The sequence below is a fragment of the Lampris incognitus genome, chromosome 8 (genome assembly GCF_029633865.1).
Source record: "Lampris incognitus isolate fLamInc1 chromosome 8, fLamInc1.hap2, whole genome shotgun sequence".
NCBI lineage: Eukaryota > Metazoa > Chordata > Actinopteri > Lampriformes > Lampridae > Lampris > Lampris incognitus.
Window position 1 is genome coordinate 52,316,512 of NC_079218.1, and position 72,089 is coordinate 52,388,600.

At 43.9% G+C, this 72,089-nt stretch overlaps 1 protein-coding gene across 7 annotated transcripts; it reads left to right on the forward strand.

Moving 5' to 3' along the window:
• The first annotated feature begins 10,750 nt into the window (after window positions 1–10,750).
• On the forward strand, window positions 10,751–45,145 carry srrt (serrate RNA effector molecule homolog (Arabidopsis)). Of its 7 annotated transcripts, none has more exons than XM_056284539.1 (20): window positions 10,751–10,816; window positions 11,930–12,048; window positions 12,174–12,302; window positions 20,918–21,064; window positions 24,993–25,181; window positions 29,057–29,226; window positions 30,538–30,722; window positions 30,828–30,938; window positions 31,017–31,164; window positions 31,275–31,444; window positions 33,102–33,163; window positions 33,298–33,376; window positions 36,580–36,771; window positions 36,879–37,049; window positions 40,401–40,554; window positions 41,324–41,517; window positions 42,213–42,390; window positions 44,400–44,492; window positions 44,618–44,717; window positions 44,856–45,145. In XM_056284539.1, exons 2-20 carry the CDS (start codon window positions 11,930–11,932, stop codon window positions 44,929–44,931), a joined length of 2,667 nt encoding a protein of 888 aa, XP_056140514.1. In that variant the 5' UTR covers window positions 10,751–10,816; the 3' UTR covers window positions 44,932–45,145. The 7 variants fall into 7 exon arrangements, with proteins under 7 accessions (XP_056140514.1, XP_056140512.1, XP_056140511.1 ...); XM_056284537.1 differs by having other exon boundaries at window positions 10,759–10,786; window positions 11,909–12,048; XM_056284536.1 differs by having other exon boundaries at window positions 10,775–10,816; window positions 11,909–12,048.
• The last annotated feature ends 26,944 nt before the right edge of the window (window positions 45,146–72,089 follow it).

A 72,089-nucleotide genomic window follows, 5' to 3' on the forward strand; every position in this document is an offset into this window, starting at 1 on the left:
CTCCAGCTCCTCCTGGGGGAAGACGTTCCCAGGCCAGATTGGACATGTAGTCCCTCTAGCGATTTCTGGGTCTATCCCGGGGACTCCTCCCAGTTGTACGTGCCCGGAAAACCTCCAAATGAAGGTGTCCTAATCAGATGCCCGAACCATCTCAACTGGCTCCTTTCGATACAAAGGAGCAGCGGCTCTACTCCGAGCTCCTCACCATACCTCTAAGGCTGAGCCCAGACACCCTACAGAGGAAACTCATTTCAGCCGCTTGTATCTGTGATTTCACCCTTTTGGTCACTATCCAAAGCTCATGACTGTAGGTGAGGGTTGGAATGAAGATTGACTGGTAAATTGAGAGCTTTGCCTTCCAGTTCAGCTCCCTCTTTACATTACATTACGTTACAGTCATTTAGCCGATGCTTTTATCCAAAGCGACTTGCAATAAGTGCATTTAACGTAGGAAATCAGGAGAACTAATAGTCATCAGAACTACTAGTCTTCACCACAACGGTCCGGTACAACGTCCGCATTACTGCTGATGCTGCACCAATCCACCTGTCAATCTCCTGCTCCATCCTACCCTCACTCGTGTACAAGATCCCAAGATACTTGAACTCCTTCATTTGAGGCAACAACTCATCCCAACCTGGAGGGAGCAATCTACTATTTTCCAGTAGAGAACCATGGCCTCAGACTTGGAGGTGCTGACTCTCATCCCGGCCATTTCACACTCAGCTGCAGACCACCCCAGTGCGTGCTGGAGGTCGCGTTCTGATGAAGCCAACAAAACCACATCATCTGCGAAGAGCAGAGATGCAATTCTGAGGTTCCCAAAACGGTCACACTCCTCACCTTTGCTGCGCCTTGAATCCTGCCCATGAATATCACAAACAGAAGAAGCAGAATGTTGTAATACAGTAATTTGACAATGGATGTCGCTAATGCGCTGTACTGTCCTGTAGTGTCTGCTTGTAGTTCCGGTTTGTGTCTCTGCTTGTAGTTCCGGTATGACTTTTCCGAATAAACACGTGAAAAAGCAATAGGTTATGGGCCCAGAGCGTCACTAAAAGGCTGTTTTACACGGAGTTTTGTGTGAGATAAACGGTGTTGTGGAATTCACATTGGAAGATAAAGCTGTTTATTGACAAGCTGAGCGGACCAGAGAAATGGGCAACGTGAAAATTTCAGATGGAACACTTGCTGAAAGTGAGAGGACTATGGGGCATGCTAATGGAGAAGGATATCCTAGCCGCAGATGCTAGTGCACACGCACAAGCTTAATTCACGAAACGGAGAGAGAAGGCATTCTCTGTGTTAGTGCTGAATGTAAGTACATCCCAGTTGTACCTGATAACAAGCTGCTGGACTCCAAAAGAGGCGTGGAACACGCTGAAAGGACATTTTGAGAGAGATACTTTGGCAAATAAACTGTTCCTGGAAAAAAAATATTTCAGATGTGAAATGAAGGAAGGAGAAAGTTTAAATGAACATTTAAAACGAATGAAGGAACTGATTGATCAGCTAGGAGCAATAGGTTCTGTGATTGAAGAGGAAGACCAAATTATAACACTCTTTGGGTAGTTTGCCACCAAGCTATGGTACAATTGTCACTGCGCTAGAAACAAAGATTGACACTGCAGTTTGTTCAGCAAGCATTAATAAATGAAGAGCAAAAGCGAGTGAATGCTAATGATAACTCCAGTGGTGCTATGTCAGGTGGTGCATCAGCCATGTCATCACAATTTCGTGGAGATATGCAGGCTAACTCCAAGGCAGTGGGAGCTGAAAGACCAAGCATGTGGAGATGTTACCAATGTGGGTAAGAAGGACATATAAAGCGCGACTGTCCAAGTTGGAAAAAGAAAAAGAAAACCCACAAGGCCAAAAGCATGATGTGTGAAGATGCATAAGATTCGTCTGAAAGTGCCTTTGTCACTAAAGAGGAAAACCCGACTGAGACGCCACAACAGGTAGAATGATTGATTGATTCGGGAGCATCAAAGCACATGACATGTGATAAAGAAATTCTTCAAGATTACCAGCAATTCTCAAAAGCAGTCTGTGAAACTCGGTGACGGCAGGGTGGTTGACGCCCTAGGACTTGGCAATGTCAAAATGAGAATGACGTTCAAAGTAAGTGATGTAAAAAATGTCACAATGTATGACGTGCTGTATGTTCCAAAGCTATCTGGGAATCTATTCTCAATGGGAGCTGCTGCCAGAAAAGGAAATATGGCGCAGTTCAAGAAGTCTCGCTGCTACATACTAGGGAAAGATGGAACTCTTCGAGGAATGGGAACACAAAGATATGACGGGCTGCATCAGCTGAATGTCGAAGGAAGTTCGTCTGTCTGTCATGGTGAATCAAGTGCATCAGTAGCAGCCAGCCTGTGGCACCAGCACCTGGGTCACACCACCAAGCTGAAGGAACTAAAAGATCTGGTGAACGGAGTGGACTTCTCTGCAGAGAAAGAGGTTCCTTTCTGTGAAGGATGTGTGGAAGGCAAACTTTCTAGAAAGCCATACAAGCCATTTGGAGAAATCCGTTCCAAACGCAAGTTGCAACTGATCTGTAGTGGCGTCTGTGGTCCCATACAGACTGAATCTATAGGTGGAGCAAAATATTTTGTGACTTTTATCGATGATTACTCTAGATGCTGTAAGGTACACTTTCTGAAACAGAAGAGTGAAGTCCTTAGCAAATTCAAGGAATTTGAGAAAACATTCTCCAATGAGTGGGCAGAACGTCACGAGACTGAGAACAGACAATGGTGGTGAGTACACATCAAAGGAGTTTCAAGAATATTTGAAGGCTCAAGGTATCCACCATGAGATGACTGTACCTCACTCACCACAGCAAAATTGTGTTGCAGAAAGAAAAAAATAGGACATTAATTGAAGCAGCTAGAAGTATGTTGTCTCATGCTAAGTTGCCAAAGATGTACTGGGCAAAGGCTGTAGCAACTGCAGCTTACATACAGAACAGGCTGCCCACATCTGTCCTGAAGCAAGAGACACCATACGAGAGATGGTGTGACAAAAAGCCGGACATGAGTCACATGAGAGTGTTTGGCTGTGTTGCTTATGCACATATCCCAGACATAGAGAGAAGAAAACTGGACAAGAAGGCTGTGAAGCTTCGTTTCATGGGATATGCAAACAATGCCAAAGGCTATCGCCTGTTTGATGAAGAAAAAGGGAGGATTCTAATTCGTCGTGATGTCATCTTTAATGAATCAGACTTCGACTGGAAACAGGAAGTGGAAGTGACCTGCTCAGAGAACGAGGTAACCATGAACACAGATGAGAGTGGAACACCAGATGATGAGGTCACTGTCGATGAAGCTGCTAAAGAAGGTGGCAGAATCAGAAGGGCTCCAAGGAGATAAGGATATGATGAGTTTGCTGATATAGTGACTGCTGATCATGCCAATGTATGTCGTGTCATAGAGCCAATGACATTGAAAGAAGCAATGACGAGTACTAATGCAAAGGAATTGCAGGAGGCGGCTGACTTGGAATATGAGTCGCTGCTGGAAAATGAGACGTGGGACTTAGTGGATTTACCAAGGGATAGAAAGGCCATAGCATCAAGATGGGTGTTCAAAGTCAAGCATCATAGTGATGGACGAGTGGAGAGATACAAGTGCAGACTCGTCGCCAAGGGCTACTCACAGTTGTATGGTGCTGACTACAATGAAACTTTTTCACCCGTGGTACGATTCAGCTCAATTCGTACATTACTGTCCTTTGCCATCCAGAACAATCTACATGTGCACCAGATGGACGTCGTAACTGCATTCCTTAATGGACACCTGGAAGAAGAAATCTACATGGATTAACCAGAGGGATACATCAAACCAGGGCAGGAACACCTGGTGTGTAAACTGAAGAAAACAATCTATGGACTGAAGCAGTCGCCTCGCTGCTGGAGCAAGGCTTTCACGGAGTTCATGGTGGAAATTGGATTTAAACAGAGCACATCAGACCCCTATGTGTGTGTGTGAGATCAAGACAAGAGCTTTAGATCCTCGCTGTTTATGTAGATGATCTGATTCTTATTACGGAGTCGATTGCAAGCATGAACGAGTTGAAAATGGCTCTCAAGCAGCGCTACAAGATGGAGGACATAGGTGAGCTGTCCTATATGATGGGCATCTCTGTTGTCCAAGACAAAGAAAAGAACTGTATCTTACTTCATCAGAAGCATTACATTGAAGCCATTCTTCAGAAATATGGGATGGATAATGCAAAATCCTGTTGCAACTCCTGCTGATGCCAACGTCAAATTGAAAAACAAAATGATGGTGTCAGTAAGCCTGTGAACCAAAGTACCTATCAGTCCATGGTAGGAAGCCTGCTGTATGCTGCGATGGCCACACGACCAGACACAGCTCAAGCAGTGAGTGCTGTGTCAAAGTTCAACGCAAATCCAGATGCTGCACATCTGACTGCTGTGAAGAGAATACTTCGATACTTGAAAGGTACAGTGAACCTTGCTCTCAAGTACGAGCGGTCAGAGTGTGGAACTTTGATCGGCTTCTCAGAAGCTGACTAGGCCAGTGATCAGGATGACCGCCGCTCAACAACCGGCAACATATTCTTACTGAGTGGAGGAGCAGTGAGCTGTCTCAGCAAGAAACAGGCAACAGTTGCACTTTCAACAGCAGAAGCCGAGTACGTCGCACTCAGTCAAGCTGCTCAAGAGGGTACCTGGCTGAGACGATTACTCAGTGATCTCGGAATGGATGCTACGCCCACAGTGATCCTGGAGGACAACCAAGGAGCCGTTGCAATCGCGAAGAATCCAGTGGATCACTCAAGGACTGAACACATAGACACCACTACATCTGTGAATGTGTGCAGATTGGGCAAATAGAACTGCAATATTGCCCAACAAATTACATGAAGGCAGATATCTTGACTGACTAAACAGAAGTTTGAACATCTTAGGAGAGAGATTGGGCTTTTCCCTATGTAATTCTGTTTACTGTAATAGGCACTGTTTTTCTGTTGAAAATGGTAAGAAAGCTGTAAGCAAGGTAAAAGGAGTAAGAAAAGGGATCTTGCAAGTTTTTTTTTTAGTTTAAAGATGTATTATTTTGACATTATTTGTGAAGGAGAGCATGGCTCTTAGTAATATGATTTAGTGTGAAGTGCCTTAATGCCATTGTCAAATTTAGTGGGAGTGTTTTAATACAGTAATTTGACAATGGGTGTCACCAGTTCGCTGTACTGTCCTCTAGTGTCTGCTTGTAGTTCCGGTTTGTGTCTGCTTGGAGTTCCGGTTTGACTTTTCTGAATAAACACGTGAAAAAGCAATACAAAATTGTGCAGAGAATGCGGACACAGCTCTCACTCTTGTTATATAAGGATCAGATGGCTTGTAGCAACTGCCCCGGTACCCCATACTCCCGCAGTACCACCCACAGAATGCCCTGGGGTACACGGTCATAAGCCTTCTCCAAGTCCACAAAACACATGTAGACTGGCTGGTCAAATTCTGATGCCTCTCTCAGCACTTCCGCATGGGTAAAGAGTTACCCCGTTGTTCCACGGCCAGGGCGGAATTTGCATTGTTCCTTCTGGATCCGAGGTTAGACAATCGGGCGGAACCTCCTTTCCAGCACGCAATAGTAGACTTTCCCAGGGAGGCTGAGCAGTGTGATGCCTCGATAACTGGAGCACACCCTCCGGTCCTCCGGGTTCACCCCGTGGACCCACCACCCGCGGGGATGAGCATTGGGGTAGGGTGCAATGCAGGCCGGGAAGCAGGCAAAGTCGGAGACTGGGGCGTGCTGACTTCTGGCATCGCAGACTCGTCCTCGGGAATGTCACCTCTCTGTACTGAAATCTGCTACGTATACTTTCGGCTGCTCCTGTTAAGGGTCGCCACAGCGGATCATCAATGTCCATCTCTTCCTGTCCTCTGCATCTTCCCCTGTCACACCAGCCACCACCTCCCTCACCACATCCATAAACCTCCTCTTTGGTCTTCCTCTTTTCCTCTTCCCTGGAGCTCCATATTCAGTATCCTTCTCCCAATATACCTAGCGTCTCTCCTCCACACATGTCCAAGCCATCTCAACCTTGCCTCTCTTGCCTGTCTGTACTGAAATAAGATGTGAAAATTAAATGAATACATAATATATGCTTGAGACTTTTTGTTCTTTCATTTGGTATGCAATTTTTAACAATATAATTTTTGATCCCAAGATATATAAAAGAGTGTGAGAAGTGTGACAAGATGCCTCGGTCACCCCTAAGAAAGACACGGTACTGAGACAGTGAGTGCACCTGGCCTGTCACTGTCTATCTGCGGTGGCAGTGCTCGAAGTGTGCTGGTACTCACCGGTACGCAGTACCAGCACTTCTACATTTTACTCTTTAGCCTAACGTGACTTTTTCTTGTGCACCGGCACTTCTCATAAGCTGCCGATACACCTTTCTGCCTTCTCCATATCAGGTTCTCCAGGCAATTCATAATGGCCCTAAATAAACGGCATTACCCAGGGGACGGGGTACATTGTATTCAGGGGCACTACGTTACACTCACATGTTCCCGTTCTCGCCTGCCTGCTTTTCTTTGTCGGCGGCTAGTCTAATGCCCCTTTACCACTACATGTTACCGGCTCAACTCGACTCGACTTTTTCGTTTTCCATTACTGGAAAGTACCGGCATTTTGGTAACTGTTACCACTTTTTCTGGTACCACCTTTGTCGAGTCTCCAAAAAAACTGGAGTGGGTACCAAAATCAATGCAGATCAGCTACACTGAGGGGAGGGGAGGGGTACTGTAACGGTAATGGAAAACGACACTCTGCAAGTCGAGTCGAGTTGAGCCGGTACCATGTTGTGGAAAAGGGGCATAAGTAACGTTATTAAACTTATAATAATAGCCTGAAGGACAACTGGACATGCAGAGGTGCCTAGCTTGTGTGACACACTAGAAGTAGAGGGGAGAGAAAGTATCCGATTTCGCCGGGATTACAAGGAACTAAGGGCATCCCGCCTAATGGCTTCATTGCACCACACACTAAAGCTAGTGTACATAGACATTTTTTTACTCTAATAATTGGAATGGTTAGCCCCTTGATTAAATAAATGTAATTCATGAACATCAGCAATATCTCCTAGTATCTTTTATTCACGGTAGAAATTCATAATATAACAACAATTTGCCGATACACACGCCAACACGTGAAGAAGTGGGGGCACCTCCGTAGCCGGATGGTAACAGCGCATACCACATGGCCAGACTGTCGCAACGTCACAGGTTCGATTCCAGCCAGCGACCTTTGTTGCATGTCATACCCCTTCTCTCTCTTCCCCATTTCCTGTCTACTTCTCCACTGCCACTGTCTAATAAAAAGGTAAAAATACCAAAAATTATCTAAAAAAAACAGCTAAAAATATGAATAATGGGAGTACTGGCACTTGTGTTTTTCAACTTCAAGCACTGGGCGGTGGTGCTAAACCGTTCACCAATCGATGCACGTGGAACGCCGCCCGGTGTCCTCGGTGCTGAAACATTTGAACATGACTAGCAACCTGTTCTTTTTTGTTCTTCAGAACAGGCTTGTCTGAGTGTGGCTTCACTGTATGTTTTCATAGACACAGGCTTGTACCAGCCAACAGGGTACCAGCCGATCGAAGACAGAAGCAGGACAACAGCTGTCTAAGCGTAAACCAGTGGTGACCCCATCTGTGGCGGGGCGTGTGAGAACAGTTGAGACGCGTATTTTTCAAACACCGTGACTCAGTTGCTTTCAACCCCCAGTTGGTCCAGCCCCAAGGATCAGGTCCCCCGGCACAAACAAAGCATTCAAGTATACGTTAAGTGCCAGGAGGATTGCCGTGACATGTACACTGGAGAAACTAAACAGACGCTGACCAAGAGGATGACACAACACAGGAGTGCTAACGCATCAGGTCAGGACTCTGCAGTTGTGATGGCAATTCATATATGTGTGTTGCTTATTTTTAATGTTTGACCACAGATCAGCTATACTGTGTTTACATTGTTTGAACGGATGCATGGGGCTCATGTGTAGCAGGACAAGGTGGTGTTAAAACTGCCTCTTCTGTGTAAACATGGTAAGGGCCTGATAGCAGAGGAATGTATGGGAAACTCACTCGAGAGTAACAAGGTCTGAAGGAATGGTCCTGGAGAATTACGTGCTGGAAGATAAGGACGAGGGGAGACCTGACCTATGAACTCTGAGCAAGTTCTGTTATCCATTAGGATGACAGTCCAGCAATAAAGATGAGCTACTTCTTCCAACCAGGATTAGGGAGAAACTCTGGGTACATACCATTGTGACCGTGACAATAAGCATGTTTGGGCTACAAGGTATAAAGGCAGTGGGCTCTGAGATCAGGGCACGCACTTAAGTACCCATGCTTAGCGCGTCTGTTCAGTGAACACATTAAAATCGTGTGACAATACTGTAAGAGATCTTTGTCTCGCTCATTTAATGTCGGAGTGGAATTAACTAATCGCCATGACAGCGGTCTACACCTACAGGTCAGTGGCCACTCTTTCAAGGATGAGGATGCACATCCTTGATAGGGAGGAACGCTGGTTTGAACGGAGAGACTAAGAGGCCATCTATATGAGGAGGGAACGACCATCCCTGAACTGAGGGGGGGGGGGTCCTAAAAGTACATCTGTCACCATCTTACAATGCTGTGATTGCAACTATTCCCCAATACTCTGTGAATAGTACACATAACCATTGTAACTCTAGTTAATGGTCACGCCCATATTTGCATATGAAACCGATCGTTGGTTTCGGTCGTTATGTCACTGTATTGTTTATAAGGGTGGGGATACCTGCAGTCAGTTGAGACTGAAGAGGTCACTTAGATGAGTGATGAAACGTATCTGTCAATAAACGTTGTGTCGAGATGAACTGATTCTTTGATGCCTTTTTGTTCTGCTTCGTTTGAGTATACTGCCACCTTTACTATGCAAGTAAGTGAGGACTTGTTTTTTTTTCATGATCAAACATGAAGATCTCTGGTGCTGTTAACATTCTTTTTCATAGTGTGGAGAGAGGTTCAGAGTAGTTGAGGGGGCGTTGCTGTGGTAAGGAAGTGCCATCCAAAAGCAATAATTTTGTAATTATAAAATACCTAAGAGAGCGCTGTTTGACACTACCTGTTAGGTATAGGACTGATTTTAAACTTTTACTAATTATTTTTTAAAGCCCTACATGGCCTCGCTCCTACACACATCACTGATTTCCTCACAGTCCATGGGCCTGGCCGCTGGATTTACTCACAGCCCATGGGCCTGGCCGCTGCCTGCGCTCCTCAGGCAGGTCCTTATTACCTTTTCCCTCAGCCAGCCTCGTTACAGGTGACCGGGTGTTTTCAGCCCCACAGCTGTGGACCTCCCTACCTGAGGAAATTAGGCTAGCAACCTCACTGCCTTCTTTTAAATCACTTCTTAAAACTTACTTTTACATGAAGGCTTTTTTTGATAGTGAATCCGTTGTTGCCCAATTTTTATTTTTTCATATTGTTTATATCTTATACTTTTGTAATTATACATTTTGAATTCTTTATATTTTTCTTTCATCACCTTATTTTGGTTTTTTTTATCATATCCTTGTTTTATCAGCTCTGATTCTCTTCGTTTTAATTTTGCTCTCGTGTTTTAGCCTGACCGTGTTTTACTTTATGTGGAGTGGATCTGGCATTATGCCCTATGTTTTTATCGTATTTTGTTGTTTTATCTTGACTCTGTGCATTATTTTACCATGTTGTGTGAGGCACCTTGTAACGCTGTTCAGAAAGGTGCGATATAAATATATTATTCTAATGTTGGTCATGTTAATGTTGTTCTGGAGTGCTCTGGAGTTCTGGACGGTTTGGAGACAGAGCAAGAGAGGCAAGATTGAGAAGGTTTGGACATGTGTGGAGGAGAGATGCTGGGTATAGTGGGGGAAGGATACTGAATATGGAGCTGCCAGGGAAGAGGAAAAGAGGAAGACTAAAGAGGAGGTTTATGGATGTGGTGAGGGAGGTGGTGGCTGGCGTGACAGAGGAGGATGCAGAGGACGGGAAGAGATAGAATCGGGTGATCCGGTATGGCGACCCCTAACGGGAGCAGCTGAAAGTAGTAGTAGTAGTAGTAGTAGTAGTAGTAGTAGTAGTAGTAGTAGTAGTAGTAGTAGTGCCCTACTTAGCTTGCTGCCACCACGACCCGACCCCGGAGAAGCGGCTGATGATGACATGAGGTGAGATGATGATGTTTATTCATGACAAGTGTTAAGCTGTTGAAAAACGTGAGGTTTGGGTTTTAATTCATCTTAAATAAACACCAAGGGTAAAATGAATGGAGATGTCATTCTTTTTTTTTTTTTATGAACGCAACCAGCAGATCGAGGTTTATAATTTCCATCCGTTGTGACCAGCGCCGTTATATCCTGGAGATTCCCTGAACGGCCAGTAAGATTTACAGAGTACGTACTTGACGGATGGAACAGTTAAAAGTATGTGAGAATAACGGATTAGGGGGCGAGGTATGAGGTATTTCATTAATTTCTTGGGGGAGGGGGGACAGGATTAATCGATAGAATTTTACGGAAGATATGAACATTACAAGTGGAAACTAAATCCAGCAGATGGCAGTAAGGCAACATTAAGGACCCAAACTGCAGTAAAACACCTAAGAAGTAGAAGAAGAAGCATGACCTGTGAGTGGCAGAAATGCCTTATTATTGCGCCTCGTCTGCCGAAAAAAGATTAACAAAATCAGAGAAGAAGGAGGAGCGCGAGAGGCTGAGTACGCGGTTTATTAGCACATAGCTAACGGGTATTTATGATTTTTAGCCAAGTTATGCGGTTTGCAGAATTCAAATTGTATGTAGCTCAAAGTTTTTGAAATTATAAAGGTATTTGGTTGCCAACCTACTTCGATAAAGTATACCTGATGACTGGATTCACGTTGGATAGCTGGCTAGTTATTAGCATAAACCAGTTTACATGTTGCCTTAACGACTTATGAGGATTGCCAAACGCGTGATGCTGTCAGAAACATAGCTTACTTGTGACTTGCTCGTTACAAATGCTCACGACTAAAGAACTTTATTCATTTTAGAGGGGCTTTTGCGTTAATCAGCTCAATGTTCGTCCGTGTCATAATGAGTAAAGTTACGCAGTACGCGTTGCGTGCGTTCGTGAAAGCGCTATCGTTGGATTTTCCTGTTATAACGTTCATCAACCATTTGCCGTATGCGGTGTTTCAAAATCGTGTGACAAAACAAACTACGTTTCGAGTTGTATTTTAGACGGCTGCCTCCAGCAATCGGTGTCAAATCGAGCCCCCTCATCCACTAAACCGTCTCATCTGTCGCGGCCGAACGCATAGCCTCCGCAGGAGACGTACCAGTGGAAACCCTTTACATGTCGTTTAGCTTTATGTAGATACCATCTTTATTTTACATTACACTGTACTTCTTAAAACCAGGGCGATTCCTCTGCATTTCCTTTTACACGTGGTTATTGTGAAGCTATACAAATACACATAATTGAGAAACATGCATATTTCACTTTTTATGGGAAATCATGTGATAAAAATCACAAAGTATTAAAGTAAATAGTTTTAGGTAATGATACTGGTATCTTGTTCAAAAGTTTTCATGCAACGCCTAACTAGATGGATTCTAGGGCGCAATTAAGTAGCCGTACGCTATTGCCGTTTGGATAATGAATGGATGGATGTTTTTACATTTTGAATCACAAACAACTTGACCTTCTTTAGCATGCAATCCAGCTACATTTTCCCATAAATCTTTGCCAGTACCAGCAGTGACTTTTTCAGAGCATGCTTACTTTAAATTGAATGACAGCTGCCCAGGTCACAGTCAGATAACTTAAAATCTTGCCTTACCTCATTGTAACATAGCTATCCTGTCTCTTCATGGAGATGGCAGACAGCGATGATGAATATGATCGCAGGAGGAGAGACAAATTCAGACGGGAGAGGAGTGACTATGATCGTTCAAGAGAGAGAGAAGACAGACGAAGAGATGACTGGAATGACCGGTGAGATAGTGGGATATGGGTGGGATCAGGGGATATAATATCTAAACTGGAATTTCTTGCTGGGATGATGTTTGATTGAGTTTGGTTGATTGTTTTGACCATCCTCGTCGTCTTTGATTTACCAGGGAGTGGGACAGGGGCAGGGAACGGCGTAGTCGTGGTGAATATCGGGATTATGAGAGAGGTCGTAGAGAGAGATTCTCTCCACCCAGACATGAAATGAGTCCCCAGCAGAAACGCATGAGGAGAGACTGGTGAGTTTGCATGTTATTCAATTCTACCGTCTTTTTAGCTAGGATCCTGTAGAAATGTCTTCTACTACTACTACTACTACTACTACTTTCGGCTGTTCCCGTTAGGGGTTGCCACAGTGGCTCATCTGTTTCCATCGCTTTCTGTCCTCTGCGTTTTCATCTGTCACCTGCATGTCCTCCCTTACCACATCCATAAACCTCCTCTTTGGCCTTCCTCTTTTCCCCTTCCCTTGCAGCTACATATTCAGCATCCTTCTCCCAATACACCCATTATCTCTGCTCTGCACATGTTCAAACCATCTCAATCTTGCCTTTTGCTTTGTCTCCAAACCGTACAACCTGAGCTGTCCCTCTAATATAATTGTTCCTTATCCTATCCTTCTTCGTCACTCCCAACGAAAATCTTCGCATCTTCAACTCTGCCACCACTAGCTCCGCCTCCTGTCATTTCATCAGTGCCACCATCTCCAAACCATACAAAATATCTGGTCTCACAACCATCTTGTAAACCTTCCCTTTAACTCTTGCTGGTACCCTCTGTTGCAAATCACTCCTGACACTCTTTTCCATCCACTCCACCCTGCCTAAACACTCTTTTTCACCTCTCTTCTGCACTCCCTGTTTCTTTGAACAGTTGAGCCCAAGTATTTAAACTCATCCATTTTCATCACCTCTACTCCTTGCATCCTCACCATGCCGCAGTCCTCCTCCTTATTCACATATACACTCACTGGCCGCTTTATTAGGTACACCTTGCTAGGACCGGGTTGGACCCCCTTTTGCCTTCAGAACTGCCTTAATCCTTCGTGGCATAGATTCAACAAGGTACTGGAAACATTCCTCAGAGAGTTTGGTCCATATTGACATGATAGCATCACGCAGTTGCTGCAGATTTGTCGGCTGCACATCCATGATGCGAATCTCCCAGTCCACCACATCCCAAAGGTGCTCTATTGGATTGAGATCTGGTGACTGTGGAGGCCATTTGAGTACAGTGAACTCATTGTCATGTTCAAGAAACCAGCCTGAGATGATTCGAGCTTTATGACATCGCGCGTTATCCTGCTGGAAGTAGCCATCAGAAGATGGGAACACTGTGGTCATAAAGGGATGGACATGGTCAGCAACAATACTCAGGTAGGCTGTGGCATTGACACGATGCTCAATTGGTACTAAGGGGCCCAAAGTGTGCCAAGAAAATATCCCCCACACCATTACACCACCACCACCAGCCTGAACTGTTGATACAAGGCAGGATGGATCCATGCTTTCATGTTGTTGACGCCAAATTCTGACCCTACCATCCGAATGTCGCAGCAGAAATCGAGACTCATCAGACCAGGCAACGTTTTTCCAATCTTCTATTGTCCAATTTTGGTGAGCCTGTGCGAATTGTAGCCTCAGTTTCCTGTTCTTAGCTGACAGGAGTGGCACCCGGTGTGGTCTTCTGCTGCTGTAGCCCATCTGCCTCAAGGTTCGACGTGTTGTGCGTTCAGAGATGCTCTTCTGCATACCTCGGTTGTAATGAGTGGTTATTTGAGTTACTGTTGCCTTTCTATCAGCTCGAACCAGTCTGGCCATTCTCCTCTGACCTCTGGCATCAACAAGGCATTTTCGCCCACAGAACTGCCGCTCACTGGATATTTTCTCTTTTTCGGACCATTCTCTGTAAACCCTAGAGATGGTTGTGCGTGAAAATCCCAGTAGATCAGCAGTTTCTGAAATACTCAGACAAGCCCGTCTGGCACCAACAACCATGCCACGTTCAAAGTCACTTAAATCACCTTTCTTCCCCATTTTGATGCTCAGTTTGAACTGCAGCAGATCGTCTTGACCATGTCTACATGCCTAAATGCATTGAGTTGCTGCCATGTGATTGGCTGATTAGAAATTTGCGTTAATCAGCAGTTGGACAAGTGTGCCTAATAAAGTGGCCGGTGAGTGTATGTATTCCATCATGCTCCTACTGACTTTCATTCCTATTCTCTCCAGTGCATACCTCCACCTCCCCAGGTTCCCCTCATCCTGCTCCCTACTCTCACTACAGATCACAATGTCATTCGCGAACATCATAGTCCACGGAGATTCCTGCCTTATCTTACCATTGCAAACAAGAAAGGGCTCAGAGCCAATCCTTGATGTAATCCCACCTCCACTTTGAGCCCATCTGTCATTCCTACCGCACACGCCACCACTTTCACACAGCCCTCATACATATCCTGCACCACTTACATACTTCTCTGCCACTCCCGACTTCCTCATATAATACCACACCTCCTCTCTCGGCACTCTGTCATATGCTTTTTCTAGATCCACAAAGACACAATGTAACTCCTTCTGACCTTCTCTATACTTCTCCATCAACATTGTCAAAGCAAACATTGCATCTGTATTTATGTGTTCTGAATAATGCTGGTAAGGAAATCACAGAAAGTTGAATCAGTTCATCTGGACATGTTTATTGACAGAAATGTTTCATCGCTGTCTTAAGTGACCTCTTCAGTCTCAACTGACTGCAACTATCCCCACCTTTATAAACAATACAGTGGAATAATAACCGAAAACAATGATAGGTTTCATATGCAAATTGCCATCCCCACTAACTAGAGTTACAGTGGCAATGTGTACTATTCACATTATTACACAATATGTTACATCATGCAGTAGTGTAATAACACTACTGCATGATGGTGATAAATGTACTGGTAGCCCCGCTACGGTTCAGGGATGGTCGTTTCCTCTTCACAAAGATGGCCTATTTGACTAGCTGTTCAAGCCAGCATTCCTCCCCATCGAGGATGTACACATCCTCATCCTTGAAAGAGTGGTCACTGGCCTGTAGATTGGTATAAACTGCGGAGTCCTGGCCTGACGCGTAAGATGGCAGGCTACAGGAACCACCTGAGATTCAGCCTCAGGTGCAGACAGAGTGGGATTACACCTAAGAGCCTGCAAATGAAAATTTCAGTCAAGGGCCACCAAGCTAACAAGCTTCTCCAGAAAGCACAGAGCCATCTGTTGAACGAACAGGTGAGACAAACTAATTTCACCATTGATGCTTTGAAAGCCAAAGAGGAGCAGATCCAACAGAGACTCACACTGTGTCTAGATGAGACCACTTTCCAACATGTGATTGGCTTCATGGAGAAGGCTCGTCTAGCACAACACAGAAAGTTGAAAACCAGGCAGCAAAAGAAGTTCAACCTACTTGCTACATGCCAGAGACATCGGCAGACAACGGACGGCATCTTCAGAGAGAGACAGAGAAGGATGCCTGACAAACGTCGACGATGTGGACAAGTGGGTGAAGAATCTATCTGACAGACAACTCACCCAGGCGGAGAAAGACATCTTTGCTAAGGAGCTGAATTTTGCTGTCATGCCAAGGCAAATCCCACTAGTGGAACTGATCATAGCCGTGAAATTGGCAATCTGTAAAAACAACATCACGGACCTAGAAGCACAGCAACTGCAGACCAAAGTTTCAGCCTGCCTCAGTAATGCGAAGCCGCCACCATCCAGCATCAGCAGAGATGAGAGGAATGCACTCACAACTCTCAGTAAGGACAATAACATCATCATCCTTTCAGCGGACAAAGGCAAATACACTGTTGTATTAAATCAGACAGACTATCATGCGAAAGTTATGACGTTACTTAGCGACTTGAATACTTATGAGCCCCTGAAATGAGATCCAGACACTGGTTACAAGAAAAAAGTGATAGATTGTCTGAAGCCGTTAGAACAGGACAATGCTATTGACAAAATTTTGTACCATAGATTATACCCAGGGGAAGCGACATGTAGTCTGTATGGTTTACCTAAGATACATAAACAGGATGTGCCATTACGGCCTATTGTTTGTATGATTAACTCAGTGACCTATAACATTTCTCTAAGTTTCTGTTATCTATTCTTAACCCGTTGGTAGGCAGTAATGAACATCACATTCGGAACACTGGATTTTGTGGATAAGGTGAGGGACATCATTATGGGGGGCAATGAAACAATGGTCTGTTCTGATTTTAAGTCTTCCTTCACTTACGTTCCTGTTAATGAAGCAGTGGAGGTAGTCCCTATGAAATTACAACAACAAAACCACCCTTAGCAGTAGGACCACCCTTAACACTGACCAAGTGTGTCTGCTCCTGAAGCCGTGTCTTCAGTCAATGTACTTCACATGCAGGGGGCAGTGCTATGGGCAGAAGCATGGGTGTGCTATGGGTTCCCCAGTTTCCCCTATAGTGGCCAACTTGTATATGGAGGAAATGGAAAAGAGGGCTCTGATGTCCTATCCAGAGACACCACCTAGCCGTTGGTTCAGATTTGTGGACGACACCTGGGTTAAAATTAAATCTCAGGACATACCACATTTTACCGACCACATTAACTCTGGATAACCACATCAAGTTCGCCAGGGAGGATGGGGAAAATGACAGGTTAGCCTTCTTAGACTGTGAAATTATAATTGGTGATGGGGTACATTTGATTGTTGATGTTTACCGTAAACCAACACATACTGATCAGTACTTAATGTTTGACTCTCATCATCCACTGGAGCACAAATTAGGAGTCACCAGAACACTGTACCACTGAACTGACAACGTCCCCACCAACACAGTGGATGGGGAAGGGGAGAAATTCCACATTAAATAGGCCCTGGTTAAGTGTGGTTATCCTAACTGGGCGTTTGTCAAAGCCAGGAAGACGCCCAAACAGTGCACCAGCCAATCGAAGACAGGAGAAGAACAACAGCTACTACTACTTTCGGCTGCTGCTGTTAGGGGTTGCCACAGCGGATCATCCGTTTCCATCTCCCTGTCTTCTGCATCTTCCTCTATCACACCAGCCATCTGCATGTCCTCTCTCACCAAATCCATTAAACCTCCTCTTTAGCTTTTTTAGGAGAAGGACAACAGCTGCCCAAGCATAATTCAGTGGTGATTCCGTTTGCGGCTAGAGTTTCGGAACAATTGAGGCACGTATTTTCCAAACACTGCGTCTCAGTTGCTTTCAAACTCCAAAACATGCTGTGCCAGGAATTGGTCCACCCCTAGAAACAACAACAAAGCAATATAGTGTACGCTGTTAAGTCCCGGGAGGATTGCCGGGACTTGTACAATGGGGAAACCAAACAGATGCTGGCCAAGAGGATGGCACAACACAGAAGAGCTAACACGTCAGACCAGGACTCCGCAGTCTACACCCAGCTACAGTCCAATGGCCACTCTTTCTATGATGAGGATGTGCACATCCTTGATCTGGAGTTCAAAGAAGGTTGAATCAGTTCATCTGGACACAATGTTTATTGACAGATACGTTTCATCACTCAACTTAGTGACATCTTCAGTCTAAACTGACTGCAGGTATCCCCACCCTTACAAACAATACAGTTGCATAACAACCAAAAGCAATGACCAGTTTCATATGCAAATATGGGTGTGCCTATTTAACTAGAGTTGCAATGGCCATGTGTACTATTCACAGTGGATTTGGGAATGGTTGCAATCACAGCATTGTAAGATGGCGATAGATGTACTCTTAGCCCCCCCCCCCCCCCCCCCCAGTTCAGGGATGGTCGTTTCCTCTTAAAATAGATTACCTCTTTGACTCCCCGTTCAAACCAGCATTTCCTCCCTATCAAGGATGTGCACATCCTCATCCTTGAAAGAGTGGCCACTGCCCTGTAGATGGTGTAGACTGTGGAGTCCTGGTCTGACGTGTTAGCTCTCCTGTGTTGTGCCATTCTCTTGGCCAGCGTCTGTTTAGTTTCCCCAATGTATAAGTCACGGCAATCCTCCTGGCTATTAACCAGGTACACTATATTGCTCTGTTTGTGCCGGGGGACCCGATCCATGGGGTGGAGCAACTTCTGGCGCAGCTTGTTTTGGGGTTTGAAAGCAGCTGAGACGTGGTGTTTGGGAAAATACGCATCTCAGCTTTTCCAACACTCCCCCGCCACAAACGGAATCAAATCTGGTTTAAGCTTAGACAGCTGTTGTCCTTCTCCTCTCTTCAGTTGGCTGGTGCACTGATTGGGCATCCTCCTGGCTTTGACAAACACCCAGTTAGGATAACCACACTTAACCAGGGCCTGTTTAATGTGGGATTTTTCTCCTTCCCTGGTCGCTGTGTCAGTGGGGATGTTGTCAGCTCGGTGGTTCAGCATCCTGATGACTCCCTAGCTTGTGCTCCATTGGATGATGAGAGTCAAACCTTAAGTACTGATCAGTATGTGTTGGTTTACGGTAAACATCAACAATGTGTTGGTTTATGGTAAACATAAAAAACAAAATCTCTTTCTTGCGCTTTTACTTTAGCACTGGTTTTGCTCTTAGATGCTTGTTTAGAGAGAAGATGCACTTATGATCTCTGAAGACTTGTAGTTCTCCTGATTTCTCAGACCATGCTTCATCACACAATACAGCCGTTGTGCCTCCAGGATGAAACAAATAATCAGGTCCAATTGGAAAATGATTAATAGTGATCCACTTCTAAAGGAAATTTTCCCAAATCCACCTATGACAGTGTTCAGAAAAGCACCTTCTATAAAAGACAAACTTGTCAGGAGTTACCTGCCAGGCTCAAAAGAAAAAACATGGTTGCATAAAGACCTTTGGGGAACTTATAAGTGCGGGTCATGTAAACACTGTGTGGGTGTCATTCAGTGCAAGACATTCCTTGACCTGAAAACCCAAAAAGAATACAAAACCAATGGCTTTATCAATTGTAATTCTGAGTTTGTTGTATATCGCCTACAGTGCCCATGTGGGTGCTTTTACGTAGGTAGGACAAAGAGGAAATTAAAAAAACGTTTTTCTGAACACAAATATGCAATAAGGATCAAAAATGAAGATTATCCAATGGCCAAACACTATAGAGAAATACACCATAGCGACCCTTCATCCTTAAGAGTCCAGGGTATTGAGATGATAAAGAAATCTGTATGTGGGGGGGATAGATTGAAAAAGTTGCTGCAGCAGGAAAGTTTTTGGATCTGGGATTTTAAGGCAATGGAATATCCCGGTTTGAACGAGGAGATAGAGTATAGGCCTTTTTTGTAAAAATGTCTAATTTATAGTCTACTGTCTTTCCGAGTCACTGTGAACATGTACCTTTATTGTGCTATAGTTGTGGGTGTGTGTACATTTAATCTGTGTTTTTGTTTTCTTTTTACAAAGAACTGTGTTTGGCACGTGACTGCGCTCTAGGATCTGTGTGAGAGGCGGGTCTTAGCAATTGGCTGCTTCAGATCCAATCAAGCAACTACCACCTGTGCTCTGTGCCTGCACAAAAACCATTCACCCCTGTTTTGTCTCATTATGCCCTGAAGAAGGCCCGAGCCGCTACGCGTGGGCATTTTTAGGTCCTTTTTGGATATGTCCAAGTTCCAATAAAGACATTTTAATTACACGGAGTGCCTTGGTCAGAGAGATTTGTTCTCTTTTTCTCAACTGATCAGTATGTGTTGGTTTACGGTAAACATCAACAATGTGTTGGTTTATGGTAAACATAAAAAACAAAATCTCTTTCTTGCGCTTTTACTTTAGCACTGGTTTTGCTCTTAGATGCTTGTTTAGAGAGAAGATGCACTTATGATCTCTGAAGACTTGTAGTTCTCCTGATTTTCTATGTTAAATGCACTTATTGTAAGTCGGTTTGGATAAAAGCGTCGGCTAAATGACTGTAATGTAATGTGACAATCAAATGTCCCCCATCACATATTGCAATTTCCCAGTCCAAGAAGACTAACCCGTCATTTTTCACATCCTCCCTGGTGAACTTGATGTGGTTGACCACAGAGTTCTGTCACCATCTTACAATGCTGTGATTGCAAACATTCCCAGATCCTCTGTACACATGGCCATTGAAACTCTAGTTAATGGTCACACTAATATTTGCATATGAAACTGGTTGTTGGTTTCGGTCATTATGCAACTGTATGGTAAGGGTGGGGATACCTGCAATCAGTTTAGACTAGAGTCACTTAGATGATGGTGAAACTTATCTGTCAATAAACGTTGTATTCAGATGAACTGATTTTCTTACCTGGGTTATTGAGCATGCATCAAGACACCTCGATCTGGAGGAACGCTGGTTTGAACGGGGAGTCAACGGTCATCTGAATGGTTTTCATATGAAACCGATCGTTGGTTTCGGTTGTTATGCAACTGTATTGTTTATAAGGTGGGGGGGATACCTGCAGTCAAGTGAGACTGAAACCTTTCTCTCAATAAAGGTTGCATCCAGATGAACTTATTCAACTTTCTGTGATCGCATCTGTGGTGCTCTTTCATGGCATGAAACCATACTGCTGCTTGCTAATCGTCACCTCTCCTCTTAACCTAGCTTCTATTACTCTTTGCCATATCTTCATGCTGTGGCTGATCAACTTTATACCTCTGTAGTTACTACAGTTCTGCACATCGCCCTTATTCTTGAAAATCAGCACCAGTATGCTTCTTCTCCACTCCTCGGGCATCATCTCACTTTCCACGATTGTGTTAAACAATCTAGTTAAACCTCCACTGCCATCTCTCCTAAACACTTCCATGCCTCCACAGGTATATGTTATCCACATGTATGTCGAAGTTTTTTTATTGTTTCCTACGCAGGGATGATCATGGAGGTGAGTCCTACCATGGGGGATACGACATGGGATACGGTGGTGGTGCAGGCCCCAGCTATGGCCCACCACAACACTGGGGCCATCCTGACTTGCACCTCATGCAGCCTCATCATGGAATTCCCATCCAAGCACGGTGAGTGGCTGGTAGTTGCAATACTTTTGCTTGTTTTGGTTTTTTTTCTAGGCCACTTTGGGGGTGGCGTTAAACTTGTCCACAAAAACAATGTAATATTTTTGCAAAAATGGAAAAAGCCTGTGTACAACATGCGATCAAAAGTTGCTGATAAATGTCCTTGGTTGTGTGGCTAATAAAATTATCTATCTATCTAGCTATCTGTCATAGATAGAAAAAATGCCACATTCTATGTGACAAAAATGCAAACACTTAAGACTCAGGACAAGATGACTTACTGAAAAAACACTCTCGTTTGTGGAGCTATGCGTTTTGCTTTTTGAAAGCGAAACACGTAGCTCAATGAATTAATATAATACTTTTGTTAGAGTATTGATTTAATTAAGCGTATTCCTTTTTAACTGTCCGTAAGGCATATAGGTAGGCTTGTTACCATGGTGCAATATTTATTCTACAGTTGCTCTCATTCTTTACACCGATTTACATAGGTATTACAAACTTTGGCGACAGGCATAGGCACAAGTCCATGAATACTGGCATCCAGCGCCCATGTATGACCTGTGCCCCCATCCACGGGGTTAGTGGGTGTGTCAGGAAGGGCAGCCGACCTAAAATTTTGCCAAATCAGTATGCAGATTGACAAGACCATACCGGCTCGGTCAAGGCTCGAGTTAACAACGGCCGCCATTGGTGCTGTGCCCTCACAGGGTACCGATGGAAACTATAAAATCTGCTGCGGTGACTCCTGAAAAATGGGGGAACAAGCTGAAAGAAGAAGAAGAAGAAGACATAGGTGTTACCAACTGTCACTTGCAGGCTTCCTTATGCATTGCGTGTAGAATTGTATGAAAAAAATGTAACAGAAGCACACACAAGGTCCATGCAGCTGCTGTGTGGCATTGAGAATGACTTGCGCCGAAACCTGCCCATCAAGGAATAAAGATTTATTTCTGTTAATGAATTTTTAATTTCCTGTACTTTGATGTTGTTCGTAGTGTTGCCCTCCTCTGCGTTGTTTTATTTACTGATTCATTTTGGAGAGTCGACGTATCGCCAACTGTTATGAAACAGATTTGAAAAAGCATGAGGTTAAGGCCCTCTCTACTCTTCCATATCAGTGTAGGCAAGTCAGTCAGGCTTAAATGTACGTTTCAGAATATAATATTTCACCACAATTCACAACAAGAGCCTGGATTTCTTAAAAACAAAACATGCAAAATATAATTCAAGGTGAGTGAGATTAAAAGTAGGCTGCAGTCAAATGCTCACCATGCTGACATTCAAAGCACATGCACCATCTGGCACGCATTGCATTTTCATTACAAGACTGTGTTGATGGTGTAGCGTAAATATCCCCGCTGTTGATCATAGAGTATGATATTATAGATATGGATATCATAGATGATGATCGTGTGCCTCAGGAAACACTGACCACTGCAACAAGCCTACTTACAGCTTTTCAGTCTATTGTTTTGTAGCTCCTCATGGTCCATAATAACCCGAGGAGGAGCAACGGAAAAGCGATTAAAAATCTTTTGTAGGGGGCGTCCGGGTGGAATAGCGGTCTATTCCGTTGCTTACAAACATGGGGATCGCCGATTTGAATCCCCGTGTTACCTCCAACTTGGTCGGGCGTCCCTACAGACACAATTGGCTGTGTCTGCAGGTGGGAAGCTGGATGTGGGTATGTGTCCTGGTCGCTGCACTAGTGTCTCCTCTGGTCAGTTGGGGCGCCTGTTCAGGGGGGAGGGGGAACTGGGGGGAATAGCGTGATCCTCCCACCCGCTATGTCTCCCTGGTGAAACGCCTCACTGTCAGGTGAAAAGAAGTGGCTGGTGACTCCACATGTATCGGAGGAGGCATGTGGTAGTCTGCAGCCCTCCCCAGATCGGCAGAGGGGGTGGAGCAGCGACCGGGACGGCTTGGAAGAGTGGGGTAATTGGCCAAGTACAATTGGGGAGAAAAAGGGGAAAAAATAAAATACATATTTTTGATAGATCAAGCATAAAGTTTTTTTTTTTGTAGCTAAGGAGAACAAAAAGGCCATTTTCATACAGGTTTTGGAAAACAAGCACGCCAACAGCTGTGACTACTTTAAAATGTCAATGCCAGATGATGGCTTCTATTTCGATTACAGTCCTTGCTGAAATTTCGGATTTCATCTAATTTTGTCTGTACTTAAAAAACCTCCTCCTAACCAAGACTGTGCAAACTGCCGTGATTGTTTTGTCACGTAAGTTTTTCTGAATCAGTTACTGATACAGTACATGAGCATATTAAACTGTACTTTTATAGATTACGAGCAAGCATGATTTATTATCTGATCCTGTTTTGTCTTTTAAGGCTCTTCTTAAAGCTTATTTGTATATATAAAATTATAATTGATTGGTATTTGATTCTTTTAACCTTCGTTTATTTTATCCTTCATTTCCTTTTTTCTTTGTTATTGGTCTGTAATTTTTTTTACCCTGTGTTTTAATAACTGCCTCCTTGTTACCTGTTTTTATTATGCTAAGGACTTTGTGATGGGCTTGTAAAGGATGCTGTCAATAAGCACTGGTAGGGTGTGGGAATTGAGTACACCCAAGAAACTTCATGTCACGTTTGGAACGACCCTTTTTTCCATTACTTGTATCGGTGAGCTAGCCAGCAACCATTATGATTATGTATGTGAAGTTAACCAGGTTTTAATCAGTTGACAAGGGGCCTACTTACAGGGTATCCAGTGTCAGTTGTCTGACTTGTATTCTGCACAAAATAGAAGAAATTCGATTAACTTTCAACTTTTTGTTGTTGTTTATTTATTTATTTTTATTTATTTTTACATATAAGGCACTTGTTCAGTAATTGGAGATTTACAAATGCCCCTTCCTAGTGTCCTGTTCTGGCAGAATCATTATTTAATTTTGGGGTGGTAGCTGAAAAGAGAGGGGAGTTGGGGGGTCCTCGACGTAAAGTGTTTGAAAACCATTCAATTAACTGCGTAACATTTGCAGAAATATTCAGTCGGCTGCCACATATTACCAACTACCAACACAGAGCAGTCGTAATTCTTCCAGCACCTCAGATATTTGGTTAAATTCAGCGAACAAGGGGGCGTCCGGGTAGCGTGGCGGTCTATTCGGATCGCCAGTTTAAATCCCTGTGTTACCCCTGGCTTGGTTGGGCATCCCTACAGACACAATTGGCTGTGTCTGCGGGTGGGAAGCCGGATGTGGGTATGTTTCCTGGTCGCTGCACTGGTCGGTCGGGGTGCCTGTTCAGGAGGGAGGGGGAACTGGGGGGAATAGCGTGATCCTCCCACTCGCTACGTCTCCCTGGTGAAACTCCTCACTGTCAGGTGAAAAGAAGCAGCTGGCTACTCCACATGTATCGGAGAAGGCATGTGGTAGTCTCCAGCCCTCCCCGGATCGGTAGGGGGGGTGGAGCAGTGAACGGGACGGCTCGGAAGAGTGGGGTAGTAGGACAGGTACAATTGGGGAGAGAAAGGGGGGGGGGGATCCAAAAAAAAATCAGCGAACAATTACTCTTAGGTAATTCATACCTGGAGGAGATGAGGTTGAGTTATAATAGTTCTGATATTTAACTGGATTTTTTCTGGTAGGCTAGACTGAGCTACTGCGGACTTGTTCAAGAGGTCCAATGCTTGGGTTACAGCTGAGGCATGTATATAACATAGACAGCTGGGTGTAGTTGAATTGTTTACTTAATATTAATAAAATGTTGTCATCCTGGTGTTTGACCTGGCAGTGAGTGAGTAGCCAACACATTAGATGGTGTGATTAACACGGCATTAGGAAGGTAATCAGTAGTAAAAAAAAAAAAGGCTAGTGGAAAATTAAGTCCATTAGCTTGGCAAGCCAGAGCCCTGAATCCTTAAACTGCTTCCCTGAAATCCTTCCATCTAACCTGCTGCTGTGTGCATTAGGCTGGGCAACATCCATGACATGGATCTGGGTCCTCCCCCTCCCATAATGAAGAGCTTTAAGGAGTTCCTCCTTTCCCTGGACGATTCTGTGGAGGAAACCGAGGCAGTCAAGCGCTATAATGAATATAAGGTTGACTTCCGCCGGCAGCAGATGCAAGACTTCTTTTTGGCTCACAAAGATGAAGAGTGGTATGATTTTTTTTTCCTTCACTTGATTAGTTACAAAAACTATTCTCAGTGGGCATATTATGAGTGTAAATATGAATTTTAATTCATCTGGGTGTTTTTATCTAGGCAATGTTTTAAAATGACAATCTGATAAATTGGGCCCAGTTTGAAGGGGGATGAATCAGGGGACATTCTCTAAATTGAATCTTGCAAAGCAGTCATAATTATTTGGCTAACCTTTTCTAGATCCATGAGAGGTTTTTGCACCACAGGTTAATGTAATATCTCAGTGAATCAAGGCTAATTCATCGAACTTTAGATAAACATTGATTAAATGTAAGTAGCCCAAAAATGAGAGTGCTACTAGAGTCTTACATTTTAGTACTTCTGCTTATTTTTTTCTGAGATGCATAATGCCAAGTCAAAGGACACTGTATGACAAGCACAGCCACACCTGCCCAGCACCAGGGCTCATGATACACAGCTGGCTACTGAAGACCTAGATATGTTACACATTGTTGTTAAAAGAAAAAACAAAACTGAGTAAGTCTTTATGCAGTCTTCTTGGGGAATCAAATATAAATATTCAGAATTTCTGTTTATTTCTTTGCATAAAAACTTATATGGCATTTAAAGTAAAAATAATTCATCTCTAAAATTGTGTATAGCAAAGCAGACCAGATGTCTTTTACAAACTTGGCGGGGGAGCATTTTTGTTACTTTTTTTTTCATGCAATTTTCCCTAAATTCAGATTTACAGCACTACATTTCCCTCAGAATCTTAAAACTGAAATATGAGCAATTGTTTATCACAAGTTACAAGTAGTGTTGTGTTACGCAACACAATATGTGATATTCCTGGGTTATAATCAGGGTCCAAAATTAACTTTTTGGCCTACCAGCCAAAATAATAATTTTTTTTTTTTTTTTTTTTTTTACTATTGCAATTTGCTATTGCTATTTAGCATGTCATCTTGGTGTCATATACGATTCTCAATCAACACTATAGTGTATATATTAGTGTGCAGTGATAACAGTTGTAACACTAACTTTATGAAGAAATATTAGTTCAACTGTTTCAGCACTGAAGTGTTACACATTTGAACTCCACAGCAACAACACTGCGTACAGCACTTCTGCTCTCTCTTCAGCCTTCAAAATAAGAGCTCAAGGCATATACTGTGGCAACAGCTTATAACAGGAACTTAAAATCACTAACAGGCAAGTCCAGAAAAATAGGTTACACTACTTTGGCCGGTGCTAGCTAGCAGCAGAATCCGCTAGCGGTACAAATGCAGGGCTCGGCGATCATGAGCAAAGCCAGAAAAGCCCAGTCAGAGGGTTAGCTAGCCACAGTTGAGCGACATTAGAATCTGTTCATGAATTAAACAATAATAGGCTGTATTTACAGAAATAATAATAAAAAAAGCTCAGCGACGTTTAAACAAAACCACGGCTGAGGGTTGAGTCCACACAGTTCTCGCCACATACAGCACCAGCACTACGGAGTCTGAGACTTCAGTGCAATCAAGTCCGTGCAAACAATCGATGATCGGATAAACTCCATAAAATAGTACAGGCAAACCACAAAATCAATTAAAAGTTGAAAAGCAAGGAAGCAGAGCAGCAAACGAACAAACTGTCTGCTGGCCGTCAACTGACAACCGGAACTGACTCAGCAAGGCATGTGCAGACAGAACGCAGCCAGAAAGTAATTGAGTTAAATCATTAAAAATGTTCTTTTGATCGGTTTATGAAAAGGTTTAAACTACCCCTCAGCAACAGATTGAAATTTCAATTGGTTTGGGCTTGTTTATTCCGACTGAGTATTTATATGGAGCATTTTCATCCTGTTTGGGCTTTTGAACCGATTTATAAGTGGCGTATTAGGCTCTGGCGGCACCGTGGTGCAGGGGTTAGCGCAGTCGCCTCACAGCAAGAAGGTTCTGGGTTCGAGCCCCGGGGTAGTCCAGCCTTGGGGGTCGTCCCGGGTCGTCCTCTGTGTGGAGTCTGTGTGGAGTTTGCATGCTCTCCCCGTGTCTGCGTGGGTTTACTCTGGGTGCTCCGGTTTCCTCTCACAGTCCAAAGAGTTGTAGGTCAGGTGAATCGGCCATATTAAGTTGCGTGCGTGTATGTGTGTGTATGTGTGTGTGTATGTCGGCCCTGTGTGATGGCCTGTCCAGGGTGTCTCCCCACCTGCCGCCCAATGACTGCTCGGATAGGCTCCAGCGTCCCTGCGAGCAGGATAAGCAGTTCTGATAATGAATGGATGGATGGATGGATGAATATTAGGCTCCATGTAAACGTAGCTACTGGTCTCATCGGCCTGAAGTTCGGCTGTTTTCATTTTCTTTCTTGCAGGCTCCACGCCCGCAATAAATTTTCAAGGAGCTACGCTTGTTTCAACTGCTCGGATGGCAAGTACCTCAAATACTGTAACAAAAAAATTGGGTGGTTTGATGACCGAACACAGCAGAGCTATAGCAGACTGAAGAGACTAAATTTACCTGCATTTGGCGGCTGGCGAGTGTTGATTTTGGACCCTGGTTATAATGTCATGATCATGTGGATCAGAAGTCATTCCTAATAAATGTTGTGTTGTAGAAGGGAAGACATTTATTTGGGAGAAGTGGCACCAAAGATGATACATAAAAATGATAGGGATCTCTATGAACAACAACGGGGTTGCTGTTATGCAATTTGTATTTCAGCAGCAGGATTTTAGCCCCACATTTAACCTTTCTAATTCGTTGATATTGAAGGGTTTGAATAAGTTGACCAAGATAGTCACAAGTCAAGCACATTACGTGTTGTAAGAGTTTCCTGGACTTGATTCATTTTGTTGTTGTTCAAAGAAATCTGCTTTTGAACAAAAAGACTGTCGGGTAAATTTTTGTTGTTATGTTATTCTTGCAACAAATCATAGTGTTATGATGACTGTTAATGCCTATTACACTTATTTCACAGGTTTGTCTAGCAGTCATGCTAAATTGTTCTGTTTTGACATAACCAATCCTTCCTCCCTTCATTCCTACTTCTACCTTGACGAGAAGTTTTTGAAGATGAGACAAAGTCGGATTCCTCTGCGTCAGTCCTTCCTAGATAGCAAGGGCATGCACTGCGCACAATGCAGTTGCTCTTAGACACACAGTACCAGGGATTTTAGATAGATAAGCAGACACCGTACGCGGGACTTTTTTTTTTTTCTTTTTCTTTTTTTTTTTGCATTTTATGTTTTTTCCTCCCTATTTTCTTTTTATATTTGGATCAAATCGAATCTCAAAACTGAAATTGTGTGTATACAGACACACCGGGGGAAAGTGGAGCGCGTTTTCACAGAAGAGACCCCTCTCAATATTTATTTGTTATTAGACGGGAAAAACAAAAGGTAATTTAGTCCACTAATGATAAAATTTATTTTTTTATATATGTCAACTTTTGATTACGTAAATGTTTAAGTTCATAATCCATCTCTGTTGTGTTTTTGCCGTGACTCCGGTGAGTTAAATCTTTTAAGATTCCTGAATTGTGCAGTGAACAGCCATAATCACAAAGATAAAAACATGCATACAATCTTAATATGACAACAAAGACTTGGCAATACAAAGTACAGATATTTAGAGGTTCACCATGAATTGAAGAATTATTAAATTAAAAAATTTGTGTTTTTCATTGATGTATTTTTAGCTTAAAAATGAAAAAATTACTACAATGTAAAAAATGTCATGGCTGAATGTTTTATTGATTATTTTTAAGTGCTCTTCATATTATTTATATTACACCACAAATATCAGAGATACGAAATGCATTCATGATCTAATCTGTACTTTCCTTCCATTCCAACCCCCACCGTATCCCTCCCCTACACTCTCTTTGGGTCCTAACTCTGGACTCAGGTTCAGGTCCAAGTACCACCCAGATGAGGTGAACCGTCTTAAGGCTGAGGCCCACGGTGCCCTGCACAACCGTCTGAATGTCTTCATGTTCCTTATTGAAAATGGCTGGTTTAACAATGTCTCACTGGACATTGAACATACTCAAACCATCATCAAGGCCCTGGATGCAGGTGAAGCTTAGTAGAAGGATACATATATTATCTTATGTAATAATAGTCATCAAACTTACCATCACTTTTGGGTAGTCTTTACTTTTTTGTTCTCAAATATTTGCATATGTATGAACTTTGACTGTCTTTCCTATTTCTCTAATGTTTCTTCAGCTACATTTCTTATGTTGGGTATTGTACAGCGGCACGGTGGCACAGTGGTTAGCGCGATCGCCTCACAGCAAGAAGGTCCTGGGTTCGAGCCTTGGGGTAGTCCAACCTTGGGGGTCGTCCCGGGTCGTCCTCTGTGTGGAGTTTGCATGTTCTCCCCGTGTCTGCGTGGGTTTCCTCCGGGGGCTCCGGTTTCCTCCCACAGTCCAAAGACATGTAGGTCAGGTGAATCGGCCATACTAAATTATCCCTAGGTATGTGTGTGTGTGTGTGTGTGTGTGTGTGTGTGTGTGTGTGTGTGTGCGCGCGCGCGCACAGGCCCTGTGTAATGGCCTGGCAGCCTGTCCAGGGTGTCTCCCCGCCTGCCGCCCAATGACTGCTGGGATAGGCTCCAGCATCCCCGCCACCCTGAGATGGATGGAATTTCCATCAGCTCCGTCATGACGCCTGCAGATTTTTATCTTAAAATATGTATGAGAATTGCCCGGTGCCAATAACCAGATTTCACCCTGTCAAGTTTCATGCACCCTCACACACACATACACACACACACCGTCTTTACAGCTTATTGCTTAGCAAAGATCTCAAGGTGATTTATTTTATTTAACTGAAGAAGAGTAGCTTGTCAGCTGTAATGTTTCAGTAAAATCAGATTTTCACAATGCTGTCGAAATTGAGTGTGACCAAGTGAAACTAGTGTTAAACCTCATTCACCCTTTCTTTGATTGACATCATCAAATGTTTGAGGATACACTTATTCCTGGTTTGCTATCAAGCAAGTCATACCAGGTCGTCCTTTGTGTGGAGTTTGCATGTTCTCCGTTTGCAGTGGGTTTTCTCCGGGTGCTCCGGTTTCCCCCACCATCAAAACAAACATGCATGATAGGGTTTATACTCCTGTCTGTGCCCCTGAGCAAGGTAATGGGTAAAGAACTGGAGTTGGTCCCCGGGCGCAGCATCAAGGTGGCAGCCCACTACTCCTAGCTACACAGATCACAGCTAGGATGGTTTAATTTGCAGTAACTGAATTCTCCCAAGGGGATTAATAAAGGAAACTTTAAAAAAAAACGAAGACGTTACCAACCAAGGTAACATCATAAAAGTTAGTGATTATATACCCGGCTAACATGTCTACAAATATATACTCTCAATTTTCTGTAGCTGTAATAAAGATGGAAGGAGGGACGGATCATGATCTTCGCATATTAGACTTACCATTTGAGGAGGAAGAGGAAAGAGAGAAGTCTGCTGGTTTTCTGGGGGGAGGTGAACCTTCCAAGAGAGAAGATCACAAAACCTTGGACAGTGAGCGCAAACCTCCAGCAGAGAAAGTCAAGCAGGAAAAGGTATGTCCTGTCTTTCCTAATCAGCCCTTAATCAGTCAGCATCATCAACAGTCATTAATTCAGTATTTCAGTGTGCTATGTTAATGAGAGTAACCTGTCTTGTAGGAGGAGACCAATTCGGTCAACACAGAGAAAGGTTCTGCCATGACTGTAGAGGCGGAAAATGTGAAAGAGAAGATGGAGGGTGCGCAAGAAGAAATACTGGAACCAAAAAAGGTTAGCACTAAGCCTCCCTATTGGCAAAATGACATAAATGAACTAAATGGCCTTCATTGCTTACATGCTCTCATTTAGCAGCTGAGGCGGAAGAGGAAGTGCAGTGGAGACAGTGAAGATGAAGCTAGTGCCTCAGAGAGCGACTCGGACTCAGATTCTGACTCCAACTGCTCTGACAAACCTGCAAAGAAGGAAGAGATGGAAGAAAAGGAGGAGGACTGTGAATGTAAGCTGGAATCCACAGAAAAATGCATGATCATCATAAATATCAAAAACAAAAGCCTGTTGTATACATTAGGATTACTCATTGACTCTCATCAAACTGCTCTCTCCCAGCTAAAGATGAATTGAGTAAAGAGGCGAAACAAAAGGAGGATCTGGAGGAGGACAAAAAAGAGGAGAGGAAACCCAAGGATGATGCCCCCAGACCAAGGCCCTTGCATAGGACCTGCTCCCTCTTCATGAGAAGCATTGCACCCACTATCTCTAAGGCTGAGATTGTCGCTGTGAGTTGGTGTTGATAGCATTTCAGAGTGATTATTATTATTTTTATTTCTCTGTAATGATTAATAATGAGTCACAGAAAGCTGAATCAGTTCATCTGGACATGTTTACTGAGAGAAAGGTTGCATCACAAGTGACTTCTTCAGTCTCCACTGACTGCAGGTATCCCCACCCTTATAAACAATAATGTGGTATAATGACTGAAAAAAAGATCGGTTTCATGTGCAAATTACTGTGACCGTTAACCACAGTTACAATGGCCATGTACTATACATGTACTATTCACAGAGGATTGGGGAATAGTTGCAATCACAGTATTGTAAGATAGCAACAGATGTACTCTTAGCCCCCCCCCCCCCGTTGGTTCAGGGATGGTCGTTCCCTCTTAACATAGATGGCATCTTTGACTCACCGTTGAAACCAGCGTTTCTTCAGATCAAGGAGGTGCACATCCCCATCCTTGAAAGAGTGGCCACTGGCCTGTGGATGGCTGTAGACTGTGGAGTCCTGGTCTGATGTGTTAGCTCTCCTGTGTTGTGCCAGCATCTGTTCATGGCAATCCTGGCACTTAACAGCATACACAATATCGCTCTGTTTGTGCCGGGGGACCCGATCCTTGGGGTGGACCAATTTCTGGCGCAGCGTGTTTTCGGATTTGAAAGCAACTGAGACGCGATGTTTGGAAAATACACGTCTCAACTGTTCTAACACTCCCGCCACATATGGAATCACCACTGGTTTACGCTTAGCTGTAGCCCTTCTCTCTTCGATCAGCTGGTGCACTGTTTGGGCATCGTCCTGGCTTTGACAAACACCCAGTTAGGATAACCACACTTAACCAGGGCCTGTTTAATGTGGGATTTCTCCCCTTCCCTGGCCACTGTGTTGGTGGAGACGTTGTCAGCTCGGTGGTCCTGATGACTCCTAGTTTGTGCTCCAGTGGATGATGAGAGTCAAACCTTAAGTACTGATCAGTATGTGTTGGTTTACAGTAAACATCAACAATCAAATGTCCCCCATCACCAATTGGAATTTCACAGTGTAAGAAGGCTAACCTGTCATTTGTCACATCCTCCCTGGTGAACTAGATGTGGTTGTCCAGAGTTAATGTGGTTGGTGAAATATGGAACCTCCTGAGATTTAATTTTAACCCAGGTATCATCCACAGATCTGAACCAGTGGCTAGGTGGTGTCCCTGGATAGGACATCAGAGCCCTCTTTTCCACTTCCCCCATAAACATGGCCACTATAGGGGAAACTGGAGAACCCATAGCACACCCATGCTTCTGCCCATAGTATTGCCCCCTGTATGTGAAGTACGTGGACTGAAGACACAGCTTCAGAGTAAACACACTCGGTCAATGTTAAGGGTGGTCCTATTACTGAAGGTGTTTTTTTTGTAATTTCATACGGACTATCTCCACTGCTTCATTGCTGCTGTATTATTTATAAGGGTGGGGATACCTGCGGTCAGTTGAGACTGAAGAAGTCACTTAGATGAGTGATGAAATGTTTCTCTCAATAAACGTTTTGTCCAGATGAACTGATTCAACTTTGTGATTTCCTTATTTGGATTTTTAAGCATGTATAAATACAATTAACAATGAGGAACAAATGTATTTGTTACAACTCAACGTCATTAGCCATTTTCTTACTCAGTTGTGTCGGCGATATCCTGGCTTCTTGCGTGTTTGCTTGTCTGACCCACACCCAGACCGCAGGTTGGTCTCTTTAAGACTCCTTTTTCATTTTTTATTCCACTTTCTTAGCCTGTGAATTATGTAGAAGAAAACAACAGATTATCAACGAGTATCCCACAGTGAACATTTTTTAAAATGAATTGTGCTATGTTTAGGTTTTTCAGACGTTGCTGGGTGACATTTGATCGTAGCGTCAACATCAAGGAGGTCTGCTGGAGTCTTCAGAACATAAGGGTAAGTGTACATTGAGCAGCTTTTTTATGTCCAGTCATGCCACAGAGGGCGAAGAGCATACAGGTTTTCATTCTAACTCAACACCACACACACTGATTTCATCAGTTACCACACTTTTAACCAGATAGGGCAGGGCTAATTAATGGGTGCGCTCCATTTGTGCTTGCTAGCTTGCCAAATGGAGCATTCCATAGCACATATTACATAGATGCAAGGGCAGGGAAAACGGCTTAAATGGACTGCCGGTGGCAGGTGTATGTTAAAGCCTCATCTGCTGATGATCTGACAATGGCAGATGTATGACAGAAGCTGTGGTAAAATTCCTTGTTCAGGCCAAATTTTTAAATTCATTTTAGAAAAACTTGCAAGTGTTGGCAAAGACAATACAATAACTTTACCGTTTGGATTCAGCCACGCTAAGCCATTTAACCTGCCTCCATTGGCCATGCTTTTGGTATATGTGGTACTTCGTACTTTGTTTACTTGAAGCACTAGCCGTCAATTCAGGTAGGCAAAAATGGCATGTGCATGTGGGGAAATGGTGGGGAAATCACACCCATTTGACACTGTGTTGGTTGGGTTTCACCCAGTGAAATCGGCTGCTATCGTGTTGGCTTGGAATGAAAACCTATATACACATTCATTGATAAATAATAATCAGGGGTGCACATAACTTTTTCGGTCTGTTCTCAAGGGAGCACCTGGAGGTGTTGCTTAGTACTCAGTCTTTACGCGGCATAGTTATCCTACAAACTCATCACCACTACCCTCCTGACTGCTCTATTTACTGTCTTCCTCTTTCAAACATGGCAGTAGGCCTACTTCTTTCTCCCTGGTTGAGTCTGCCATTAGCTGTTTGCATCCATAAGTCAACAGCTGGCTTCGGGTCAAAAGTCTCTGTTGTCATCTTAGACAAGTAGATGTGCATCAGGGATGAGAGGCGAGAGTCTGACAGGCGGGATCTGTACTTGCTTTTTATTATATTGAGATTTGAAAATCCCCTCTCACATTCAGCACTGCTCAAGGGCAGTGTAAGGGACAACAGAAGGACTTTATGAATGTTGGAGTAACTATCTGGATTACTGTGTTGACCAAGTCATACACAGAGGAGGCTGCCAAACGTTTTCCTGCTTGCTTTAAATGCATCCATTCTCTTACAGTGGAGTCTCTGTCAACAAACAAGCTGGCCTCATATTTCTGGAGGATGTTAGTAAGTGTTGTGTTGCCAAAACTGTGGAGGTCTTGCGTTTCTTGAGCCCAGGTTGAAGGATTAAAAATTACAAATTGATCACATGTCTTAAGGGATTCATATCTGCTTTCAAACTCATGAATAAGACCCCTCAATACATCAGCCTTGTCCCTGTCAGCATCAGCATTTGAAACAGTCTCTTTCCTGTACTTGCCTTCAATGTCAAGCAATAGTGTCAGCTGTCCAGCAGCTACCGTCAGCTCATCTTTGCATTCACCAATAGTCAGTTTATCTTGCTGGAACCTGAGGGAGGTGAACTGTAAAATGTTTCCAGTGTCAAGCATGTTGGCTAGGAAACACTGAACACGCTCTGTGTAGATATGTTTTAGGTCACTGTCATCACTTGCAGCCACTTGAATTTGAATGGCAGGTAATAGCCTCCATATTTTCAATAGAGTCTCTTGCCTCCATGCAGACCATCTGATGTTGTGAAGCTTTCCTAGTTTAACAAAGGCAATGCCATTCTCATCACATATCTTTAATTGTTCTATTCTTTTTGCGCCCCCTCTCTGTAAATAAAAGCTCAGCGACTTGACAACGGAGCGATTAAATGTCTCACAGTATGGTACCATGCGATCAGCTGACTGTGCAGTTCTCAAGGGTGTGGGCAATACAAAGACTATGCACAGGGGAATCCCTGATCGCCACCATCTGACGCAATTTGGGAACGACCCCATTGTAAACTCCAACATTGACTGCTGCTCCGTCTGTACACACCGAGACCAACTTCGTCTCCAGTCCATTCACTATGTCCTGTGCTGCTCAGTTCACACCCAAATTAATTAATTAAAGAAATCTGAGGTAAACCCTCCGTAGCTCCACTTGTGTTATGTCTTCTGAGCCATCAAAGAGCACACCCCAAAATTCAGTTGCCCTCGATTCTAAACTGAGTGTCTGAATTATGTGGGTCCCTCCTTCTCGTGAATGATATGCACTCCCGACATTAACTCCAAGCCTCTTGAAAAGCGCAATATCCTCTTCATATGAACGCATCAGGCATGCATGTTTCGCTTTGTGAAAGGCCAACAGAAAAATATTACACAGTGCTAGATGCTGTTCTTCATTCAGTTTGTCCTGTCAAGAGGGCGAGTGGATTTCTGATCCTGACTGCACCTGTTATCAATAGTTTGCACTATGCTCATGTGCTGTTTACTCTTCTCCTGCTTTTCAAAAGCTGAATGACTGAAATCTTTTGCCCCTAAATAAAAGGTGCTGCTTTTATCCGTAAGATTTGGATTGTCATGGCATGTTTTGCACCACATCTCTGTGCGGTCGTCATCTGTTTAGAGCTAGGCTACATCCTGCTGCCACTTTTCAGCGAATACACATTTTTTTATGTATAGATTCAGTCTGGCATTTCTTTGGGGGTGGTGCAACACCAAATTAATTACTTAATGTAGCTTTCTTCTTGGACATTTTGATGAATGGACAAAAATCCTAAAACCAGAGAAAAAACGTAATGTTAAGCTAGTTGTAACGTACGCTAACTATTTGCTGGAGCTCAAGGTTTAACAGTTAACCTTGCTAACTTGGAAAAAACCGCATCCACTTAATCAAGAACAAAGGTTAAAATGTGCATGATTAACAACTGATTATTAAAATTGACACATTTGTTATAATGACTTTCTTACCAGTGATATATGGAGAAAATCCTCTTGTTTCAGTAAGTAAATGTGTCCCAAAAATGTTGGTACGCAAAAGCGCCTCTTTTCATATTATCTGCTGCACCTCATTTATTTTGACCACGCATGCGCACCTGCGCACCAGCTATGTGCACCTCTGATCATAATGCGGAAACCCTAGGACATAAACTGGCTGTTGAAATTGCAAGATTAATGTGTTAGAAATTGGATTGATAGTCTTTTTCTGAACCATTTGTTCTCTCTGTGCTTGAGACAAAGTCCACCTGAGGACAGTAAAAGTCAACTTTATTCTTATTAACAACTTTTTGCAGCTGCGAGACTGTGAGCTGGCACCAGGGGTGAACAGGGACTTGGCCCGGAGGGTGCGCCTAGTTAATGGTATCACTCAGCACAAGCAAGTGGTCCGCAATGACATCAAGCTGGCTGCCAAGCTCATCCACGCCTTGGACGAGAAAGGGGGGCTGTGGATGCCCAAGCCTGAGGAAGAGGGGCAGAGCGCTGAGGTGTTTACATACGTGTTTACGTATCAACATTTCATCACTTCACACAGTTTTAGTAGCTGGCTATCAGAGATTTTACTCATATTTGTGTTGTTTGTCTTGTTGAAAAGCTGCCAGCTCAGAACCCCATCCTGAAGAATATCACTGATTACCTGATAGAGGAGGTGAGCGCCGAGGAGGAGGAACTCTTAGGCAGTGTAGGCGGAGTAGACTCTGAGGAGGCCACCAAGGAAGGAAACCCTACTGAGACCACTGTGGAGAGAGATGACAAGCTAGTCAAGGTCTGCTCATTATGATGATCACTACCACTAGCAAATAAACACAGCACTCTAGAAACCAGCTCCTGCTGTGAGCACTCTTACCCCTTTTCCACCAAGGCAGTTTGATGGTTGGCTCGGAGCCGGTGCCGAATCTTGAACCAAGTCTTTGCATTTTGACAGCCAAAGAACTGGCTCTCGGCGAGGAAAACTGATTCCAGAGTGGCACTAACTCTTTGCTGAGCTAGAAGAAAGAACTTTTTATGCCAGGGACTGGGGGCAGGATTATTGTGACCAACAAGACCAATAGGGGATGCATTACTCTGCAGCAACAATCAGTTCTGCCGAGTAATGCGTGCACATGACCCATCAAATCAAAGTTTGATCGGAATCAAATGGTTTTATCAGCACATACTTTATTTGATCAATTTTGACAGTGAATTTGAAACCCTGCATCCATTTTTCCACTTAAACCTCATTTTAGTGTAACCGTCTGACATCCTATGGTTAAAATCACATCAAGAAAGAACACTGAAGAGTTAGCCCTAAGAAATATTGAGAGATTAATCAAGGAAAAATTGTGAATTTCAGAGCAGTTACCCCACAGGAGAACAAGGCAGATAATCACAGGTTCCATTCATTTTATAATGGACATTTGTTTTATGATATTTAAAGAAACCTTCCGTCAACAGGGAAATTCTACGAGACTGGTCTTTTGGGAGAGCTCCAACCAGCCCAAAGCTGGGTCTGTGAGCATGACTGGCTGGCTGGTTGCCAGTTTGTGGAGCTTCTCATCTCCGAAAACATGGAGCAAGTTTTCGATTCACCATCAATTTTCATAAAACTGTCAATATTCAAAATCTACAGTTAATTTGTCGCCTAAGGAATTCTCAGATATGAATTTAATAATGAAATAAGCGATTTGGATAATGGGTGGATGGTGGCATACGAAAATTGTATATGAAAATGTAAAAAAAATTCGAAATCTACATAGTTGATTTCTTGCCTCATTTTCGGAGATGTATAGAATGACATAGTGACTTGGCTTTCTAGCCAGTTCAATCCCATGGCAAAACAAACCGGTTTTTAGAAGGTTCGCAAGTTGAGCCAACTGCAAACCGACACTAGCACAAGCCCAGCGCTAGAACTAGGTTGCCTTGTTGGAAAGGGGGTATCTGATAATACACGTCATTCAAGGCTGTGTACTTTCTTTTGACAATGTAACACAATTTTAAGATTTTGATTCAGTAATTTGTTGTATGCTATTTTAAACAGGTCGCTCAAATATAGAACCAAGCTGAATCCCACAAAGCTCCGAAGCTTTGTTTGTTGGACTGGGATTATTATCCTAAATTCAGATTTAGTCTGCCCCCCCCCCCACTCAAACCAAAGGAAAAAAACAAAGGTAATTGGCAATGTAATTTTTAAATTCTGATTTTTCCTTTTTTCTCCCAATTTAGTGGCCAATCGCTCCCTATTCTAGTTCAAACACCCACCCTTGTACTGCATGCGTTCACTAACTGCATCTCTCCGGCCGGCAGTCTCGAAGGAGACGCCTCGCCACTTTCGTGACAAGGCAAATCCAGGCTGAACCACTGCTTTTTCCCACACACACAGAGACACATTCATGTGATGAACACAAGCCGACTCCAACCGCATTGCCAATTATTGCTGCTTCATCGAATCCGGCCATAGTCAGATCTGACAAGACCGAGTCGCGAACCCCGGTCCCCAGTGGGCAACTGTATCGACACAAAGCCGATGCTTAGACCACTGAACCACCATGGACCCAGCTATGTAATGTTTGTCAACAAGAGGACTGGAGGGTGTGCCCCAATTATCGGGGCATCACACTGCTCAGCCTCCCTGGGAAAGTCTACTCTTGCGTGCTGGAAAGGAGGCTCCGACCGGTTGTCAAACCTCAGATCCAGGAGGAACAATGCAGATTCCGTCCTGGCTGTGGAACAACAGACCAAGTCTTTACCCTTGCGGAAGTGCTGAGGGAGGCATGGGAGTTTGACCAGCCAATCAACATGTGTTTTGTGGACCTGGAGAAGGCTTATGACCATGTACCCCGGGGCACTCTGTGGGGAGTACTGCAGGAGTATGGGGTACTGGAGCAGTTGCTACAAGCCATCTGGTCCTTGTATAACCAAAGTGAGAGCTGTATCCACATTCTCGGCACAAAAAAACCCGTTTTCAGTGGGTGTCACACTCCGCCAAGGTTGTCCCTTGTCTCTGATTCTGTTTGTGATATTCATGGACAGGCTCGCAAGGTGCAGCCAAGGTAAGGGGTGTGTCCATTTTGGGAACCTCAGAATTGCATCTCAGCTCTTCGCAGATGTGGGTTTGTTGGCTTCATCGCAACGCGATCTTCCACATGCACTGGGGCAGTTTGCAGCTGAGTGTGAAATGACCTGGATGAGAGTCAGAACCTCCAAATCTGAGGCCATGGTTCTCTACCAAAAATGGTTGATTGCTCCCTCCGGGTTGGGGACAAGTTATTGCCTCAAGTGAAGGAGTTCAAGTATCTCGGGGTCTTGTTCACGAGTGAGGGTAGGATGGAGCGGGAGATTGACAGGCAGATTGGTTCGGCATCATCAGTAATGCGGATGTTGTACCGGACCATTGTGGTGAAGAGGGAGCTGAGCCGGAAGGCAAAGCTCTCAATTTACCAGTCACTCTTCGTTCCAACCCTCAACTATGGTCATGAGCTTTGGGTAGTGACCGAAAGGGTGAGATCGTGGATACAAGTGGCTGAAATGAGTTTCCTCCATTGGGTGTCTGGGCTCAACCTTAGAGATAGGGTGAGGAGCTCGGAAATCCGGAGGGAGCTCAGAGTAGAGTCGCTGCTCCTTCGTTTCAAAAGGAGCCAGTTGAGGTAGTTCGGGCATCTGATTAGGATGCCCCCTGGGCGCCTTCCTTTAGAGGTTTTCCGGGCACATCCCAACTGGGAGGAGACCCTGGGGTAGACCCAGAACCTGCTGGAGGGACTACATGTCCAATCTGGCCTGGGAACGCCTTGGTATCCCCCAGGAGGAGCTGGAGGGCGTTGCTGGGAAGAGGGACGTCTGGAGTGCCCTACTTAGCTTGCTGTCACCGCGACCTAACCCCGGAGAAGCAGCTGATGATGAGATGAGAGATGAGATGAGATGTTTGTCTACAAACATCTTTTTAACATTTGATTAAATTGGCAGTTTTGTTGAATATAAAGCCTAAAAAGGATGCGCTATCTGTGCATTATTACTCTTAGTTTAAAAAAGTGGCATGCATGCTATCCCTACTCAGATGACTGAATAGAACGTTAACTTGGTGAATAATGGCATGCTAACATTTAGACATCTAAAATGTCCCTTTCTCTCTGCTTGGCTACAGGTGTTGGATCGTTTGCTTCTGTATCTGCGCGTCGTCCATTCCATTGACTACTACAATGCTTGTGAATACCCAAGTGAGGATGAAATGCCCAATCGATGTGGCATGATCCATGTGCGTGGACCAATCCCTCCCAACCGCGTCACACATGGAGAAGGTTAGTGTGTTACCTTTTTGTCTGTCTACACTGTGGCCATAGCAGTACCAGCTGGAGAGAAAGAGAAAACCTACATTGTACACCCATAGTTTTGATGGAACATTTCGATAATGTTGAAGTTTATGGATGAAGTTTTAATGGAAACGTTTCAGCATTTAAGCTAGTGTGTGTTCACTTATAATTGTGTATACCAGATTAGTAGTGCGTTTGCTGGCAGCTGTCCCTCTATACTCATTGATGCGGACTTTTGATTGTGCTCACAATTCTCATCTATCCCATTTTGGTTCCAGCTGTTTTGATACTGGCTACTCAAACTTCAAGGATTGAAGACTCATGAAATTTACATTACAGAATCAGAATTAATTTGCGTTAGTTCTGATTCTGATTACAGTACATATTTTTGGAGTGTTTATCACTGAATCCTTGCTCTCTGGAAACATATGCCTGAGCAAATGTGATATACGGATGTACTAGTTACCTGAGCAAATAGTCATGCATATCGGCTTGCAGCATCATGTGTATTCAAATCTTGGCCATATCTTCTTGTCATGTTATCCAACCTTTCCTCTATCTTTCTTGTCTTTCTACTGGATGCTGTTAGTCATACTGGATTTGCATCTGGTGTTAAATCAAATAGAACTTCTCAGATATTTTGCAAGCAATTTATTCTTCCTCCAGACTGATTAAGCCTGAAGAGAGTCTAACGAAATCCTACTTCAGATTGTCAGGCGTGGAATAAGTAAGTGATCATTCTTTCTTGTGCACACAGTGACACAGTGGCACAAAGTGATTGAGGAGAAACTCAGCCCCTTGTTCAGTTTGAGAGAAGTCTTGTCAGAGGAAGAGGCAGGCAAGATGGGCAGAAAAGATCCTGACCAAGAGGTGGAGAAGTTTGTGTCGGCCAACACTCAGGAGCTGGGGAAAGATAAGTGGCTCTGCCCACTCAGTGGCAAGAAATTCAAGGTGCGTGCCAGTAAAGCCAAGTATTCGGCATTTCACCACTGGTTGGGAAATGGCCAGTGCTGTTGGGATATCAGGATAGTACCACGCACTTAAACATTGCTAACATCTTTCACGACGGTATTCAGAAGTTATTTTAAAACTTTTGACCTCAGTTGTATTTTCTGATGTTTAACCACTATTACTGTTTCAGTGAAATGCTAAATCTAAGAATTTGCCAATAAGTTTTTTATGTCTCCGAGTTATCTCCAAGTTATTTAATTATTATTATTAGTTATTTAATATTCACGTTCCGACACATCCTGGAAAATTATACAATTGATCAGATATCCTGGAAATATTATTGGGGTCATGGGAAATAGTAAAGTTAGGTAATGAAATGGTATTTTTACCAGTTGAAATTGCATATCTTTAGTTGCCGATATTGCACGTGTGGTTGTTGGGCTGCTTTCATTTTCCATTTAAGAAGTTGCACACTGCAAACATTTTAGCTCGACTCCAACATCAAGCTGTCAAACAGGATGTGGACATCCCTAGTTACACCTGTTTATGTGGCGTGTGGTGCTTCTTAAAATTAAGGCATTTTTGACCATGCAAACTTTGTGCCGCTCCAGAAGTAGCTGAATACCTGTAAGCTGAACACTGTTGCATATTTGTTGGTCTTCATGCTAAGATATACTTCCAAAATTAATTACCAGGGCCCAGAGTTTGTGCGCAAACACATCTGGAACAAACATGGGGAAAAAATTGAGGAAGTAAAAAAGGAGGTCGCGTTCTTCAACAACTTTCTCATGGATGCCAAAAGACCGTCACTTCCAGAGATGAAACTCCCTCCCCTACCAGGCCCAGGACAAGGTGGGCAAGACCTGTTCTCTAGTAAGATCTACAGCGTGGCTCAGATGTTGGTGGTGGTGTTCTCATCAGAAATAATGGTTTCATGCTTTAAAAGTTATTTGGAAGGTACAGTCCTGAAGATAATCTCTTCTGTTTGTCAGACAGAAAGTCTCATCATAGGCTGGTAAACTGGAAAAGAGAGCTCAGCTCAACTAAACGTCTATTTGCACTGAATTTTTTTACATGAGCTACTCCGACGGTCGGATGCTTCGACTTGCTGTGTCATTTCACATTCATTGCCGATGTGACTGACGTTCGAGCTTGTTTTTTCAGACTCTGTGGGCACAGTTTACATAAAACTGTGATATTTTCTGTCCGTTGGAATCTGCACTGTTCATGAAACTCCTTCAAATAGTCACATGAGCCTGGCTTCAGCAATACCGGTAGCTACGTCTGAACTGCCAGCTGCCATAAAACATGGAGCGTGAGCATCGTTCACTCCTGCAAGAGTGAACGATGCTCACGTTTACATTCATTAGTCGCAAACGGATCATTTACGTTCACTGTTCACCAAAAACATGAGCACGCTCAATGTGTTCATGCACAGCACTGCGTGTGTGTGTCCTGGCGGCCTGTCCAGGGTGTCCCCCCACCTGCCACCCAATGACTGCTGGGATAGGCTCCAGCATCCCCGCAACCCTGAAAGCAGGATAAGCGGTTCGGATAATGGACAGAATTACATACAGCAGTGCTATATAGCGTAGGTCGTCATGTGCTGCAAGGGCTGACGGAGCAGCGGTGGCAGCAGAAGCCATCAGAGTTAGACCCTCCCTTGATCCAAAGCCCAGGACAACTGACCCGGTGTTACCCTGGTGTCAACGGCCCTGTGTGTACCTCCATCCATACGCTTGATTAATGATGCTGTTGCATGTCAGCTGTGTGTGTGTGTGTGTGTGTGTGTGTGTGTGTGTGTGTGTGTGTGACTTGAACATATTGTAAGATAAAAATGTGCACGCATCATGATGGAGGTCGTGGAAGTTGTTGCAGCAAAGAAAAAAATACATTTATCCGACAGTCCTTCTCCACCATAAAAACCTCTTAGAATATACATGGGCTCACTTGGATTCCACGTTTGGCGGTCTGTGTGTCGCCTATGTTGCTATGCCGACATCACGTGTTGCTGTGTGTGCATGCATGTCACATGAGGCACATTACCGTTTGAACACAGTCCAAACACAGGTCATGTAATCTGAACATCACAGACAAAAGGTTGGATTTTAATAAAGACTCTGGCATCAAGGCCGAGAGTGTAACTGTGACCTTGCCTGACACCCACTAACTATGTTTACACGATGTTAGAAAAAGTGGATTTACGGTGTTAGTCCGACTAAAACTGGACTTCTAACATACATTTACGTGTTAGTCCGACGGAAATTGTACTAAATGAATTTCTGGAAGTGGGACTAACACACCTAGATGATGTGGTTGGGGATGGATTTACTCTGGCATGTACACGCTTCAGTTGGCCTGAACTGGCCTAGGCGTCCTGCGCAGGATCCATAGTTCCCGCGGTGGTCTTTCATCCAATAGCAACCAGCTGAACGGGGGCATTATTGCCACCTACTGGACCGAGATTGGACATTCTTCTGTCAATAAATCGATCCTCCCCTGGTTCTTGTATACTGGGACAACAACAGTAGTCCAGTTACACAGCCTATCGAGCTGTAATCGAAGCTCCACTTCACTGTGCATGTAAACACACTTGAGTGATCATTAAAATGAGCAGCAAGAGAAGTGTTCATGACTCAGATATTATTACTGTCTTTGATATGACAGCAGTAACAACTATTTAAAAAGGACTTTCATGGACACGAACATCTTCAGGATCGTAGCTTCAAAGTAAAATATTGTAATATGTGAGCTTTTGTTGGAACATGTTTTTTTTTCCCTGTGTGTGTGTGTGTGTGTGTGTGTGTGTGTGTGTGTGTGTGTGTGTGTGTGTGTGTGTGTGTGTGTGTGTGTGTGTGTGTGTGTGTGTTATTCTACTCCAGGGTTGCCCTCCCCTGGTATGCCATTTCCCTCCCAAGCTCCCCAAGGCCCGATGGGCTTTGGCCAGCCTCGTCTGCCTGTGATGGGCTACGGAGGTATGGCTGTGCGCCGCTTACGCTCTTCAGTTTAGCTTCAGTTTATTTTTCTGAATTTCAGCAGAAACTTTTTCAGTCACTCCTGAAATCAGTTTGTTTTGACAAAGCATCTTTTTCCACACCAGGGGGACCTCCTTACCCACCCAACCAGTACGGAGGAGGCCGGGGTAACTATGACAACTTCCGGGGGCAAGGTGGCTACCTTGGGAAGCCACGCAACAACAGGTGACCGAGTTTTATGTGTAACCTCAGCAGCGCTCTAACCTCTGTGTTCTGCTATTCTGACAGTTTCAAACCTACTGGATTCATGACGTGTTTTTTTCTCTCCCTTGTTTGCCCCCCATGCATCCTGGATCATCTCAGAATGGTGCGGGGCGACCCACGCAACATCATTGAATATCGTGACCTGGACGCACCAGATGACATTGACTTCTTCTAGAGAATTCACGAGGTCTTTCCAGTCGACATGTATTTCTCAGTTGTCATGCTCATATTGTGTTGTCTTTAGTGGAGGATCGGGTTTTGTTAAACATCCAATTTTGCAATGATTGTACTGTGCAGCTCGCATCAAGTTTTACTTGTACTCTCATGCTGTAATCTAACTGCTCAAGATAAAACTGGGTATCACTAACATTAAATCAGGTTTCATTTTCTCTCTGTGTTGTTCTCTACCACAGTAACTCTCTTCTGGGGCCCCTCAGGGTCAGAATCAGGATCAGAACACTTTATCCATCCACAAGGGGAAACTGGGTCCCATTACAGACACTCACGCTTTAGTAGAAAAAAACTAACAAGATAAGTAAATGGAAACAAGAAAAACAGAAACATATAAAAATAAAAGATAAGAAATAGAAATAAGAAGAAAATATATCCACAAGCATGGTGCACATAACACCCTATCTATACTGCACTACCGCAGCACAAAACAACAGCACAAACACAACCCAACAGGGTAAAACAAGCTGAAGGGCCAGTCCAATGACCATTAACTCCCGAGTGTCTGACACTCTGAGGAAGGAGTTATAAAGTTTGATGGCCACAAGCAGGAATGATCTCCTGTGGTGCTCTGTAGTGCATTTCAGCAGAATGAGTATATCACCAAAATTACTCCTGTACTCTTAGTAATAGACTTACTTTTAGTATAAACCAGCACGTCATGGAGTGGGTGGGAGACATTATCCATGATGGCACATCATTTCAACAGCGTCCTCCTCTCAGGAACTGCCGCCAGAGAATCCAGCTCCACCCCCACAACATCATCGGCCTTGCAGATTAGTTTATTGAGCCTGTTTGCATCAGCTACCCTCAACCTGCTGCCCCAACACACAACAGCAAACAGGAGAGCACTGGCCACCGCAGACTCATACCACATCCTGAGCATTGTCTGGCAGATGTTGAAGGACCTCAGCCTCCTCAGAAAGTAGAGACGGCTCTGTCCCTTCTTGTAGAGGGCATCAGTGTTCTTAGCCCAGTCCAGTTTATTGTCTGTAGGGACAATAAACAGTACTGCTCCACAGTACTGCTGGTTTTATAGCACATTAGTGTCATTTCAGCAAATGAAAGAGGGGGCAGTGGTCTGTTTAGCATTGCATACTTTTTTTAGACGTTTTTTTGTTCCCTGCCCCCCCCCCACCCATTTTTGTCATTTTTTAACAGCTTTTATAAGCAATTTTGAATCAGACTGAAAATATAAAATAAGGGATCAGAGGTGGAAAACTCCACTTCAGAAAGTACTAACCACGTATTTGCTCCACCCATGCACTAAACCAGCTGATTTTAATTAGCACAACACTTAAGCCAGGTAGGAGAACTAATTCGTGAAATCAGCTGTTTTAGTCCATGGGTGGAGCATGGTTAGTACTTCTACTTTCTGAAGCCGGGTTTTCCACCTCTGTAAGGGATGCAGGCTGATCCTGCATCCCTTATTTTAAATTATTTTTTACGAAATTTAATTATTATTTACTTGTGTAAAAAAATTTTTTTTTAAATGAATATTGACGATTGCGCATCCCGATGACACCTATGGTCCCATGGCAGGATTCAATTGTGTGACACTGTGATCATCATCCCGAAGACTTCACGTTACACCCAGCTGACTGAGCCTTTAGGAAACTGCAAGATTCAATCTTTCATGTATTCTGCGCTGTCCAGGAATTGGTTAAGACTTCAACAGAGGCTGAATATAGCGCCACCGCTTGGCTAATCGATTTAGTTTGTGTTGCTTCTGTGTTTGACTCTGGTTTTCTCTGTCAACTTTGGTTGCTGCAGCTCTTACGCTTTCAGAGCCAGAAAAACCCTACTTTTTGAACAGAAGTCAAAGAACTACCAAGTCCAGGAGAGTTCTAGGACCACTGACAAGTGTTCTTGTCCACGTTTCATGGGCATCACACTATTTGATTTTATCCACGGTTGAGCATCTTTGTGTTTTAAAGATACAGAAATGTGTCTTGTGTATTTTTAGAAGTAGCTGCTGCTGTAGTAGGCTGATGGGAATATTCAGTGATGTAAAGAAAAAAAATTACTGATCAGCAGTGGAACATACAGGCCCACACTTGAAGTGGAATTAAAAGGGTGTCCTTATGAAGCTATATAATTTAGTTTACACAGCCAAATTCCCCATATTCCCTGATTTCGGAGCTGGTTCTGCATCAATTCATGATCAATGATAAACCTGGTGGGTTACACCATTTCATACATTTCCTTATTTTGACCGAAATTTCCACCTTGTGTTTGACAACTGGGGGCATTTCTGTATATGCTAATTATTTAATGATTGAGATGTGTTAATCCAGTCCTTCGAAAATGCAAAATTCATTCAAACTAGACAAATTATTATTTCCTGAAGGAAATGCGTGTGATTGATGTCTCAGTAATCAAGGTTCAAAATCAATGGTAACTGAATAATACGTTCAAGATGCACTATATGCACAAAAGTATTGGTACACACCTCTTAATTATTGAATTCAGGTGTTTCATTCATACCCATTGCCACAGGTGTATAAAATCAAGCAGCTAGCCATGTAGTCTGCATTTACAAACATTTGTGAGGGAATGGGTCGTTCTGAAGAGCTCAGTGAATTCAAGCGTGGTACTGTCATAGGATGCCACCTTTGCAATAAGTCAGTTCGTGAAATTCCTTCCCTGCTAGCTATGTCACAGTCAACTGTAAGTGGTGTTATTGAAAAGTGGAAGCGTTTAGGAACAATAGCAACTCAGCCACGAAGTGGCAGACCACGTAAAGTCACACAGCGGGGTTAACGAGTGCTGAGGCGCATAGTGCGTTAAAAGTCGCCAACGCTCTGTTGACTCAATAACTGCAGAGTTCCAAACTTCCTCTGGCATTAACATCAGCACAAAAACTGTGCACCGGGAGCTTTATGGAATGGGTTTCCATGGCCGAGCAGCTGCATGCAAGCCTTACATCACCAAGCACAATGCTCAGCGTCGGATGGAGTGGTGTAATGCTACTGTTACGGGTCAGCAACGTTCAGACCAAAGGCGGCGAGAGAGTTCACGCCGCTTTGTTCGCCCGTGTTTGGCCGCCAGCTCCGCCAGGTGTGTTCGAACAGAACGCGAATTCGCCGTGTTGACGTCACAACAAGCAATCTAGTTACACCGATGCTGCTAGCAAGTTTGCTAGACCGCACACAACAAATACCACACACGAGCAGTTTGTGTTTACTTGTGATCATCATGGATGAGCGACAGAGATCAGTTGCGGTGGCTCTGGTTTATATCAACTTGCGCCGCCGAAACCGGCGTCAGCGTTCTGTTTGGGTTCATAGCATAAACCGGAGACGTGCCCAGCTTGGCGAATTTCACCGGCTCGTTCAGGAGTTGCGTTTGGACGGCGTCCGAAAAGAATTCTGGGTAGGGGGCGTGTATTCTTTCCCAACATGAAGGCGGGTTCTAACCCTACTTGAAGGTGATCGGCTATCGCCTGGCGAAATATTCGCCCGAGTTGGACATTTTTGAACTCCCTCGAAGGCGCGTTCGTCGCTCGATTCGCCCGATTCGCGCCGCCCGTAATTTCGCGAATAATTCCGCCCATTCGCCTCCTCCCATTGACTTTGCATGCATTCGCGCCGCCCAAAAATTCGCGCCGCCTTTGGTCTGAACGTAGCATAAGGCACGCTGCCACTGGACTCTGGAGCAGTGGAAACGTGTTCTGTAGAGTAACGAATCACGCTTCTCTGTCTAGCAGTCTGATGGACGAGTCTGGGTTTGGCAAATGCCAGGAGGACTTGCATTGTGACATGGTAAGGTGTGGTGGAGGAGGGATAATGGTACGGGGTTGTTTTTCAGGGCTTGGGCTAGGCCCCTTAGTTCCAGTGAAGGGAAATCTTAATGCTTCAGCAAGACATTTTGGATAATTTTATGCTTCCAACTTTGTGGGAACAGTTTGGAGAGGGCCCTTTTCTGTTCCAGCACGACTGTGCCCCAGTGCACAAAGCAATGTCCATTAAGACGTGGTTGGGTGAGTTTGGTGTGGAAGAACTTGACTGGCCCGCACAGAGCGCTGACCTCAACCCTGTAGTGTAACGGCAGGCCTCTAGGAGGCGCTAGACTTTAGGTCAAGACAATAAGTTCATCCGAAAATGTAACTAGGGAAGAACAAAAAAACGAAGTGTGATTCTACAGAGTTGTCTGTGTCGTCGTGATAAGAAAACCAAGGTTCAATACAGAACATTATACATGGTGTCAGAAGTTTGGCGAGACGAATCCGAAAGTAGAAGAAAGGAACTACTCATAAAGTTGGAAAAAAGACCGAATTTGCCTACAGTAGCCAGTGCGCCTAACACGCTGCTAAGCTAAGTGAGCCTAAGTGGTGAGAACAGTAAAACGTACTGAGCAAGAATCAAGATCACCAGAAAGCTCTCCTGGCTTACAGAACAACCCCGTTAGCTCATGGAGTCTCACCAGCAGAGCTGCTGATGGGGAGAAGATTGAGGTCTACAGTTCCAGTCCCCCCTCGAACACTCAGACCAAAATGACCGGACCTCCAAGCTTTTAAAAGGAAAGACATGAGGATGAAAGAGAACCAAAAGAAAGCTTATGGAGCAAGACAGAGCAAAGGAGTTGCCGATACTTGAACCGGGCCAGAGAGTTTAGGCCACTGGAACAGTACAAGTGCCGGCTTCAACTCCAAGATCATACAACGTAGAGATGGAGCTGGAAACACTGAGAAGAAACCGAGCTCAGCTTACTGCTCTTCCAGAACCAGGCCAGCGCGACCAGATCCAGCCCGACCCTAATGTGACTGTGACCAGATCAGGGAGAGTCTCCCGTCCACCTGAAAGACTGGACTGGTAAAACGGGTCATGTTCAGTATTAAGAAGACATGCTGTGAAAAAAGGACAGAATGAACCCCTGCAGCAGAGTCAGAAGGGTTAGGTAGTCCACCCTGCCCTTCAGATTAGAAAATATTAACATATGTTACGGGTAATGTGAAAAACGGTTAATGTGCAAACTACCCGGTTAATGTGCAGATTACCCAACGGGGCGGTTAATGTGCACATTACCCGCCAGAACGGGTTATCTGCACATTACCCAGGTAGTCTGCACACTACCCGTTTGGATGGCTAATGTGGATGGAACGAATTCACATTAACCGGGTAGTCTGCACACTACCCATTTATTTGGATGGTTAATGTGGCTGGAACGAACCTGCAACTCATCGTTTTACGATATTTTGATATTAAATCAGCAACAGGCCTTTAGCCTAATGACTCATGAAGTGGGGCCATGTGAGGAATCACAAGTTGTGGTAAATGAAAGAACAGACGTTGGCGATATCATTCTGTCTTTAGATCAACGTTTCCCCCCACTTGTATAACGAGGCTATTAGCACCAAAGAACACAAAAATGAGCCCTCCTCGCTCTCTATCTGATCCCTGATATGAATGAGTAGCCTACACATTTGACAAGGGTGAAAAGAAATATCTGTGCTGTGCAAGTAGCCTAAAGCAACCGCGTGCATGCGCATCTGCGTATCCGCGCGCGCGTGCACACACACGCACACACACTGATAGAACCGCCATTGCGTTATTTTGACGCAAATCAGTAACTAATTTGTAAATAGCCATGCTGTAATAAAATATTGAGGCCCCTCACTCTTTGACTTTTCCTAAAATAGTGTTGTTTTTCACTCCCTGTTGTCCATCACGTCATGAATAAATCCATCTACGAATTTTGGACATTTAAACCTATTTCCGCCATTAAGCGTCAAATTGATGCATTGCTTTTATTATTGGGCTTGCTTCGCGCTTGGCTTGTGTGTGTGTGTGTGTGTGTGTGCGCGAGCGCTCGCGGATGCGCGTGCACGTGGGTGCTTTACTTGCACAGCAGCGAGTCTAGTCTACATCGACAATCTGTTTGCTCCCTCCCATATTCTCGGTTACATTAGGATATGATGGATGAAATATGTAGGCTACTAGTAGGATATTAGCCAGGCGAGGGAGGGGATCGGGCACATTTTTTTCTTTTTTGGTGGTTGTGTAAAAGTGCATCTGAAAGGTATCGCCTGTTCATTCATTTTTCTTGCCTGATTGGCAGACAGGAATTGCATTTTGACATAGTTTTTCGCTGCTTCTGCTCCTACATACTGGGCTTATAAAACGAATTTCGTTGTTTTCATATCATCTAGTCTTAGTATTTTTCCCCGCCAGTACCCCTCTTGCATAAAGTGTTATTTACCAGTCTGTCCACGGAGTGATTGCCATTTCGGATTGGTTGAATGACGCATGTCTCCAGTGAGAGTAGGCTATATCAGCCTGATGGAAGATGGCCGAGACTGATATTTCTTTTCACCCTTGTCAAATGTGTAGGCTATTCATTCATATCAGGGATCAGATAGAGAGCGAGGAGGGCTCATTTTTGTGTTCTTTGGTTCTAATAGCCTCGTTATACAAGTGGGGGAAAACGATCTAAAGACAGAATGATATCGCCAACGTCTGTTCTTTCATTTACCACAACTTGTGATTCCTCACATGGCCCCACTTCATGAGTCATTAGGCTAAAGGCCTCTTGCTGATTTAATATCAAAATATCGTAAAACGATGAGTTGCAGGTTCGTTCCATCCACATTAACCATCCAAATAAACGGGTGGTGTGCAGACTACCCGGTTAATGTGCAGATAACCCGTTCTGGCGGGTAATGTGCACATTAACCGCCCCGTTGGGTAATCTGCACATTAACCGGGTAGTTTGCATATTTACCGTTTTTTCACATTACCCGTTATATATAATACTGTTCATGTTTAAAGAAAATTCACAATATTGAAAATGTGTTTTGTTCTATAACAAGCTGGAAAAGATTAAAATGAAAAGTTAAAGAAATGTGATAATTGACTAAAAGGGGGATGTAGTGGAACGTCGGGCCTCTAGGGGACGCTAAACTTTAGGTCAAGACAATAAGTTCATACGAAAATGTAACTAGGGAAGAAAAGAATAAAACGAAGTGTGATTCTACAGAGTTACATGTGTCGTCGTCATAAGAAACCCAAGGTTCAATACAGAAGATTATACAAACTCTACTGAGCACCTTTGGGATGAACTAGAATGGAGATTGCGAGCCAGAACTTCTCATACAACATCAGTTCCTGACCTCACAAAGGCTCTTCTGGATGAATGGGCAAAAAAATCCCACAGGCACTGTAACTAACCCAATTCTAAGTTTAATTCTAGAGAGATTTCCCTGTTGAACAAGTACTTATTTATATTATTGCAGGTCAAATGTTTTAAATATGTATTACAGTATTTCCAGTTTTGTTTGCTTTGAGTGACTTTTATTCTGAAATTACGAATTGATTCTTAGTATTTCCTATCGCGAACGGAAGAAGGAACATTAACGGTGAAATGAGCTCTCATTAAGTCGAATTTTACTGTATTAGCACCCTCCGAAGAGGCACAAGGTTAGTGTTCTTTGTAATGTATTGTGTGTTTTGTGCTTTGATGTAATTTTGAAGCCTTAATTAACTTCATAGCTCTTCTAAGTTGAGTGTCTGTTAACAGATGTGAGCTAATGTTAAGCTAGGGTAACGCTTGAAGCTACATGGCTATGTAGTTAATGTATTTCTGTTTGTGCTTTATATCTAGCTCTTACGGTGGTTTGGAGTTTTTAAATAAACGAAAAATCATCAGTCGAAGTGTTGACCATCATTCGGTGGGGATGCTACAGTAAGGGCTTCACCTGCACCTGCTACATCACGCTGCCTATGTAATCCAAGGACCGCACGGCACAGAAAGCGCAGTGAGTTGCAGCACGTTGTGTGATGGTCAATGGAGACGGTAAGGATAGCATACAGCTACACGCAAAATGGATGACAGTACGGAACAGATAAATAAGCTACAAACGGAAATACAAGAAAGTAGAAGTTTACTGCACCAAGGGGAATGTGAAGACATGTTTAGGCAGGAATTAATGGAGATAAATGAAAGTAAGGAAAACCGACTAGGTGAGCTTCAGCATGAAATGGATAATGATGAGCTAACTTTACCACGACTTTCAGAACGTCCTCCTAAGCCCACGGAGAAAATGCTAGCTTACCAAAGGGAGGAACTAAGTAAAAAGGAAAAAAAAGACTGTTAAGCCCGTGTGAACAATGGAAAATTAAAGAGCATCCAGATAAAATTTAAAGCAAGACATATCAGAACGTGTATTGGCTACTGCGACAGATGTGCTGACTCCTGTCATTTCTGTTATTAGTATTTTGAAACTACAGTGCCACCTACTGGCGGAAGGGTTATTGCTCCTGCAAGGAAGTGACGCGGTGCCAGCCCATGTTGTCATAACGGCATTTCCTTTCAGTATGAGTTCGCCTGAAAACAGAAAACTAACGTTAATGGATGTACTCTACAGTTGTTTTTTGTGTCCCGTAGAGTAGATCTATCAGTACGTATGGTGCTATTTCGTGTTTCAGTTAGAAATGAATGTGTGTTATGGGAAAAGTTAAGTCATGGGTTTCTATGAGTGTTTAACGTTACGTCGGTTGTTGCTGTTGTGTGTGTGTGTGTGTGTGTGTGTGTGTGTGTGTGTGTGTGTGTGTGTGTGTGTGTGTGTGTGTGTGTGTGTGTGTGTGTGTGTTAGCTATATACCATTAGCCTAGCCTCGTGCATGGTAGCCTGACGTTACTTGCTGATAGCTGTGCATCACATTCATTGTTCTGTTTAGTGTGCTCTGTAGTTTACCTACCATATACTTACCCATCATTATTTGAAACTGGAAGGAAGTTCTCTATTAATAGAGCTATAGTTTATTGTTACATAGGAAAAGTTTGTTATGTTGAAATTTGGATTGTACTTACCTTTGTGAATGTTGATCCTGGTGAGGGTACCTGTAAAAGAAACATGTTAATTGAGGTCACAATTGTTTAATATTCTTATTTTAATGTGTTCACATTGTGCTTTGTGTGTTTCAGTTTTACAAAATTGCAACAAGTGATTAAACTACTCCAGTGGAAAGCTTTGTCCCTCGTTCGTGTTAGCTATCTGTCTAGGCACTGCACAGAACTCATGTGCCGAGGACAGAATAACAGACACCATCGAAAAAGGAATGAATGAAGTCATGAACATTTATGATGAAATAAGAGAGCGAGTTACACCATCAACTGAACTTGGACGCAAAATTGATGCATGCGAGGGTGTAAGTAAAGACATTGTGAAAATAGTCTTGGAACGCTTATCAGTGATAGATGTGGCGAGTTTGATGAAGAGCTCGAAAGGAGCCGTCTTCATCAGCTACGAGCCCATGACTATGCTCACTCCAGTCAGGAGCTACTCCATATATGGTACTGCCTCTCAGTCAGGAGCTAGTCCGCGCTCTGAATTCGTGAGCATAGCTGCAAAAAGGGCTGAGGCAGCTGCAGAGCTTGCTGCAAAAGAAGCACAATACAAAATAATGCAAGAAGAAAGAAAGCAGAAAGAAAAAATAAGAATGATGGAAGAACAACATAGAAAGGAGCTAGACATACAGCGATCTGAATTAGAGTGTCTACAAGCAGAAAAGGACATGGAGGCTGTTCGTGCTAGACTGGAGATCTATAACCAAGAACTCAAGCAGCAAATTGTTAGTCAGCCCATACAACAGAATAACAGACAGCTTACTTTCAATGCAGTCATAGACCATCAAAATCCTTGCATTGATAGGCCATTGCCCCCTACTGATGTATCCTACCTGGCCCAAGCAATTCAAGAAAGCATGGCTACAAATAGACTCCCAATTCCAACTCCCACAGTGTTTAGTGGCGATCCAATTCACCACATCGAATGGAAAGCCTCATTCAAGTCTCTTATTGACCAAAAGAGCATTTCCTCGGCCGATAAGCTCTATTACTTATACATCAGTGGCCCTGCTCATAAATGCCTTGAAGGCACTTTTTATAGAGATGATGATGAGGCATACAGAGATGCATGGAATAAGCTCAACCAACGCTATGGTCAGCCTTTTATCATACAACGAGCTTTCAGAGACAAGCTGTCAAAATGGCCGAAAATACAGCCCAAAGATGCAGAAGGCTTAAGAACATTTGCTGATTTCCTGATGCTTGTCTACAAGCGATGCCTCATGTGAAGAGCCTAGAAATATGAAATGACTGTGAAGAAAACCAAAAACTGATGCATAAAGTTCCAGATTGGCTGGCATCCTGTTGGAATCATCAGGTCACAGTAGCACATATGAACGGTAAAGAGTTTCCCTCCTTCAAAGACTGCTAACTTTGTCACCTTCAAAGCAGAGATAGCATGCAACCCAGTTACTTCACTACATGCTCTTCACTCATGTAATTCATCCTATGACAGAAGAAGCACAAAGGAATCAAAGGGAAACAAAGCCAATGTCTTCAGCATCCAAACTGCTGTAAATGGTGACAAATCAATATCAAGCGATGGAAAATAAAGACCTCCAATGCATGTGATGCAAAAATGTCAAACATCAACTATCCAAGTGCCCAGACTTCACATAAAAGTCCTTAAATGATCAACAAAAGTATGTGAAAGACAATAAGCTTTGTTATGGGTGTCTGAAATCAGGTCACAGTGCCAAGGAATGTCGTCACCGCCACACTTGTGATGTATGTGTAACCTGCACGACAGGGGAATGGGCCTATGCTTGCGCAGGGACAGTTTACAGTCTAATGTCTAAGTTCAGTGGAGATTGGTGTAGGTTTTTTTTCTAGACCAGATTCTAGTACTCACCCCAAAGACAACACACACACTCGTGGGTATAGTTTACAATAAAAAAACCAATTTATTTCAACAGTTCACAGTAAAGTTATTTCAATATCAATACTAAATTAGATGTGTTATATATATATATATTTTACTCTATTATACTTTTTAAAAGTTCTTCCTAATATTCTATTTATTGTCTATATCTATATTCTATTTTATACCCTTCTAATATATTACTTATGCAGCCATATTCTACACTAACAAATTAAAGAAAATAATCCAAAATAAAGTATGAGTGCACTCAAAGAAAATAATAAAGAAAAGAAAAGAAAAGGGGGAATGATTCAGTCTTCCAATCTGTGCAAGGTGCAATGTCCAGATCCTACCACAATCACAGGGGCAAGTTAATGTAGAGGCGATGATGATGAATCCAAATCCAGGGCGATGATGGGGGCAATCCAAAGGGGGTATCCAAGGGTTCCAAACGGTGTAGCAAGGGGGGTTGTTCGGGGTACTAAGAAAACCAGTCAGGATTCCAGCAGGGTACAAAACACAAGAGAAAAGAGACTTCCTTCTTCCTTCAACAGGAGATCATCTGTCAAGGAAGCTTCGTGGGAGGGATCTTTTTTGTCGTAGTTCAAATGTCCTGTAGCTCAAATATCCGTAGTTCAAATATCAATAATTCAGGTATCCATAGTCAAAGTTGTCCGTATTTCTAAATATCCGTATTTCTCTTCTCTATTGTCGACGGTTGTTTGCATGGTTTAAACTCTGTAGCTCGTGTGCCTCCTAGAGGCAAATCGTGGAACTTACATACGTCACAGGGTACATGTAATCATGTGGGTTACATTCTCCCCCTCTAAACCGCATCAGTCTCTGCATGCGTCTAAACACTGTATGGTCTTGCAGAGGGCACTCTAGAAGAATCAGGGACATTTCTGCCCAAACTTTCGAAAAATGAGGCCATGGCTAGGACTAAAGGTCTTCCTAGTTCACCATAACAGAGTCTCTCAGGGGGATGTCTTTCTCTGATAGATCTTCTGATCGGTTCGCTCTCAGACGGGTTTCCGTCAGACAGGTCAGCCTGGCCTGTCACACCAGTGGGTGGTGCACTCTCGGGTTCAAGTGGGTTGTTTTCAGGTGAACGTCCTTCAATAGGTCCAAATTGAGGTACAACAGTAGTAGATGATGCGGGGTCTCCCTCAGGTAAGTGTCTTCGAACAGGTTGAGATAATTCATCTGTGACTACTTCTGTCTCACGCCCAATTGGTTTCTTTTCAAGTAACTGATTGTGAACAGACTCAGGGGTATGGGGTACTTCACTAAGGAGTGGACTATCAGATTGGGAGAACTCCGACGGACTTGGATTCAACCCGACTGGGTTCAACAGTTCCGTGGCACGTGCTAGAGGGGTGGCCTGTGTGGTTGTCCTAATGCTTTGGGGAAACCTTGTGGAGATCTGTGGATAGCAATCCTCATCCTCGTCACTGCTGGGCATATCTGGGTCAACAATATTGTCGTGCCTGGTCTGCTGCGAGACTGCTTCCCTGCGTCTCAGCCTCCTTGTTGGTAAGTTTGTTTCAGGTTCTGAGACTTTATCTGTAACAGGTAGAAAGCCGCAGGGCAGAAGAAGGTCTCTGTGAAGGGTACGGTGTGGACCTTCACCCTGTTCTTGCTTGACGACATACACCGGGCCATCTCCCATCCTCTTCACCACAGTATGGACTTCCTTTTCCCATCTGTCCGCAAGTTTATGTTTTCCTCTTAAATTGACATTCTTCACCAGGACTCTATCTCCGGGAACAAGTTCTGCGGCTCTGATCTTTTTATCAAACCTGGCTTTATTCTTCTCGCCCATCTTCTTAGAGCTTTCAGAAGCAAGTGCATAGCTGTCTTGGAGGCGCTGTCGAAGATGTTTAACATACTCCGAATGCGACTTGAATCCAATTTGGTCTGGTGTAAGGCCTAGAACCAGATCAATGGGTAGTCTTGGCTGCCTACCAAACAACAATTCATATGGAGAGTAGCCTGTGGTGTCATTTTTCGTGCAATTGTATGCATGGACTAGCGGTTTGACAAAGTCCCTCCAATGATATTTATCCTTGTCTTCTAGTGTCCCAAGCATGCTGAGAAGGGTCCTGTTAAATCTCTCGACAGGGTTTCCACGTGGATGGTATGGCGTGGTTCTGATCTTTTCGGTTCCAATCAGACAGCACAACTCCTTGATGGTGTGGGATTCAAAATCTCTCCCCTGGTCACTGAGAAGGCGACTTGGAAAACCATACTGTACAATGAAGTTTTCCCACAGTGTTTTGGCAACCGTATTCGCCTTTTGGTCTTTCGTGGGGATGGCAACGGCAAACTTGGTGAAGTGATCCGTGATGACGAGGATGTTTCTAGTGTCCTTACTATCAGGCTCAATACAGAGGTAATCCATACACACCAGTTCAAGGGGATAACTGGTCTGTATATTCTCCATATGAGCAGCATGCTGGGAATTGGCTTTCTGCCTCACGCATCTTTCACAAGTCCTACACTTCTGTTCAACAGACTGGAACATCTTTGGCCAGAAAAATCTGGAACGAACAAGATGAAGGACACGCTGAGCGCCAAGATGACCGACTTCATCATGAAGGCCTTGCAATGCTCTTTCTCTGTGGCTACTAGGCAGCACCAGCTGATAGATCTGATTCCCACGATCAAGACATTTCCTGAACAGTACTCCATCTATAAGCTCTAGTCTATTCCATTCTCTAAGGAGCAGCTTGACTTCTGACAGTTCAGAGGACATCTCTTGAAAACTGGGTTTTCGGTTTCCTTGAATGAAACTGATCACACGTCTGATAGATGGATCCTGTCTTTGAGACTGATACCAGTCATTGTGAGTCATTCCAGGGAGGGTGCCTTGTCCAGAGAACACAAAGTCATCAGGGATGGCAGAAGCATCTAAAGCTAAGGATTCAGCAAGAATGGGGAGTTCTGGCTGCAAATAGTCAGCCAAAGTGGTCACAGAGTGGCGTTGACATAAAGCAGACAGCATGTCACCAGAAACAGTTTTGCTTTCTCCATCCAAAACCCTTTGCTTCAGCTCTTCTATCCTCGCTTTCTGCTGCTTGAACTCCTCATCTTCTTCTGACGGACTCTGAGGTCTTCTGGACAACCCATCGGCGTCTTGATTGCTGATCCCAGCCCTATACTTTATGGTGAATCTGTAGGTTGATAGAGCGGCTAACCAGCGATGTCCTGCTGCATCAAGCTTTGCTGTGGTCAACACATAAGTTAGGGGGTCATTGTCTGTTAAAACCTGAAATTCTGTTCCATAGAGGTAATCATGGAATTTCTCACAGATGGCCCATTTCAAGGCGAGGTACTCTTGCTTGTGGGCAGGATAGTTTTGTTCACTTCTGGATAGTCCTCTGCTGGCATAAGCTACAACCCTCAGCTTCCCATCGTGTTCCTGATAGAGCGCAGCACCGAGACCATCGCGGCTGGCATCAGTATGCAGGACGTAAGGAAGATTGGGATTGGCGAAGGCAAGAACAGGGGCCGAAGTCAGTTTATCTATGAGAGTTCTAAAAGCAACGTCACACTCTTCAGTCCACTCATTTCCAAAAGGTAAGGTGGGATTGATGGAAGTCTTGACCCTGTCCTTCTTGTAAATCGTCCCTCTTTTCCTTGGAGCAACATAGCCAGCAGTTAGAGCATTCAATGGCTTTGCTATTTTAGAGTACCCTTCCACAAAACGTCGGTAATATCCAGCAAATCCTAGGAAGCATTTGAGCTCTTTTCTGTTGGTGGGTTGAGGCCATTCTCTCAAAGCAGAGACTTTGCTTGGATCTGTGTGGACTCCATTGGCATCTACAACATGGCCAAGGTATTTAACAGAAGTCTGGAAAAAATGGCATTTTTCAGGGGACAACTTTAGGCCATAGTCTTTGAGGCGGTTCAACACGTTCATCAATCTGGCCTCGTGCTCCTCTAGTGTGTCAGAGAAGACAATCAGGTCATCCAGAAATACTAGTACTTCATTGAGATGCAGGTCTCCAACACATTTCTCCATCAGTCTCTGAAAGGTGCTTGGTGCATTTGTCACACCTTGGGGCATACGATTAAACTCATAGAAGCCTAGAGGGCAGACAAAAGCGGTCTTGTGCTTATCTTCCTCTGCAACTTCTACTTGATAGTACCCTGACTTCAGATCCATGACAGAAAACCATTTGGCTCCACTAAGAGCAGAGAAGGTGTCTTCGATGTTGGGGAGAGCATAGGCATCTTTGATCGTTCTCATGTTCAGCTTCTTGAAATCTATGCAGAGTCTTATTGCACCATTCTTCTTCTTGACAACGACAATGGGGGAAGCAAATGGAGACTCTGACTCGCGAATAATTCCAGCGTCTAGCAGCTCTCTTAGATGTTGTTTGACAGCTTCTCTGTCAGAGGGATGAATGGGTCTGGGTCGCTGTCTAAAAGGGGCCTCATCCTGGAGTCGGATGCGATGTTTTACTGCAGTCGTATGACCATGAGACAAGTCATCAACAGCAAATACCTCTGGCATGCTGTTCAGCTGGTGTGTGATCCGTTTTTTCCACTCTTCTGGAATGGGGGAATCTTCCAAATCAAAGTTGGTGGTGTTACTCTGAGACTGAGGGATGTCAGGCACAGTCATATTTTGGGATTCAGACGGCATCACATACTGTGCTACCATCATTTCAGCTATCACCTGCATTGGATGCAGTGTGACACTACGATCAGTCACATTTCTGAGAATGACAGGAATCTTGTTTAAAGATCGAAGTGGAGTTTCTATCAAGGAAACACTCCACCTGGTAAGGAAACGGTCTCAGGGGATTCGACCACGAAAAGGGAACGTGGGAAATGTTTCTTCACTCTGACATCTCCAAAGACAGACACTTTTCTTCCTGGTGGAATGGTGACAGGATGGCGGCCATGCAACTTAACATGATTGGCGGAAATCTCTTCCTGATGACTTAGGGCAACATGCTGGAACAGCAAGATACAGTCACTATTGATATTGGGCCTTTGTAAGAATTCTCTTCCATGCTTTTCTATGCCACCTTCATATAATCTGTCAAGGACATTGGTTCCAATCAATAGGGGAATCTGAGTGTTAAAATGGCAATTTGGCACAATGAGAACTAATGAAGAGACCTGTTCAGCTACGCCAGTGATGCTGCTGGGGAAGGAGATGAGGGCTTGGATATAACCCTGGTAAGGAACATGTTGGCCACCTGCACCTTCTATCTGGAAAAGAGTCTGAATGGGCTGGATGGGGAGGAACGATAAGTGGTTCAAGTAGAATGTCTCTGAAATGGTTGTTACTTGGGAACCGGTGTCAAGGATTGATTCACATTTTATTCCTTCAGTGGAGACAGATGCAGTGCAGCGTGGCCCTACAAGTTCACAGGGAAGGGATTGGCTATTTTGGTATCTTTGTCTGTATCTATTTTTTCTTGTCTGGGTTCTATTCATAATATCATTAATGGGTTTGGGACTCTTATGCTGGTACTTAGCTCCTGAACGTCCCGAAACAGGAGCCGCTACTAGTTTAAAGGCATGGAGGTGAAGGTATGCGTATTCCTGTGAGCTTCACGTTTTTGTCTCAGCTCGGTGTTCTTTTGATGGACAAGAACGGGGTTGGGGGCACTCACACAGTGGGCAGCAATGTGACCATCTCCACCACATTTAAAGCAGAACCATGGCTTGGGAAAACGAGGCGTGTAAATTCGAGGTGTGGAGGCATTCGTGACCATGCAGCTGGTTTTAATCTGAGTTCTGTTTGGCTGTGGTTCTTCCTTGATGGACAGGGTTGCAATTTGTTTCTTTAACTCAGCTACCTCATCGCGGAGTTTCTGTGTGTCTTCATTTTTGTTTTCGGCTGGGGCTTTGATTCCATAAACAGTGTGGGCATGCACTGAAGCTTTTGAGCTCCCTAGATGTTTCTTCATCCTATCTAGTTTAGCTGAACGACGGCCTTCTTCTGTCCTAAGCTGATGAAGCAATTCAGGAAATGAGGGTGGGCTATTTTTTTTCTGTTCAAGCTGAAGACCTAAAATCAACGAGTGGTCCCAGCATCCTCTGCAGAACTGTCTTATTAAGTGTTTTTCTGAATCTACAAGTGAAGCTCCCCCTCTAGAGATGACTTTAGTGAGGAGGGTCTGAAGTCTGAATAAATAATCAGATGGCTTCTCTCCAGAATTCTGGTTTGCACTCAAGAATGCAGCAAAAAGCTCTTCTCCATCCTCTACGACTCCAAAGGCTGATTCGATGTGGTTTACGTACGCAACAGGGTTTGCATTGACACCAAGTGGTTTCACCATGTCAGAAGCTGGACCAACCAAACTCTCTAGAACCTTTCTGATTTTTTGTGAATCGGTGACATAGGTGTCACTTAGAAGCAGCTCAACTTGAGTTCTCCAAGCTTCATAATCTACTTCCCCATTTGGCTTTGGAAGCCTACCTGAGAAGGTTCGAATTTTACTTGGGCTACTGTATGGTTGTGTTGACTCATTCTTAATAACATGTTCTACTACTATGTTCTGGATACTCGGGGGACTAATGATGTCTCCTTCAAGGCTCATTGAATTACGCACGGATGAGTGTGTGGTTGGAGCACGGTGAATGTCAGATATAGATGGCCGTCTGTTACATTCTTGGGTCATGCTAGGCATGTGCTCAACATCAATGTTAGGCTGAGTGTCCTGCATAGGGCTGTGATCCGGTAAAGACGTGTTGTCAGTTTTCTGTGATGCTGTAGACCGAATGCGTCTCAGTTCATTTTCTAAGATGGAGGCATAGCCTGACATGGCACTACCACCAATAGCGCTGAGTTCTTCGAGATATTGCTGGGCTAAGTCTTTGCCTATTTCCTCTTGACATATTTGTCTAATTGTTCTGACATTCCATAGAGTAGTTGGATCAACAGGGCTAGGTATAAGGCCAAGGGTATCTGGGGTTATCCTGGTGATTGACTTTTCACACTCAAATTCTATTAATACCCTACCATTAGGTTGGTTGGGCTCATCCGCAACTCTGATGCAGGATGAGATCGTCCCATGTTGTTCGAAGAAGCTTATTATCATTTCGGCAGAGCTCATTTCATTGACACCTTCAACTAATAAGCAGTTTTGTCCATGGACTTTATACTGATTGCAAAGATCCATATTGACTGTGTTATTTTCAAAATAAAAAAATATATAATCAAGTATTTTATAGAGAGGTGTGGTCAGTGGGGTAGTATATGGCCTGAAACGCTAATTAACCAATCTCCTGGCTGGCTCGCCAACTTTCTGTAACCTGCACGACGGGAACGGGCCTATGCTTGCGCAGGGACAGTTTACAGTCTAATGTCTAAGTTCAGTGGAGATTGGTGTAGGTTTTTTTTCTAGACCAGATTCTAGTACTCACCCCAAAGACAACACACACACTCGTGGGTATAGTTTACAATAAAAAAAACCAATTTATTTCAACAGTTCAAAGTAAAGTTATTTCAATATCAATACTAAATTAGATGTGTTATATATATATATATATATATTTTACTCTATTATACTTTTTAAAAGTTCTTCCTAATATTCTATTTATTGTCTATATCTATCTATATTCTATTTTATACCCTTCTAATATATTACTTATGCAGCCATATTCTACACTAACAAATTAAAGAGAATAATCCAAAATAAAGTATGAGTGTACTCAAAGAAAATAATAAAGAAAAGAAAAGGGGGAATGATTCAGTCTTCCAATCTGTGCAAGGTGCAATGTCCAGATCCTACCACAATCACAGGAGCAAGTTAATGTAGAGGCGATGATGATGAATCCAAATCCAGGGCGATGATGGGGGCAATCCAAAGGGGGTATCCAAGGGTTCCAAACGGTGTAGCAAGGGGGGTTGTTCGGGGTACTAAAAAAACCAGTCAGGATTCCAGCAGCGTACAAAACACAAGAGAAAAGAGTCTTCCTTCTTCCTTCAACAGGAGATCATCTGTCAAGGAAGCTTCGTGGGAGGGATCTTTTTTGTCGTAGTTCAAATGTCCTGTAGCTCAAATATCCGTAGTTCAAATATCAATAATTCAGGTATCCATAGTCAAAGTTGTCCGTATTTCTAAATATCCGTATTTCTCTTCTCTATTGTCGACGGTTGTTTGCATGGTTTAAACTCTGTAGCTCGTGTGCCTCCTAGAGGCAAATCGTGGAACTTACATACGTCACAGGGTACATGTAATCATGTGGGTTACATATGCAAGGGAAGACACCCCACCTGTCTCCATGATGAGAACTACAGAGGGCGTGAAGGTAGAGAAGGTCCTGTATCCACTGTGAACTCAGTTTCAAGCACTCCAGATGAAACCACGGCAGCAATGGCACTCAATGTCACCAGAGGGGGTCAGTCATGCAGCACTTCTATGATCGTTCCTGTGTGGGTGTCCATGGCCACTGACCCATCAAAAGAACAGCTTGTTTATGCATTATTGGACACTCAATGTGACAGCACATTCATCGACAATGAGGTGAGCAATGAATTACAAACAAATACCCAACCTGTGAAGCTGAAACTTACCACTATGCTTGGAGAGAGCATGATCATGAAGTGTGAAAGGGTATCTGGACTCAGGGTGAGAGGTTACAATTCATGCATCCACATTGATCTTCCTTCTGCATATACAAAATACTGTATTCCTGGGAACCGTGATCATATACCCGCTCATGAAACTGCAAGAAGATTGCCTCATTTAACAGCAATCGCTGATAAAGTGCCACCCCTCCTCACCTGTGATGTTGGGCTCTCAATTGGGTTCAACTGTCCCAGAGCATTAACACCCAGACAGGTATTAGCCGGAAAAGACAACGAGCCCTATGCCATCCTTACAAATTTAGGATGGAGCATTGTGGGCTACTCAACACCAAGCTTAGATGGAACAGACACCAGCCTGTGTCACAAAGTCTCAGTAAAGGAGCTGCCTCCAGTAACACCAATGGATGTGATCAGTGCCCTGGAGTCAGACTTTAAGGACACCAAAGGATATGACAAAACGGTCCCGCAAGAGGATCTAATTTTCCTGAGCAAACTAAAAGAAGGCATAAAACTAAATGATGAGGGACATTATGAGATGCCTTTACCCTTTAAGAAACGGCCACACTTACCTGATAACAGAAAACTTGCTGATATTAGACTCAGCCATATACGCCGGAAGTTTTACAGAGATGAGAAATATAAGAACAACTACACGACATACATGAAGGAAATCATAGAGAGAGGTGATGTTGGAGAAGTGCGAGAAGATGGAATAACAGGTGAATGATGGTACATCCCTCATCATGGCATATACCACCCTGAAAAGCTTGACAAGCTGCGTGTTGCATTCGTGTTGTATTCTGCGAAGTGTGGTGGCACAAGCCTCAATGAACATCTTCTTTCAGGGCCAAACATGATAAACAACCTCACCGGTGTCCTTCTACGGTTCAGACGGCATCCTATAGCTCTTATGTGTGATACAGAAAAAATGTTTCATCAGTTCCATGTGCCAGACCAAGATCGCAATTACTTACGTTTCCTATGGTGGAAAGATGGAGATGCAAGCACACAACCCCAGGATTACTGAATGAAAGTCCATCTTTTCGGTGCAGTGTCGTCCCCTGGCTGTGCGAATTATGGGCTGATGTACCAAGCCAATGAAAGCAGACTCTCATACCCAGTAGGATCGCAGTTTATGGCAAGAGACTTTTACATGAACGATGGAGTCACAAGTACGGATACCGTGGAAAAGACCATTCAGTTGGCACAGGAGGCAAGAGAAATATGCGCCAAGGGTGGTCTCTGTCTCCACAAATTTGTCTCAAACAACCATGCTGTCCTACAGAGTATACCCTCATCAGAGCGGGTGACGGATGCCAAGACACAGGATTTGACTTTCTCTGACACACCAGTAGAGCGAGCTCTAGGGATTCACTGGAGCATAGACAGGGATAGTTTCAGATTTAACAACACTTTGACAAACCAACCAAGGACACGTAGAGGCATATTGGCTACTGTTGCATCAATATTATCCTCTTGGCTTCCTTGCACCATATGTCTTTACTGGGAAGAAGATCCTGCAAGAAATGTGCCGTCAAGGTGTTGGCTGGGATGACCCCTACCAGAAATGTTGAGGCCACTGTGGGAGAGCTGGCGATATGACTTTGCCAACCTAGAGCAGATGTATATAGCTCGATGTTACATACCTGTTGATTTTGGAGAATTCACTGAAACTGAGTTGTACCACTTTTCTGATTCAAGTGGATATGGACAGTGTTCTTATCTGAGAGTCAAGAACAAGAGAGGGGAGATTCACTGTTGTCTGGTGATTGGAAAGGCCTGTGTTTCTCCCACAAAGTTAACTACAATACCAAGGCTGGAATTAACCGCAGCAGTAGTTTCAGTTACTGTCAGCAATATGCTCAGAGAGGAGCTTAGTTATGCTAATGTGAAAGAGTACTTCTGGACAGACTCCAAGGTAGTGTTGAGCTATATAAATAATGACTCAAGGTGCTTTCATACCTTTGTCACCAACAGGGCCCGGAAGATCCGTAATAGCACAACCCCCCAGCAATGGCATTATGTGCCCACGGATAAGAATCCAGCAGACGATGCATCCCGGGGAAGAACGGTGAATGAGCTGCTCACATCCAACTGGTTCAGAGGTCCCATGTTCCTCTGGGAAAGTGAGATATCGACACAAGAGGATGTGGTACCAGATCTAGCTATAGGAGATCCAGAGTTCAGAAAAGCTCGAGGACTGCAGACGAAGGTATCAGAGAACCATTCAGCATTGCGGCTCGTCTGTCCAAGTTCTCATTATGGTCCCAAGCCACCACAGCTGTGGCCCGCCTTGTGCGACAGGCTAAGAAAATCAAGTCACATGCCCCTTCTACAGTGAGCGAGCAGAAAAGCGCTGAATGTGTCATAATCAGAGATCTGCAGGGTCAGGCATATGAGAAAGAGATCAAGCAGTTGGAGAAGGGAAGTCAAATAACAAAAAACAGCAAATTGCATCACCTGGATACCTTTATAGACACAGATGCCATTCTGAAGGTGGAAGGAAGACTCCGCCATTCATCTCTCACAGACTCACTCAAGCATCCCATTGTCATTCCCAAAGAGCACCATATCACAAAGCTGATAATAGCATACAACCATGAAAAGATCAAGCACCAGGGCAAGGGCTTTACTGCAAATGAAATCAGATCCAATGGATATTGGATCCCAGGTATGAGCCGAGCAGTTGCTTCATTCATTCGCCAGTGTGTGATCTGTCGCAGACTCAGGGGACCTCCAGAGGACCAATGAATGAGCGACTTACCTGCAGAGTGCATGGAGCCCTCCCCTCCATTCACGTATTGCGGTATGGACTGCTTTGGTCCCTTTGTCACTACAGAAGGAAGGAAACAGCACAAACGATATGGCCTGCGCCTTACCTGCTTTTGTTCATGGGCCATCCACGTGTAGATGCTGGAGGACATGTCCGCCAACGCCTTCATTAACATCTTGCGATGCTTCATCGCCATTAGAGGTGTTGTCCGTCAAATCCAGTGCGATCAAGGCACTACCTTTGTTGGTGCCAAGAATGAGCTTAAGGCAGCCCTACAAAAGCTTGACTCTGACAGATTAAGCACATTTCTGTCACACATGCATGACTTTGTCATGAACGCACTGCACTCTAGCCATGCAGGTGGCGTGTGGGAGCGCCAGATCAAGACGATCAGGGGTGTCCTGAACTTTACACCATCACTTTCTCACAACAGACTCAATGACTCTGCACTACGGACACTGTTCTTTGAAGCCATGGCTATAGTCAACAGCAGACCTCTCACAGTGGATAACTTGCTCATTCCAGACAGCCTGGAACCCCTCACCCCCAATCACCTAATCCAAATGAAGTCCAATCCAGAACTGCCTCCGCCTGGCACATTCCCCAGAGAAGACTTATATGGAGCAAAGAGATGGCGATGTGTGCAGTATCTGGCGGAACAGTTCTGGAGCCGCTGGAAACGAGAATATCTTCACAGTATAATGTCAAGACAGAGATGGCACTCGCCGAGGAGAAATCTGCAAGTGGGTGATGTTGTAATGGACATTGATGAACTGTCAGCTGAGGTGAGTAGAGACTTGCAAGGGTCATGGAGACTGTCAAGGGTAAGGATGGACTCATAAGAAGAGTAAAAATCTCAATAGGAGATAAGAGACTGAGCAAGAAGGGTGAGCGTCTGGGTAAGCTTTCCATATTGGAGCGCCCTGTGCAGAAGCTAGTCCTGTTGTTAGAGACTTCTTAAGCTCATAACTTTAATGAAACGTTGCCATTCTTTCTGAAAATTATTCGTAGTTCATTTTGTTTAATGAAACACTCATAATTTTCGTGGGAGTGTAACTAACCCAATATAGCCCTTGGTTCTGTAGGCCGGCTCCCTAGCCCTGTATTTTTGCCTCGTCCCTGGCTCCCTCTTCATTGTGTTATTTGATTGGTGTGGTTGGAGTCAGGTGAAAACGGACAGGAGTCAGCGTTCTTTGGTCCGAGCAGGGCAGAATTTATTTTCTCTTGGCTGTCTTTCGTCACCTTTAACATATCAAAAACGTTGTCACTAATTTCAAACTTATTTTTAAATAAAAAGTAGGCCTGGTGCCACACAGAATGAGCAGCTAGCTAGCATTTACAGGTTAGCTCCCAAGCAGCCTAGCTAGCATTTACGGGTTAGCTCTCAGTAGTTCGCTAGCCACATGGGCATCAAACTTCATAAAACAAAATCATTTTCACAAATAACAACCTAAAACTTAAAACGATATCTCTGGCACACATATGTACATATAAAACTGCATGGAGGACCATTTAAACATAGGGTTGCAGATGGATTTAACAGAGCACCCCGTTTCAACATCTTACCTTTAACATATCAAAAACGTTGTGACCTAAAATGGCCACCACGACCAACGACGGCAGCCCGAACAGCTGTTCAACCAGGCATATCAACAAACTGAGCGCCTCCCAGTGGCTACTCCCAGATTACCTTGTAAATTGAACCAGGAATGAGACATCTCAAAAATAAAACATTACAGCATAAATGATGGGTCACCTTTGTATTGACGAGGCTTGCACACCAGAGTCTTGATTCAGAGTGTTTTTATTCGTCGCTCTTTCCACATATAAAACTAGGATGGCACGACAACCTTACGCTACTGTCACCTACTTGGTGCAGCGGTATAACATCATGAACTGATACTGCATGTACTTGTCATATCAATACATATTCCCTTTTTTTCCCCTAAGAAAATAAAAATAGATAACATGCTATGAACCATAGCCCTGTCTTTTTTAATTAACCCAAAATTTCTGCTTTTACACTGCAAAACTATAACATAAATTCCTTGAGCAACTCACTCAATTATAAACAAAACATTTTACTGTAGGCCCATGTATACACATTTCTCATTTTTTTTACATGCTCTACAATCTTTTTTTTTCACATTTCTTCAATCAATCTTTTTGGTTTCTCTATCTGCCTCTTAGGGCGTTCTCTCAGTGTAGTATCACTGCTCTTGGTTTCTTTCATTCCTGTTTCCTCAGGCAGGATTGTCACATCCGGTTGTTTTGTCACATTCGGTTGTTTTGTCACATTCGGTTGTTTTGTCATGTTCAGTTGTTCGCTTTGTCCTTGAGCTGCCATGTCCTTGGTGTTATTATCCATAATCTCGATATTCCTCTGAGGCACCTTGAGCAGGTGTCTTCTGCTTTGCCTTAGTGTCAGTCCATGCTCTGTGATGACCTCATATGACCTTGGTGTTGTCTCTTTGATCACTTTAGCCAATGGTCCCCACTGTCCATCACATGTGACCCGCACAATTTCCTCTTGGGCCGGGGGTTTCAGTGGCACTGCTGTTCTGTTGTAAGCGTTGATCTGACATTCTTTAGGAATGTTTAGGAATGTTGAATCCTCAGTTTTGCTGCTGGAAGCCTGGTCCTCAGCTTCCTTTTCATGAGCATCTCTGCTGGTGAAAGTCCATTCTCCAGTGGTGAGGCTCGGTAGTTAAGAATAGCCAGATACGGGTCCTCACAGTTTTCTATGGCTTTCTTTAGAAGGCGCTTCACAATTTGCAAGCCTTTCTCCGCCTTCCTGTTCAATTGCGGGTAAAGGGGGCTCGAAGTTATGTGTTCAAAACCATAAGTCTCTGCAAACTCCTTGAAACTCTGGCTGCTGAATTGAGGCCCATTTTCACTTATCACAGTGGATGCAATCCCATGTTGTGCGAATATGGCCTTTGTGTGTGCAATTACATGTTCTGCCGTCGTGGCGGACAGCTGACAGAATTCTGGGTAATTGCTGTGGTAATCAATCAGAAGTAGGTACTCCTTGCCTTTTAGCTGAAATAAGTCCATTCCAACCTTTTCCCATGGCTCTTGTGGTTTATCATGTGGCATCATTGGCTCCTTAGACTGTTGGTATTGATGTCGCTGGCAGACCTCACAGCGTTGCACCAATGTCTGAATGTCTCTATGCATGTTTGGCCAATACAGAACATCACGTGCACGTCTCTTACACTTTTCAATACCCAAGTGTCCCTCGTGCACTAACTTCAGCATTTGTGATCTCATGGAGGTGGGGACTACTATCTGTGTGCCCTTTAACAGAACCCCGTCCACCATAGATAACTCACCCTTAAAGTGCTGGTATGGCTTGACTAGTTTCACTTTGCCAGGTAAGCTAATCTGTTTGATCACACTCTTAAGCATTTCATCCTCCTGAGTTTCTTAAGCTATTTCTGTCCATTTCGCTTTTGACACTGGCATTTGTGTTCTGACATAATCCACATGGATTTGCACATCATCCTCAGTGGTACTTTTGTCATGCTGCAAGCTGTTCCTGCTTAATGTATCAGCTACTATTAAGTGTTTGCCAGGTGTGAAGTCGAACTTCAAGTTGTATTTTTGGAGACGTAGCATTAGACGCTGTATACGCGGTGGCGCGTCTCCTAGTGGTTTCTGAGATATGGATATTAGAGGTTTGTGATCTGTCTCTAAAATAGCTGACCTCCCATATACGTACTCATGAAACTTCTCACAGTCGCACATTGCCCCTAGTGTCTCCTTTTCTATTTGTGCATAATTCCTTTCCGTTGATGTCATAGTGCGGGAGGCATATGCTACTGGTAACCACTCTGTCATGTTTTTGGAGTAGCACAGCACCTAGGCCGGCTTTTGAAGCATCTGTGGAAACTTTAAGTGGCTTTTCTTCATCATAGAATCTCAGGACAGGCTCTTTTGTCAGAGTGTCCTTTAACCACTCCCACTCACTCACATGCTCTGTGGTCCACTGCCACACTGTCGGCCTCTAGCAGGCTTCTCAATGCCCCCGTGTTAGATGATAAGTTAGGAATAAATTTCCCTAGGTAGTTTACTAAACCTAAGGCTCTTTGCAGGTCCTTCTTGTCTTCTGGTATGGGCATTTCTGCTATAGCTCTGATTTTCTCGGGGTCCGGCTGCACCCCAGCTTCTGATAGCTTTTCCCCCAGGTAAGTTATGTCACTCACACCAAATTGGCACTTCTTTTTGTTCAGTTTTAAACCTGCTTCTTGTGCTTTGTTGAGCACTCTTCGAAGCCTGTCATCATGTTCCTGTTTCGTGCGACCCCAGATAACCACATCATCAATGAATACACCAACCCCTTCTATTCCATCAAACAGCTGCTGTATAGTTTTGTGGAATACTTCGGGGGCAGAATTTAAACCAAAAGGTAGTCTTAAGAAACAATGCCTCCCGAATGGTGTATTGAATGTGCATAACTTGGCACTCTCTTCATCTAGCACTATTTGGTAGAAACCAGATGAGGCATCGAGTTTGGAGAAGTAGCGTGCTCCACTCATAGCACTGGTTATGTCTGATTTGGTTGGTAACCTGTAATGCTCGCGCTGAATCCTTTTATTTAAATCCTTGGGATCTATGCACAGTCTCAGATCACTATCTGACTTTTCTAATATGGAATTAACCCATTCTGTTGGCCCATCAATCTTCCTGACAATGTTTTCTTCTGTCAGGGTATCTAGCTTCGCTCTCAGCCTCTTTTTGAGTGCAACTGGCACTTTCCTTGCTGGGTGTACGACTGTCTCTGCATCAGCCTGTAATGATCTGTGCCCTCTGGCTATGTTAACTTATAACATTAATAAAACAAGGACGACTTCTCTCGTGTTGGGTGTTTCTTCACCGACCGGATTCAGACTGACTTTGTTACGTACATCACGTGACTTTTTGTGGCGCTACGGAAAGCCGTAAGGGACATTAGCAAATCAAATATTACTAGCAAATATTACATCTCCCTTTTTCTGAAAAGTGCTGCTTTCTGTGCAGGGACACAGACCACGTTGAGCACGTTTATAAGCAAATAACA

What these genes read in the sequence shown, in the direction of transcription:
- srrt (XM_056284537.1), top strand. Translation starts at nt 11,924, where the DNA reads ATGGAGATGGCAGACAGCGATGATGAATATGATCGCAGGAGGAGAGAC. An exon ending in GGAATTCCCATCCAAGCACG is followed by an intron (nt 21,065 to 24,992) that starts GTGAGTGGCTGG and finishes TGTGTGCATTAG; the next exon opens with GCTGGGCAACATCCATGACA. An exon ending in AAATACTGGAACCAAAAAAG is followed by an intron (nt 30,939 to 31,016) that starts GTTAGCACTAAG and finishes GCTCTCATTTAG; the next exon opens with CAGCTGAGGCGGAAGAGGAA.